Raw genomic sequence first — 71703 nt, forward strand, 5'->3', positions numbered from 1 at the left:
TCTTTACTGCTTTTCGCGGAATACCTCTAGCCTCCGTAGGTTCTAACAGCTGCCGCAGGAGAATGGATACCTGGCCTACAGCAAGATCTCGCAGATCACGGATGCTTCACGCGACGCTCAGCGGAGCGATGGCAGGGTAGCGGGGCTCCATCACTACCGCGGGCTCCTCAACTCCCATTGGAGGACTGCGTTTCTGCCTTCCCTCTGATTGGTTGGAGATGGAAGCACCGATGAAAACTCCACCCTCTCGAGGGTGTGATTGGCTTATGAGCCAAGCCCTTCCGTTAACAACACTGGTCAGGAAAGGATCACTCCTCTTTCAGGGTCCGTCCATTCGACTGGCTTTCTGGGGGTCGCTTGTGAGCACGCAGGAAAACCAAAACTGGGCTAAATCCAAATCACCGAATAGACTTCCGACTTTCCTGACGTCTTCGTTCTTTCTGTAGGCACTTTGCCCTTACACCGCTTTGCTAAGAGACAGTACGACTCTGTTCCCAGTTTCCCATAGCTCCACACCCACTTGTAGGAGTTTCCGAGCCCAGATATTTCTCTATCCAGGTAAACACGGTTCCTAATTCCATCCATGGAGGAAAAAAAATGTGACCCTACTTTGTAGCCCTGGCTGACCTAGAACTCGCCATGTAAATCAGGCCTGCCTCTGCCTCCCCAGTACTGGGATTAAAGGTGTGAGCCAATATACGCGGCAGAATTTATTGGTTTTTTTTTTTTTTTAAATTAGGCGTATAGGCAGTCAGTCAGTATTCAAGTAAAATAAGCTATGGCCTAAAGAGGCAAACTTGGTGGGGCGTTGGTGAGCATAGCTGGCCTTCCAAAAGAGGCAAACTGACTGGCCTGAAATTGAGCAGCAATTCCCCAGAATAAAACCCAGCCCTCTGTCTTCTAAAGGAAAACTGTTTAAGAAGAAAAGGAGACCAAGAAGGCTCCTTCTATGAGCAAGGTTTTTAATTTGGGTAGCACAGATCTTCCAGGAGAGTCTGGGGATAGGGCTTGGGGGCAGGGAGGAATGACTTGGATGGGAACGAATTCACATCTTTGTTTCCCCTCTCTGTTTAGCAACATTTAGCATGTTTTCAACAAAGAATGTAACTCACATACTCGGGAGGCAGAGGCAGGCGGACTTCTGAGTTCAAGGCCAGCCTGGTCTACTGACTGAGGTCCAGGACAGCCAAGGCTACACAGAGAAATACTGTTTTCAAAAACCAAGAAATATAACTCACCTTGACAGTACTAATATTGGTGATTGTCTCCAGTAGTAATCAGAGATTTGTCCATCATATAAAATTGCAGATATCTCAAATATGTCATCTCTGAAATTTATAGTTCATGTTTGAAAAGCATGATGATGGGGAGCCAGAGGGCTGAGTCATTGGTTAAAAGTGCTTACTGTTCTTGTAGAGGAGCTGAGTTTGGGTGTCAGTATGAATGTCACTTGCCTGTAACTCCAACTCCAGGGGATCAGAAACCTTCTTCTGGCCTTCATGGGTACCTGAGCACAGATGCTGCACACCTTTGCACAGCACACGAGTGCCTGCCTGGGAGCACACACGAGTATACACACAAATAAAAATACATCATTGTCGTCATTAAACCATATCACCTTACCATTTAATGGGTTCATGGGCAACATATATATATAACTCTAGCATATTTTTTCTGTATTTTAATATTTCAATATGCTTTCTTTCTAATTCTAGATATGGTTTTTTTCTGATTTTAAAAGATTTTTTTTGTGAGAAAAGTCTATAGACTGAATTCACTAGGCCACAAAAGAGATAAATGACAAAAAAAATTTGAGCTTGATCTCTGAGCTCCAATAGGAGAGAGATTGTTTTCTTTTGTTTCCTTCCTATATTCCTATTACCCTGTCTAGTACAAGGCACATGGGAGGTATCAATGAGTATGTGTTAAATGAGCAATTGAGTGAACAAATGCTGGCTTTTTTGGTCACCTAAGGAGGGACATTCCTGAATCTGGTTTTGTCCCTGCTAATCTGATTCTGTCTACAAAAGTGAATGGCACTTCCATGACACCAGGAGATCTTGGGAACCTCACACCCAACAGCAGGACCCTTTGTGGCAGAGGGCTATAAAACGTGTAGTCTACAGAAACAAGTAATTTCAACATGAGAACAGGCCCTGGTTTCTGTTTTTCCAGTCACAGCTAATGATGACCATGTTTTCTGATGCTTGCTGTATGCTACATGTTAGAACTAGGTTTGACATTAAAAGCATTCTAACCCTACTTTTGAAGATCCAGATTGAGAAAGGAGGGTACAGGTAACAAGATGTCACTCTGGGTGAAGAACTTCCTCTTGTTCCATACTTCAGGGCATAACCACTCTGGCCCACCATAGTAAACTCCCATAACGGGTTCCTAAGAGTGTCCCAGAAGATCAGGGACCCTTTTGGATAGAGTGGTTAAAGAAGAGTCTCAAATGCCTGGATGGGGGGCTGGAGAGATGGCTCAGAGGTTAAGAGCATTGCCTGCTCTTCCAAAGGTCCTGAGTTCAATTCCCAGCAACCACATGGTGGTTCACAACCATCTGTAATGAGGTCTGGTGCCCTCTCCTGGCCTGCAGGCATACACACAGACAGAATATTGTATACATAATAAATAAATAAATATTAAAAAAATTGCCTGGACGAAGAACGGAGGATTTGACTGGGGAAGAACATGATGAAGACTAGACTTCAGGGCTGGAGAGATGGCTCAGCGGTTAAGAGCATTGCCTGCTCTTCCAAAGGTCCTGAGTTCAATTCCCAGCAACCACATGGTGGCTCACAACCATCTGTAATAAGGTCTGGTGCCCTCTTCTGGCCTTCAGGCATACACACAGAAAAAATATTGTATACATAATAAATAAATATAAAAAAAAAAAAGACTAGACTTCAAAGACTAGCTTCAAGGCTAGATTCTGTCTTGGGATCTTAGGCCGGTTGCTACCCCTGGGCTGATTTTGCCAGAAAAATTAGGCTAAAATAGTAATTGGAAGGACTGAGACCTGCTAGAGAGGATGAAGGAATTACTTCATTTTGATACACTGAGGCAAGAGGAACCAAGCTTGCTCCCTGTTAGACTGACTGAGCTATTCTTGCCAAGCTGACTTCCTTTCTGGTCCATACCAGGGACTTTGCCCCTAAGACCTCTTCTCCCTTCTCCTTCACACACACATGCTCACTGGGACTGGATTCAGATAGTTCAGAGATATAGATCCTTATTCTCCACAAGGTGCCTTGGTTAAACTTCTTTTCTATAAACTCTAGTCTTGGATAAGACATCCCCCTTTTTTGTTTTTCTTTTGAGACAGGCTTTCTCTGTGTAACAGCCCTGGCTGTCTTGTAACTCACTCTGTAGATCAGGCGACTAGGCTGGCCTCGAACTCACAGAGATTTGCCTGTCTCTGCCTCCTGAACGCTGGGATTAAAGGTGTGCACCATCATGCCCTACTTTTTTTTCTTTTTCTTTCCTTTTGATTTCTTTTTTGCGGGGAGAGGGTTCTGAGACAGGGTCCCTCTGTGTAGCTGTCCTGGAACTCGCTCTGTAGACCAGGCTGGCCTTGAACTCCCAGAGATCCACCTGCACCTGCCTCCCAAGTGATGGGATTAAAGGCGTGCGCCACCACCATCCAGTCCCCTTTTGTAATAGCTTGTTTTTCCTTTTGAGGAATATAGACTATATGTAACATTTCTATCTTGCTCAGGCTGGACTTGAATTCTGGGCTTAAGCAATCTTGCTGCCTCAGCCTCCTGAGTACTTACAGGTGAGCAGCACCATGCCTGGCTAAGACATTTCTCCCTTCTGAGTCTCAATTCTGTTTACCTTACTCTGACAAGGTGAATCAAGGTCAGAATCAGAGTCATCAGAATCTATATCTCTTCTCCAAAATATTTACCAAGAACAGCTAGAGCGATGTCTAAGCTCTAGCATTCAAGCCATGTCAAAGAAGAGACCCAGAAAGGGAAGGGTCCTTGCCAAGGATCCCACAGCAACCTGGTACCGTCTCTACTCCTTTATTCTCTCTCTTACCATAGGTAAAGGCTGTCAATTCCAGTACCCTAAAAGCTGTTATGGAACAGGGAGATTTTTGTGCAATAGAATTCCAGTAAATTTATGTAGGCACTCTCCTCGCAAGTAAAAGGAGCATGAGTCCTCATTTTTTAAAGCAGGGCTACACTTAGCTTCTCTGCAGAGTACAGGACAGGGTGAAAGATTAACTTTAGGGCAGATAAACCTCAGAGGCATCGCCTCAGCCAGGTGATCAAAGTTAAGATCTACAGTGATGTCCTATTGATAGTATCTACCTTTGATAGGATGCAATGAAAATGGCATGTAACATTTGTGGTCTTTCTCCCTCAACCCCATAACCCTCTTTAATAAGCAGAAAATAAGAGATAATTCTCAGTCAGAGGACATTCTACAAAATACTGTTCAACTGTTGACAACTCCAGAGTCTCAAAAAACAAGGAAACTGCGAGAGTGCCATAACCAAGAGGAGCCTAAGGAGACAGACAAGACGATTAAGTGCAGTGTGGTATTCTGGGTGAGAACTTGAGATAGAAAAGGGCCATAGGTTAAAGCTGAGGAAGCCTAAATAAGATACAGACTTTGGATAATCACAATGTGTTGATATTGGTTCTTTAATTGACTAATGTGAAGTGTAAATAATAAAGAAAATGGCTGTGAGGTAGTCAAGACTTCTCTATTTTTTTGCAGTATTTCTCAAATCTAAAACTGTTCTGAAACTTATAAAAAAAAAGGATCTTTTAGAAATGTCCAAATTCCAGCACTCAGGAGGCAGAAGCAGGCAGATCTCTATGATTTCGAGGTCAGCCTGGTTACAAAATGAGTTCCAGTACGGAGAGGGCTGTTTCACAAAGAAACCCTACCTCAAAAAAAAATCCCACAAACACAAACAAACAAACAAAATTCTGAATTCAGCTGGGACACTCAAGAGGTAGAGCTAGGAGGATCTCTGTGAGTACGAGCGCAGCCTGGTCTACAGAGCTAGTTCCAGGACAGTCAAGGCTACACAGAGAAACCCTGTCTCAAAAACAAACAAAACCAAAACTGAACAAATTTCTAAATTTGTACACACCGTGCCACTCTCATCTGAGGTACAGATAAGCCCACTTCCACAGGGCTCTCCTTCTGTGTCCCTGGCAATCAGAAGAGGGCATTTCCAAAAATGCAAATTTGATAAAGCTGTCCTGCAAAATGAGGCTTTGGATGAAAAGTTTGGATGAAAAGCCCACTAGGGTATATACTTAAAAGGCATCTTTGGAGCTTGAAGGATGGTTCAGTGGTTAAGAGTATGTATTGCTTTTCCAGAGGATCAGAGTTTGGTTCCTAGACCACCATTGGTAGGGTGGTGCAGGGAATCTAATGCCTCTTGCCCCATTGGACACCCGCTCTTATGTCTACCTATGTACACTACACATAGTTTAGTAAACTAGGGGCCTGGAATGACGCTCGGTGGTTACAAGCACTTACTGATCTTGCAGAAAACCCAAGCTCTGGTCCCAGCATCCAAATGGCAGCTCACAAGCATCTGTAATTCCAGTTCCAGAGGTTCTGATGTCCTCTTCCGACCTCTATGGGCACCAGGCGCGCAATTGGTGTGCATACATATATGCAAGCAGAACACTCACACACATAAAAAGAAATACATCTTAAATAATAAAAATATTTCAAAATTAGTCGCTATTATGATCGAGTGAATATGGTAAACATTTTTGGTGCGTTGAAATAATGTTAAGCACTTTCCAAGGTCTCCCAGAGAAAGCCAGCCTTTTAGATTCCCAGCTCTGGCTGGGCCTGTTCGTCTCATCACATGACTACACGGTAATTTTCCTTGCTTTTTCGTTATTTTCAATGCAAACTGCACGACCTAGGCCATCTTTTTTTCCTGCCTTCCCCACTGGGCTCAAGGCCAGGAACCTTGCACCCCTCCCCCCTCCCCAGACAGGCGAGCACTTCTTCGTGACTTGGTTGTGCTGTCTAGACTGTTGTCGTGATTTTTTTTTAACTATCTGTGAAAAAAGAAAGATAGCTCCCCCACACCCAGCTCCAACTAGGCCTGAAAAATGGTTTGACGCACTGAAAATTAATAGATGAGTCACCAAATTGATGTTCTAGGACGCAGGATCTCTCTGCGCGTGCGCCAGAGGGAAAGGCGTGGGAAGCTCTCTCCTACCTGGCTGGGTTTCTAAGGTCTCTGAGGGTGGGAGGGGGCGCCCTCAACCTCGTCCACTCATTGGCTAGGACAAGCCGCATTGGTCTGAAGCAATGCGTTTGCAGTCTCGCAGAGCCTGGAACCGTTCAGTACCACCGTCGTGTTCTGGGCGTTTCCTGCTGGCGAAGGGACGGCGCAGTGAGGCGGACATTAGACTCCAAGTGGCACTTTTAATTTGCTCAGTTTTATTAGGATCGTCAAGGGTCACGGGGAAAGGGGCGGAACTTCTGGGGAGCAAGAATATCACAAAGGCGAAGCTGCCTTGCAAAGACACTGAGGCGGGCTAGCGGTCAGGGCCGGTAAAGGGAAGAAAGCGGTTGGAAAGAAACTTCGGAGAAGGGGGCGGCAGCAGAGTCTCGAGGCCACTGCGCAGTTGTGACGAAGGTCACGGCGGCCCTCCTCACTTACACGATGTGATCACGATGTTTACACAGCACGGGGAGAGAGGGGGGGGGGGGCTTGGGTCTATGCTCACTCACACTAGAAGGGGGCTAGAGGGGCCCTGACCAAGGCATCACAATAAATAAGATTAGCAGCACACAGAAGCCTGCAGGGAGGAGGGCCAAAGGGGAGAGTAATTCCTCCTCCAAATAAGAACTCTGCAATTACTAAACCATAAAAATAAACTTTAAACCCGTGTATTAAGTCGGTCTGCCCCCAGAAGTGCAATGTGGGGCCACACAGCCCTAGCTGAAGAGGAGGGCAAATGGGATAGGGTATAGGGGTATATAGAGAGAGCCCCCAAAGGGTAAGACGTTTATCCCATTTTCTCCTTGTTCCCCAGGCTGGTCCAAGCGTTTGGGACCGGCAACACCTCCTGGACATCAGAATCTTCTGAGTTCAGTTCACTTCCTTCTTCCTCAAAGATTTGCTCCTCTTCGTAGCTGTCCTCGCTTAGCACACCTGTGAAGGGGAGGAGGAGGAGCCTGGTCAGACGCCCCTCGGAAAGTGAACAGAGCAAATAGCTGTGGCTTTTGAGGGGCTGGGACCACTTGTCAAGTGCTTTTGCTTGGAACAGGGAGGGTGAGAGAGAGGACACGGGGTTGGGAGCAGGAGGGAGAGGAAGTGCCACTGAGATTGTTTGTATTCAAACCCAAAGGTTAGAGGAGTTGGAGGGAGGCAGGAAACCGGGAATGCAGGAGGCAGAACATTTATCTTTGCCTGCTCAAAATGGACACATTCCTTGAAAGGAGCTTTTTCTCCCTCTGCCCGCCCCCATCCTCCTCAAGTGTGTCTCTTTTTCAGCGAGGCCTTGGGCTTACGTTTATCAGTCACTTTTTGCCCCTAGTGTGACCCAAACAAACTCTAGTTTGTCTTCTTCTGTCCAGTTCCCCACCCCCACTCCAGAGCTAGGTAGTCCTGCCTCCCATCCTTGGAGAAAAGAGATGCTATCAGGTGGGAGGCAAAGAAGACTGGCAATTCTCTTAGTTTCCCTAGCTTACCCCAAATCTATGTATGTGGCTGGCTGCTCTCTCACTAAATGCTTCACTTTTCTCCGTGCTGGGCACCTTTCTTCATTGGAAGTTTGCCAGGAAGCCCATGAGCAAACCTTCAGTCACGGTTTCCCCTGTTTTTGACCTCCCTCAGGGGCTCCTCTCTCCTCTGACTGCCCGTAGCCAGTTTCAAATGGGCTCTTTTAGCAGTCTTTCAGGCCAGAACTAAACGGAGGATCACCTTAACCACTGCTTTATCCCTCAGACTTCCATGAGTGTTCCCCAAATGCATACATTGTTGGACAAGAAACATGGTCTGTGGTCAAAAAGTTTGGGAAATGTGGAGTTCTGTCAAGTGAAATATGGCTTTTAAAGGCAGGGTTTTCAGAACTGGGAGAGGGCGTTGTATGAATTTTTATTTTATTTTATTTTATTATTTTATTTTTTTTTGCCTAATGTATTTACTCAGGAAACCTTTCTGTGAGAAGCAGCTTTCAGAACATTCTAGGTTACTGATCTATTCTGTGGAAAGGGCTCAAATACCTCCTTTCTCTAGCTCTCCCTCTCCTTTTCCACATCTTGAGGTGAAATTAACTGCTCTATTCTCTGAGTGTAGAGAACATACATTCTGTTTACGTAACCACTAGTTGCCCAAAGAAGCCTGGGCATTCTCAGAAGAGAGAGGAAGGGGGAGGGGTCTAGCTCACCTTCCTCACGGGCCTCCTCCTCTTCTTCCTGCATTGATTCTTCAGAGATGATTTCGACCTCCTCCTCATAGCCATCCTGGTTGGTGCTGTTCTCCAGAGTCTTATCAAAGACTTCAGTGCCGTTCTTATAGTACTTAATGTCCCTGTCATCATCATCACTGCCCTCGTTGTCACCCTCATTGCCATCATCATCACTGCCCTCACTGTCACCTTCATTACCATCATTATCTTCATCATCACTGCCCTCATCTCCATTGTCACTATCACTGCTCTCTTGGATATTATTACCCTGCTGATTGTCACCTAGGCTGTCGTTGTCACCATCAGCTTTCTCAATGTTGGAATCCTCACTGTCATAGGTGCTCTTTTCTTCTGGGGTCTCACTGCTGTCATCTGTACTTGCAGCATTGCTCTCTTTGTTGTAAAAGATCTTATTGTTGGGGCCCTCATTACGGTCAGGGTTCTCGCTGTCACACAGGTTCTCATTGACGTCAGTTACCTCATTATCAGTGGTCTCAAAGTAGTCGGTGGTCTCCATGAAGTCAGAGATCTTGATGTCATGAATGGTCTCACTGTCAGTGATCTCATCAATTTCTGAGATTTCACTGAGAATGCCTTCAGTGGCATAAGGGTGATGAATGTCTTCCATGATCACCATTTCATATGCATTCCTGAATTTCCTGTAGGGAAGTTTGAAGCTGAGTATAGGGTTAATGGGAGAAACTGGGAAGGCAGTAGGGTACTAGGGCTTCTAAGAATGGGGGAAAGTCCCATTGCCACTTCTGATTATGTAACCTCAGGCATGATTGCTCATTTGCAAACAATGCATTAGATTATCTCAATGGTCCCTTGCACTTCTCTAAATCCTGTGTGATACTAGCTTAGTCTCTGCCCCATTAAAAACAAACAAACAAAAAAACCCTCTCAGGCACCAATTCTTGAATCACCTGTGCCTTCTTTCATACTTCTTTCTGCTTGTCCTGTAGCCAATTCCTCTCATGTAGTAGCGTACTGGGTTAACCCATAGGTCATTCTTGATAATCTGTTAAGAGCCGGGGGAAAAGAGAAAAGAGCCATGAGTATAAGCCCTAGAACTCACCCCCAATTTCTCAGGCACCCAGAGGCAAGTCTGCAAGGCTTTCCTTGGCAATGCCAGAAGGGGGCCTCACCTCAGCAATTCTGTCAGCTTCAGGGAGGCTGTGGTTGGAAAACCAGTTGAAGAAGCTTTCTCTGGTGTCATAGCTCCTGCGATTATAGGCCCGGGGTTCCTGGCCTCGGTGCCAACGTATTGGGGTAGAATGAGACACCAGCCGGCCTAGAAAAAGAGGAAGAGATGAAGAAGAGAGTAGAAATGATAAGATGGGGGCCACTGATTTATTCTGGGACTGACGCTTACCTGAGCGATTGCGCTGGAACTCCTTGACGATCACCATGTTTGTAAAGTATGGGTTGGTCTGGAAGTACAGCTTCATCTTGTAGCCCATGGAGATATGTCTGAGATCCTGTACCTGCTCAGGGTGGGGGTAATGGTGGTATGTATCCCTTCCGTGGCCCTTCCCACCCCCCCTCACCTCTAAGGATCCTTGGCTTTCCTCCTTGGTCTGACCTGAAGATTGGTCAAGTAGCGGAAAATGTCTTCATCACGTTGGTTGATCAAGATTGAAATTTTGGGGTGGTTGAGGAACTAATGAGTGGAGCAGTTTAGGTCAAGGATTTACTGTTCAATATGAAAGAGGACAGAGCAAAACGGGTCGGAGCAGGAGGGTTCCTTCTGTGTCCGAGTGACAAATGTGGAGTAAATGAGTGGTTATGCAATGCTCAGCCTCAGTGCTAGGCTGCCACGGTTCAGATTTGCTGCGTGTCTGGATGCTAAGGCTCTCTGACCATGTTCATGTGATCCGTGCCTCTTGGTGACAGGTGCTTATGTTCACAAAATGCTGTGTCTGGGAGCTGAAAGCCCAGGTCTAAGTAATAATGTATCTGGTTACCAAGAACCTGTATTTACATGTTACATGGACAGGGGTTGATGGTCAGTATGCACACGATAGATAAACGGTTCTGGTGGTTGGTATGCTTACGCCCTGTTGCCTCACATTTAGGTATGGAAATTGCTGAGGGCCTGTGATCATGTGACACTTTGCATCATGGGCCAAGTATTTCTAAATAAATTCTATTAAAATGGTGAACCTATGCATTTCAAATATGATATATATATATATATATATATATATATATATATATATGTTTCCTGGGGGTGAGCTCAACAGTCACCAATAGTAGATTGGATTCTTCCTGTTCTACCTTTTCTTTCATTTAACCACTTGACCTCCACATCAAAGTGGTCTTCTGATTCTTCAGGTGTTCTACCCTCTCCCCTCTAAGGGAGGTACTGTGGACAGCTTTGAGGTCTCTATATATCTAAGCAGAGACTCGTGCGTACAGAGCCTTTTGTGATTTCAGCACTTTTCATGAAGTTCATTTGCCCTCCCTCCCAATGGTCAGTTCATTACCTGTATCCCCCCCCCTTCCACTATCTGTGATCCTGTTTACCAGTTATGTGTCTTCTCTGTCACCCCCCCCCTCTTTTACTGTCTGTGATCCATTTTCTTTAATGTTACGATGCTACCCTTTTCCTATCTGCAGTCCAGTTTTTATTCTATTTTGTCCTCTTGCCATCCCACTCAATCTAGAATCTTCTAATGGAGATTCATTCCCATCTCCGACCCTCCCCCACACCCCTTGTTTCTCTTCTGCACATCTCCCCTTCAATCATGGGCTTCTGGCCCATGAATATCGATGAGAAGGATACTGCTTTGACCCAGAAGCCTGGAATGTGCTGGATGATGAGGTCTCTGCGCTCCAAAAAGGGTCTTCGCATCTGGATGAATTTGCGCTTGAGACGCAGGAAGGCCTTGCCTGCCTTGATGTTCACCGCCTCCAGGTCCATCTGAATGCTCTCCAGGGCCCGCAGTATGCTTTCCATCCTCTGGGCACTCCTCTCTCGGCTCTCCTTCACCATCCTCTGCTTCCTCCTCCTCCTCCTGCGCCATCGCAGCCGCCTCCTCATACTTTCCTTTTCATCCTCATCCTCATCTTCCACTATGATGATAGCCTCTTCCTTCCTCTTTGGACCTACTAACATCTGGGGCCCCCACCCCCCTAAGCTACAGGTTTCTAGGGCCTTCTCTCCAGCAAGGCTGCTGGGCTCTGCAACCTGAAAGTCAATTTCCACGCTTCCCCCCGAGGTTTCTGAAGAGGGGAGTGTTTCCATGATCCCTGTGGGAGGGGGCTCCCCGAATCCTGATTCCACTGCAGGATCCCAGCCGGGACTCTCAGTATCCAGGGTGAAATACGCGCGGATCCCTCCCTCCTCGAGAATGACATAGGGCAGTGGTGGGGGCACCGTGGGGCCCACCCCCCTCATGTCAGCCAGCACCTGTGCAGCCTCGGTTTCTTCCAGGGGTCTCGGACGCTGCTGGGGTGGAGGCAGGGGCAGTCGCAGGAGCGGCGGGGGTGGCGGGGGCGGCAGGTCGCGCTGACAGGATTCCGAGATGCTCAGGCGGGGGGTCTTGGCCGGAGGCCCCTCATCCGGGCGGTCCATGGTGGCCGCTCTCAAAGCTCAGAGAATCGCACGGGCTCTTCTCTGCTCTCAGACGAGGCCGACGCGACCAGTCGCACTTGAAGCGGAGCCGCCACACCTCACGCGACCAGCTCTGCGCACCACCTCGCTCTGACGTGCCCTCCCACAGCGCCAGTCGCCGAGGCCCCGCCCACTTCGTGACAAGGCGTCTGTTCTGCCCACCATTGGCTGCAGGCCTCGGAGGAGGCATTAGCGTTCCCTCAACCCCTGCCTTCTCTCACGCAATCCGCTTGCCAACACTACACATCATCGCTTTCTAATTGGCTCCTTTCGCTCCCACCAATCATCAGGCTGACTGCCTCAGCGATGAGAGGAAAACTGCAGGGCGATTGGCTGTGAGGAAAGCTAGGGGAAGAAACCCCTCACCCTAGTTCTTGCAGTGTTTTATCCAATGGGAAAAGTACCAGCGATTCGGAAGACCAAAAGACTAGACCGGGGGCGGGTGGCTGGGAGTGCGCAAGTACCAGGGAACGAGATGTGCTCCAATGAAATCAGAGAGCCTCGCTATGGTTCTCCCCGCCCCGCTCTCCAGATCAACTACGCACTTCTTAAAAATCCGCCCCTTCCCCCACCAGCTCGTGGCGCCGGGAACCGGCGGGGGGGGGGGGGGGGGCGGGGGGTAAGTGCTGTAGCCCCTCAGATGCAGGTTGCTTTGATGTACTAGCAATTTAAGTATCTGAGGTCTTTGGTTTGGTGGTCAGGTTTTGATATGGCTTTTTCCATCTCTGCAAAATGGCTCCAGAAATAATCACAGACGCAAAGAAGTAACTTCCTCTGCGTCATAAAAATTGATTGCGATTCAACTAATCTGCTAGATTTTTCTAGAACTTTAAAACTCTTTGTCTACGCAGTATTTCTCCTCCCAGCCTTTCCTAAGTGAATGATGCTATTAATCATACCCTAAGGTTTTATTTTATTTTATTTATGACCAGAGATAGCTGGTCTTTGAGGAGGCATGATGGTGGAGTTTTGGCTTTGGTTCTATCGACCACTGTGACGCTAGCCAAATCACTGCCCCTCTCTGAGGTTGTTTTCCTTTAAGTTAGGCATTCCTGAGGAGAGGAGATAATTGCCCATTGCAGCCTTGCTGTGGTAGCAGAGGGAAGGAACCTAGGAATCCATTACCAGGAGAATGGATAAAATGTGATATATGTTTTAGATGGACTACTAGAATGAATTTGATCTATGTATAGCAACATGGCTGGATCTCTCCAAAACAGAATGTTGAGTGAAAAAAGAAACAGAACAAGATTTATAGTACAATACTGTTTATGTAAATTAAAACATCGATACCATATATTTTCCACAGATACACCTAAGTAAATAAACGCATGAACGGTGGTTTGGAAGGACACACGTTAAGTACAGAAGAGTGGTGCCTGTGTGGGGTGGGGAAAGATGGGATCGGGGATGGGTGATGAAGGGGACAAACAATAATAAAAGGACCTTGCATGGACCGATGATGATATAGTGCGCCGAGAATTGAGGAATATGGTCAGCTCAATTCTGTGCAACTGAAGGAATAAATAAATAAATAGTAAATGAATTGAGCGCCTAGGGAGTAGGCCAGCTGGGTAGACCTCCAGACTTGGGCTTTTTCGCCATGTCATCCTTCCTTCTGAATTTAGTCAAAGCTGAACAAAGTCCCAGCTGGATACAGTGGAACCTTAAGAAGAACTCCCAGTTCAGGAGCAGTTCCTCTAAAAGCCATTACATTGCAGGGGACCATCTCTTAACCTCATTACCTCCATGTTTGACACCCCCATTCCCAGTTCCTATTTCCATGGTGGTCCAATTTCAGAAATACCTTATTTGAATTTTGGGGTGGGGGCTAAATCTCCAGACATTCGGAAGAGATGAGGTTCTAAACTATTCTCTCCTCACCTGGTGCTCAGAAGCTGGGCCAAGGGAAGGCAATCTTATGAGATGGGAGTTGACCCTCTTGACACATACATACATAAAACTTTTCAGGTTCATTTCCTAAGCACTCTATTTCCTGCTGCAGGCACATACTAAGTTTTGTCTCCTCTCCTTCCTGTGTCTCCTCTCTTCCTGTGTCTCTCTGTGTGTATGTGTGTACACGTGTGTGTACTCTATTTCCTCACATATAGGTATTTGCTTATATATGTGTAGCAGGCAAGTTTTCCTCAGGGTTTCCTATTCACACAAAGTCACACAGACACATACTGTCTCACTTAATCATACCTCCCCACACGTGATCATACACAGATAGGACACACAGACACAGACACATAGACACACGAGAGAGAGGGGGGGGGGAGGAGGAAGGGAAAGAGAGGGAGAGAGAGAGAAAGAGAAAACATCCAATATAACATTGTTCATTTCAGTTTTTCCATTTACAAAATCCAATGATGAAGCCAGGCAGTTAGAAAAAGGAAATGGAGGAAAAGCCTCCTGAATCTACCCTATGTGCCCTCCCACCTTGCTCTTTCCACCCCTGCCCTCAGAAAGGCATTCCTGTCATCATCACTGAGAGTACAGCCCCACCCACAACACATTTCCAGCCTCTCAGCTACTCTGGCCTGCTTTTCCAGGGCCTCTCCACAGCCAGGGTCACCAATATCTTTTCTGTCTAGAGCACCTCCTTCATTGCTTTTGGGTCAAAGCTTCCTCAGTTCACGGGCTATCTTGGGGGTAGGGTTGGAGTTTAGGATAGGAGTTTCTAAGGAAAGAAAGGGGATGAGGAGATCACAGCCCCAAACTTAGGCAGAGTTCCAGCTTGGCTCACCAGTCTATGGAACTGGCCTTGAAGTCACTAAGTCCAGGGTGGTCTCTGTCTGTGGAAAAGAGGCTTGGGACCTTCCACCTGTGGAATTGGGTATAGTTTGCTCCACTTTGGGTATAGGTAAGGGTGGAGGGAGGGAAAACTACAGGGAAGGATGTTTGTGGCATGGAAGGACAGCTAAGGAAGGGGCTCAAGGCCTGGGAGATCTAGAAGGGACAAAAAGAGGTCAGGCAGGATTGGACCCAATTCCCGGGTACCTTGAAGTTTGTATCACTATTGGTTACCAAGGCTCCCAAAGAAGTTTTGTTTCCAGAAGAATAGTGTGAGCCCAAGAAACAATTGTGGGGTTGAATTTAGCTCTGACCCCAGGCTCTGGAATCCAGCCACTCTGGGGAGTTCAACCATCTCCCTCTACTTCCATGGGTGACTTCCCCGCCGGCATGTATCCACATCATCCCTGGTGGGGACAAGCAGAATGCATAGTCCTAGGAAGAAAGGGTGGGGATCCAAGAGAAAGCTCGAGAGAGTGTAGCTAAATTTGGATTTTGGTTGAGGAGCTCATCTACCATTTGACTCTTCATCTAGCCTGGGCACATCATGGAGGCCCTTCTTTGTACGCTCTTGGCTTCTCAAACAGAGCCTCCAGAAACACCAGCAAAGTCTGGACACGATAGGGAGGGATAAGGAGACCAGGCTTGGGATCAAGGTTAAGCCAAAAACAACATTGCACACAACGTAGCAATTTAAACGTCCTTGCTCCCCAGGAGGGCAGGACCCCATTTGGTCCCTCTTGTGTGAAGCCTTAAGTCAGTATTTCCTAAACATCCAAGTCTTGCTAAGGGACTCTGAAGGGGAGGGTGAATGGGAACCCGGGGGGCAATAAGATCTCTGGAAATCTATTTTACAGGAGAAAACTTCCATTTCTTGACAATGTCAAAAGGGGGGGTGACTTTTAAGCAAGAAAGCTTGTTTCCTCAGCTCTTGTTATTAAAAACCCTGCATTTTCAGTTTGTTTGTTTTACTGAACTACTCACTTTAGAAAGAGGAGAAGGGAGAAGGATAAGGAGGCAGGGAGGCATGGGAAAGAGATTGTAGAAGTGGAGGAGGCTGTGGGACAAGCCCCACAAAACTAGAAATGCCTCTTTCCCAATTCCTCACCCAGTTTCCACCCCTAGGGAGGTGTTTGCAAAATGCCTCAGTTATGGATGGTTTGAGAGCCTGGGCTGAAGCTTAAAAAAGAAGGCTTCTGTGTGGGTCCCACTCTTCCCCTGCTGTTGGCCCCAGTATGGTGATCACAACTTTCCCCCTGCCTATCACCTACTGGCTTGCTTCACATGACACAGTAGGGTTCCCTGGGAGCTGGGGCACCCCCTGTGCCCCAGCAAGGGGCATGAGTCCTCAGGCACTTCTTGAGGTCCTTGTTAAGCAGGAAGCAGACGATTGGGTTGACGGCAGCCTGGGCGAAGCTCATCCAAACAGCAGTGGCCAGGTAGCGGTGGGGCACAGCGCAGGCTTTCACAAACACTCGCCAGTAGCAGGCCACGATGTATGGCGACCAGAGGAGCAGGAAGAGCAGTGTAATCGCGTAGAACATTCGGCCCAACTGCTTTTCACCCTTGACCTCGTCCATGCCCAGTAGCCGCCGGCTAGCTGCATGCCCATTCTGCCGGATACCCAGCAGAGTTGGTGGCATGGGCCCACGGCCAAAGCCAGCGATCCAGTTGGCAGCAGCCTGGCCGGTAGCCCCAGGGCCATGGAATGTCCAGTTTTGGCTGATGGCTGGCACCATCTGCACTGGCTTCATCTTGCGGTGACGGTACTCGAAGAGTAGCAGCTTGCCATAGACAGCATGTGTGGCTGCCATGAGCACAGCCAACATAAGCATAAAGCCCAGTGTGTCATTTGCTTTGAAGTAGCGATGCTCAAAGATGCACTGGTCTTCCTCTCTGATAAACTTGTAGGTGCCCACATCAAAGACAGGTGGGAAAGCCATGGCCACAGACAAGGTCCAGGCCATGCAGATGACAGCTGCGCATGTCCAGAGTGTCATGCGCTTGGCATAGAAGCGGTGGTGGGCGATGGCCATGTAGCGGGTGACGCTGATGCAGAACAGCATGAAGGCCGCATGGAAGCAAAAGAGCACAGCCATGAAGGCCACAATCTTACAACTGAGTGCACTGAAGGTCCATGAGGAGCCATGGCGCACAGAAGCCAGTACAAAGGGGAAGCAGATGGCAGAGCGTATGCCATCAGCTAGGCACAGGTCCAGCAGAAAGTAGTAAGGAGCCTTGTGCAAGGCACGCTCCTTGAGCACCAGCAGGGACAAGATGGCATTGCCTGCCAGGCTTACACACATGATCAGTCCCAGCAGCACCAGCTTCACGTAAGCCGATGCTGATGGCAGGGACAGTGCGCCGCTCACCTCCTCAGGCTCTCCGGTGGTGTTGGCCATACTGAGGGGCAAGGGCTACCCCAACCCTAGGGGGTCGGCCAGTCCGGTATCTGATGTGCCCTGGGGGACTCCATCAGTTGTCTTGCTGAGTTACACCTGCAAATGGGGACAGTGGAGGGAGATAGAGACAGAGAGATGGAGGTAGAAGACAGAAAAATGAGGAGACGAGAGAGGTAAATAATGAGGTTAAAAAAATGGAGGCAAGAATATAAATGGATAGAAAACAACATAGAAATGGAAGGAATGGAATGGGGAGGTTGGAGAAACAGGTGAAAAAGAGACAGAGAGGGCAGGTTAGTGTGTCTATGAGCCCTTCCCGCCAACTCCACAGATATTCCTGCTCCTACCCCTCCTTGCTGGACATAAGTGCTTTGTCTCCTAATGTCCTCAGGCACCTCTTTCTTTCTCCACTGGTGGGTCTGCAGGGCTGCGGATATTTTCCAGCTCTCCTTTCCTTTTACAAGCCATAAAGCTGTATTCAAGCATTGATTTTTTTACTACTACCCATAAACCAGTACACATAGGTGCACACACACACACACACACACACACACACACACACACACACCTCAACTAAAAGTTGTACTCAGTACTAATCCTAATTGTAATATACTTATTCATTTCTGTTGTTTTTCATGTTTTATTTTGTTAAACTATTGACAGCCAGCCACTCATTAGATTTCTTCCCACCTTTTGCTCTCTTCCACCCCCTCCACCTCGTACTTTGTTTCTTCTTCTCTCTGGCTTTTCTTCTCACTGTACTGTTTGGAGATTGAATTTACAGCCTCAGGCCTGGTAGACAAGAGGTCTGCCAATGAGCTATATCCCTACACCCTTTTAAAAAGTTACTATTTAAACTTTTAATTTTGTAATAGGGTCTTGTGACGTTGACCAGGCTGGCTATGAACATTTTCCCCAGCCCAGGCAGGCCTTGAACTTGGGATCATCCTGCCTCAGACTCCCATGTGCCAGGATTACAGCTCTATGCCACGATGCCCAGCAAAATATCTTTATTTGTGGTCAGGAATGTGCGTAGCATGTCTACGAGCGTGAGAAGTGAGAAGACTGATGGTAAATGGTGTATTTTGGAGACACAATAGTGAGAGATGAAGTCACAGAAGACCAAATGTAGGGCTGTGGATTATGAGAAAGCCTCTGGTTTTTGTTTTGTGTGAATGTAGGATTGTATATGACTACACAAATGTAAGTATGCTTTTTGTGTTGGCTCATTGAAAAAAATATTTCTTTACCTTGGGTCATTCACCAAGGATGCAGTTGTGAATCAGACAGATAAAATTCCCACTCTAGTACTTGGGAGGCAGAGGCAGGTAGATCTCTGTGAGTTCGAGGTCAGCCTGGTCTACAGAGCTAGTTCCAGGGCAGCCAGGGATACACAGAGAAACCCTGTCTCAGAAAACAAATAAACAACAAAGAAAGAAAGAAAGAAAAAAAGAAAGAAAGGAAGGAAGGAAGGGAGGGATAAAGATTCCTAGTTTTGTGTAATTGACAAATTAGGTAATAAGATGAGATGGGTGAAGTTAGTATAGCAAATGATGACAATAATCTAAAATCTAATCATGAAGTAGGGGAGGAGGATTTAAAGTGTCAGAGGTGAGGGGCGTATTGCAGTTTTTGATGAGCGGGATGGGGAGGGCTTCATGGAGAAGTCATCTAAGCAAACAGGCGAGGATGTAAGCCCTGTGACTGTTTCGGAGTGGAGAACTCTAGGCAGACAGTCAGAACAAAGGCTCTGAGATGGAGCTACTTGTGGCACACTGAGAAGGAGCACGGGAGTCATGGTGAGGGGATACTGAGCACAGGGCAAGCATTGGGAGGTGAACTTAGAGCATCAGCTAGGACATATCATAGAGGTCATAGTGAGGTCTTTGATTCAGAATTGCTTGGGAGGGTTTTGAACAGAGGTAAGATGTGATTCACGTTCAGGGATGAATGTGATTCTACTTGTTGCTGTGAGAACAGGGCATGTTCCATGAAGGTGGGAAAGAGTAGGGTGATTGGGCTGGAGAGAAGGTTCAGAGGTTAAGAGCACTAGCTGCTCTTCCAGAGGTCTTGGGTTCAATTGCCAGCAACCACATAGCGGTTCACAACCATCTATGATGAAATCTGGTGCCCTCTTCTGCTGTGCAGGCATACATGCAGGCAGAACACCGTATACATTAATAATAAAATTGAAAAAAAAAAGAGTAGGGTGATTAGTGAGACTTCAGTAGTAATCCAAGTAAGTGGTCAGAGCATCCCCAAGCCCCTTTCTGTTTTCGCCGGAATCTCTCTCTTTTATCTCTATCATTTACTCTTGAAATTTAGATTATGACCTGTCTCATCCTATCAGAACAGAAGCCCTATAAGGGCAGGGTAGGCTCCCTCTCCTCTAAAAGATCAGTAGTGTGCACACAGCACACAGTAGGTTCCTGGGGAAAAGATACCAAGGGCTCCGTGGAATTTTTCACACTGGATTTGCTGAAAGCACAGCCTGGGGAGTTGGAGAGTGCCTGTGTGTGCATTGTCATGTGGGGTCATGACAAAATGACAGCATTTCCCAGAGGGAGGGCAGCTGGGCTGACTCATATGAAGCGGAAGCAGGGGGGCTGGAGAGATGGCTCAGAGGTTAAGAGCACTGGCTGTTAGTCCAGAGGTCCTGAGTTCAATTCCCAGCAACCACATGGTGGCTCACAACCATCTGTAATGAGATCTGGCACCCTCTTCTGGCGTGCAGGCACACATGGAGGCAGAATGTTGTATAAATAATAAATAAATAAATCTTTAAAAAAAGGGAATTTAAAAAGCCTCCATTAAAAAAAGAAGAAGAAGAGGGGCTGGAGAGATGGCTCAGTGGTTAAGAGCATTGTCTGCTCTTCCAAAGGTCCTGAGTTCAATTCCCAGCAACCACATGGTGGCTCACAACCATCTGTAATGAGGTCTGGCGCCCTCTTCTGGCCTGCAGGCATACACACAGACTATTGTATACATAATAAATAAATAATTATAAAAAAAAGAAGAAGCGGAAGCAGGAGAGGTTCAGGATTACCAACTCCTTCCTAGTGAAGTTGTCCCGTTTGTGTTGTTTTCTAGGTCAAAACAGTCTGTTCTGTCACCTAAAAGCAGTCATTTTTTGACAGCACTAAGAAGTCTCATAGCCAATGGCCTACTGAAATGAGAGGGAGTTAGGGCAGGGGTTGGAGAGAAATGCAGAACATCTGGTCTCCTTCAGTTCCTCAAGGTCTGATGTCTTCTACCCTTCCCAGAACGCAAACAGCCCTCCGCCGTGTATGTTCAAAGGCACACACAAACACAAACACACACACGCACACGCGCACACACCATTGCCTTAAGGGGAGTCAGAGGGTAAAGATTAGCCATAGAGACGGAAAAAGTGTAAGAGTCAGATACACAGGGGATGACAGAGAAAGAGAGACATATTTGTGACAGGAAGATGGTGACACAGAAGGAAAGACAGAAAGCCAGAAACAAGGACAGGGGAAGAGATAGAAATGGAGAAAGAGAGGGGAGAAAGAGTGACTTAAAGAGGCATATAGAGGGGCTGGAGAGAGGGCTCAGTGGTTATGAGCACTGGCTGCTCTTCCAGAGGAGCCCCGTTCAATTCCCAGCACCCCCATGGCAGCTCACAACTACCTGCAATGCCAGTTTCACGGGATCTGATACCCCCCACAGACAAAACATGAATGCACATGAAATAAAAATAAGTCAATTATTTTTAAAAGAGACATATAGCTAACACAGAGAAACAGTGAATGATCAAGGAGGAGACAGAACAGGCAGTTAAGGATAGCCAAAGGGGGGGGAGGACACAACTAGAACATAGCTCGTTAAACTATGGGTTGTAACTCCCCATGGGCCTGCGTAGCTGAATGTGAGGGTTTCGAGGAAGTTTACAAATTTCTGGGTGTGTAATGACCCAAAATTAATTTAAAATCAAGGTATGACGACTCTCACATGTTTCTGGCAGCAGTTGCTCAGGTTGCATCATACGCACAATATTACCGAAGCCGTGGTTCTGAGCAATGACATGCCACCATACAACCCAATGACAACAAATGCTCTCTGAAATACCCTAGCTCAGACTCGAGATGGCCATGTGCTGTGAAATGCAAGGTTTCTGTTGTACATATATTTTTTCTTTTGTAAACCGAATGGTTTAAGTACAGAAAATAAAAACTTTAGTACTTCCCTCCTGTCATGTAAGTATTAAATTAGCATGCCATTACATCGCATTGTATTAGAATGTTTTCTTTAAAAATGTTGCCATTTCAGGTGGTTCTCTGTGAGTTCGAGGCTAGCCTGGTCCATATAGAAAGTTCCAGGGCAGCTAGAGTTACATAGATCCTGACTCACCCCCCCCCCCCCAAATTAAAAAAATTAAAAATGAAAAAAATTGCCTTGAGTTGCTGACTTGAGTGTCCTAAAAAATCATTAGATGAATTTTGGCTTGGAAATAGGACAGAATTTCCAACAATTTTTGAAATGTCTCTAACCATACTTTCACCATTTTGTATTGCATGTTACATGAAGCGGGGTTCTCAGTATTGACAGTTATAAAATCAAAATACCAGTCAGCTCTTAACAACATTGAAGATGCCTTATATGTTGCAGTATCAAACATTCAGAAAAGGTTTATTTTTGTGTGTGTGTAAAAAAAAGCACATCTATCTCAGTATGCAAATTTACCTTTGTCTTTAATGAACAGTAAAATTGTATGTATGCCCTAGAATTGTTTCAGATATATTTGTTAATTAATAGTAAATGTTTTATAACCCCAGCAGCACAGACATTAAGGGCCTCATTGAATAAATGGGACCTCCTGAGACTGAGAAGCTTCTGTAAAGCAAAGGACACTGTCACTAAGACAAAAAGGCAACCCACTGACTGGGAGATCTTCACCAACCCCGCAACTGACAAAGGTCTGATCTCCAAAATATATAAAGAACTCAAGAAACTAGACCGTAAAAGGCTAATCAACCCAATTATAAAATGGGGCACTGAGCTGAACAGAGAATTCTCAACAGAAGAAGTTCAAATGGCCAAAAGACACTTAAGGTCATGCTCAACTTCCTTAGCGATCAGGGAAATGCAAATCAAGACAACTTTAAGATACCATCTTACACCTGTCAGAATGGCTAAAATAAAAAACACCAATGATAGCCTTTGCTGGAGAGGTTGTGGAGAAAGGGGTACACTCATCCATTGCTAGTGGGAATGCAAACTTGTGCAACCACTCTGGAAAGCAGTGTGGCGGTTTCTCAGGAAATTCAGGATCAACCTACCCCTGGACCCAGCAATACCACTCTTGGGAATATACCCAAGAGAGGCCCTATCATACAACAAAAGTATATGCTCAACTATGTTCATAGCAGCATTGTTTGTAATAGCCAGAACCTGGAAACAACCGAGATGCCCTTCAATGGAAGAATGGATGAAGAAAGTATGGAATATATACATATTAGAGTACTACTCAGCAGTAAAAAACAAGGACTTCTTGAATTTTGCATGCAAATGGATGGAAATAGAAAACACTATCCTGAGTGAGGTAACCCAGACCCAAAAAGAGGAACATGGGATGTACTCACTCATATTTGGTTTCTAGCCATAAATGACATTGAGCTTATAATTCACGTTCCTAGAGAAGCTAAATAAGAAGGTGAATCCGAAGACAAATATATAGGCATCCTCCTGAATATTAACCTTCATCAGGCGATGAAAGGAGACAGAGACAGAGACCCACATTGGAGCACCGGACAGAAATCTCAAGGTCCAAATCGGGAGCAGAAGGAGAGGGAGCACGAGCAAGGAACTCAGGACCGCGAGGGGTACACCCACACACTGAGACAATGGGGATGCTTTATCGGGAACTCACCAAGGCCAGCTGGCCTGGGTATGAAAAAGCATGGGATAAAACCGGACTAGCTGAACATAGCGGACAATGAGGACTACTGAGAACACAAGAACAATGGCAGTGGGTTTTTGAACCTACTGCACGTACTGGCTTTGGGGGAGCCTAGGCAGTTTGGATGCTCACCTTACTAGACCTGGATGGAGGTGGGCGGTCCTTGGGCTTCCCACAGGTCAGGGAACCCTGATTGCTCTTCGAGCTGATGAGGGAGGGGGACTTGATCGGGGGAGGGGGAGGGAAATGGGAGGCGGTGGTGGGGAGGAGGCAGAAATCCTTAATAAATAAATAAATTAAAAACAAACAAACAGCCGGGCGATGGTGGTGCACGCCTTTAATCCCAGCACTCGGGAGGCAGAGGCAGGCGGATCTCTGTGAGTTCAAGACCAGCCTGGTCTACAGAGCTAGTTCCAGGACAGGAACCAAAAGCTATGGAGAAACCCTGTCTCGAAAATCCAAAACAAACAAACAAACAAACAAACAAACAAACAAACAAACAAAACTAAAAAGAAAACAGAAAAATCTTAATAAATTTCATTTAACCTGAAAAAAAATAGTAAATGTTTGATTTGTATACTTATTTTATAGAACTATATACAGGGGTTGCATAAAAAATTTCTTAGGTGGAAAGGGGTCATAAGTAGAAAAAAATCTAGGGAACCCAGGCTGATCTAGAAGACTAGGGAGAGACAAGAGGGCCGGGAGAAACAGGTAGCCACAGAGACAACGCGTAGGGAGGGAAGATATTAGTAAGATGTGTACTGAAGTGTAGCTCAGGGGCTCAGTAAAAGCAAATGTTAAAACCAACTCCCTTAAAACAAACAAACAAACAAACACCCAATACAGTAACAAGAAAAGCCCCGGTGTTGCTGAGAAAGCTTGAAGAGATTGCATAAATGAGGTCAGGTGCTCATAAGCACAGCCTAGCAGCCATAACTGAGGCCCAGTGGGGGCAAAAGATAAGTGTGTGTGCACAGAGCACACATGCCTGTGCCTGGACACCCTTGTGCACAGACCTACATACTCACAGGCGTTTGAAACACACACACACACACACACACACACACACACACACACACACACACACACACACACACACACACACACACACGGTCACAATGTGCATGCACAGATAGAAGTAGTTCTGGTACTCAGTCTACCTGGTCTTAGTACAGGGCTTTGTCCTTTTCAAAGGCATCACTGCCCCCTAGGGGACATTTTGGAAATCTTCAGGAACGGGGGAGGGGCTGGATGGGAAGGGGTGTAGGTGACTTCATGTTAGTGCAAAGATGCCGTAATTTTTGCCCTAATATTAATGTAAGATATCTTAATATTCAGAGGTGGAGAAAGGGAGAGAGAGAAAGAGAGAGAGAGCATTCATCACTTAGCCAGATGTGGAGTAGTCTGACATTACTAACACATTGTCCTGTAACTCCTAGAATTTTGAGCTTATAATTAGCTGAGCCTATAATCTCTTTTATTAAGATAAATGAGATTTTCTTTCTCCTAGTTTTAGCATATCCTGAATTATCCAGGAATATGGCTGTCATGTGATCAAGAGGAGACTATATTTTGCTTTTTGGTGCACTTCACTAGCTTGTAAAATCTCAGTATGAAGCCTCTGCCTGCCATTTTCCTGTACTTTGTGAACCTGATTTGTCTTCTAAACTACATTTACTTATTACAAGCACTTACAAGTCTCCAATTATTATCTTTAATCTCCTGAAGTGTGCCACACCTACGCACTTACATATCCAAATAAAATTATTATAAATCATTCTTATTTGTATTATAGTTAGTATAATATGTATATTGTGTAAGTACAGTATGGACTTCCTTTGAAATGACATGTGCAGAAATATTATATTATCGAAAAACTCCATTTTTAGATAGTAAAGGACAAATTTTATGTAACAAACTTGTTACATAAAAGGCACACTAAGCGAGGGCTGAGAATTGGTCATCAATCCAGACACACTGACACACTGTCTCACGCATATCACAATCCTGCCTCCCCTTAGGTGCTCCTAGTACACACACACACACACACACTCACACACACACTCAAACAATCGATGAGTAAACACACAAAGCAAACCTACTGTCATTTTATACCTTGACTCCCGTATACTCACTGAGCTGATATATCTGACTGTTCAAATACTCCCACATATTAAAAATCTCACAACAGCATATCTATAGCATCACGTATACAATCACTGCTCCAAAACTAACATTCAGATTAAATATCACTCACATCATCAAGTTCACAAACCCTTGAAATGTGCTCCCCAGGTATGTATACAGATATAAGCCCCGAGATACCTACAAGTGTATTTGCAGGCAAGCAAAAAGTTGCTTGCATATATGAGTATACTCTACCGCAATGGAACCAACTTACCTCCCCTCACATAGACTAGCTACACTCAACAATACAGTGCATCCTGGCACACATATGCCCCTCTTCATTAACTGATAAGCTTTCTCTGATAAATAAAAGTGTAATAGCTCTAACATGCTCCCAAAAGAATAGCGAGCATCATTCTCTCTCACATTTCAGCAACGTGCAAGCGCAATCAAATACAGAGACAAAAACGCGCTTGCATGTGCAGACACTGGAGTATAAAGAGACAATTGCACCTGGGCAAATGTGTGTAAGCATACCAATTTGCTCTCACATGCATTACCTGATATACATAGCCAACAGCAGCTATCTACTCGTGTGCACAAATGAGCTAACTCCTGCAGGTATATGTGGAAACCTGAGCAGAGCTGCCCGGCTCGTAGGTGCTTGCCACACCAGGAAACTCAAGTAAGAACAGGTGCAGGAGGCTGTGGCAAGAAGTACACTGTGTTTTAGATGCTTCTTATCAAAACATTCCAGAGAGTTTGATGGTTACCTCCCGCTTATTTATCATGAGGTTTTTGGTTTGGCCGATATCTACATGTGTGGTGTTTGTTTTCTTTTAATTTACTCTTGTTCTTATTTTTCCTCACTGACAAAAGGAGAAAGTTGGGGCCTGGGGTGTGGCTCAGTGGTAGTGCACTTGCTTAGCATCCATAGGCTCACAGGAGGGAGAGGGGAGGGAGGAAAGGGAAGAGGATAGGCAGGAGTGCTATATGAGTATTGTTACGGACTACAGTTGGCTTATCTCTTATCCAAAAATGCTTGTGAGTATCAGATGCTGGACTTTTTCAGATCCTGGAATATTTGCATAGATACAGATGATGATCTTGGGATGAGACCTAAATGTAAACATGCATTTGTGTTTTGTATATACCTTACACACAGCATGAAGGTAATTTTATGCAATATCTTAGTGCGTCTACATTTTGTCTGTGACCTATCACAAGATGGGAAACTTATTCCTTGTGATGTCATGTTAGCAGTAAATTTTTTTTTCAGATTGTGGAGCACTTCAGATTTTTTTTTTTTTTTTTTGGTTTTTCGAGACAGGGTTTCTTTGTAGCTTTTGGTTCCTGTCCTGGAACTAGCTCTTGTAGACCAGGCTGGTCTCGAACTCACAGAGATCCGCCTGCCTCTGCCTCCCGAGTGCTGGGATTTAAAGGCGTGCGCCACCACCGCCCGGCTAGCACTTCAGATTTTTGATTATGTATTTCTTTGGTATTCTTAAACAGAATATAATCATTTAGTTAATTCCCTTGATTGTTATTTCTTCATAAAAAGAACTCTTTATTATAGTTACCTTAAACCTAAAGCTGCAAGCAGGAACATCGCAATGAACCTTGGTGGATTCAATGTCCAGATATACCAATTATGAACTCAGAAGCCAGGCTTCTTCTGCCCATACCCTATCCACTTCTCTTAGCCCTCAGTTTTGTAAACCATATTTATTATTCTATGTCACCCATAGACATTTTGCTATCTGTTTTGAAAAGATGAGGGTTCCTCTGTAAACATCATAACACAACATTTTTAAAAATTATTTCCTATTCTATTTATCCTCTTACTCACTATTGGTATCTCCTATTAGGAATTAGGCAAATCTGATTCTTGATGGTATTTTATGTTTATGGCCTCATAGTTTTAGGTAAAACTATTTGTTGATGAATCAGTGAAGCCGGATGTTGGTTGTGTTGGTTAGTTTCTTTGTCAGCTTGACACAGCTAGGGACTTCTGGGAAGAGGGAACCTCAACAGAGAAAATGCCTCCAAAGATTAGCTGGAAGGAAAGTCTGTTGGGACATTTTCTTGATTAATGATTGACGTGGGCAGTGTCCTCCCTGGGCTGGTAGTTTTGGGTTGTATAAGAAAGCAGAACTAGGAGGAGCAAGCCAGTAAGCAGCACCCCTCCATGGCTCTGCTTCAGTTTCTGCCTGCATGTTTCTGTTCTGGCTTTCCTTCATCACAGACTGTACGATCTAAACTGAAACAAACCCTCTCCTCCCCAAGTTGCTTTTGGTCATGGTCCTTCTCACAGCAATAGAAAGCAAACTAAGATAATAGTTTAACTGAATTGATGCATCAAAGATCAGCCTAGGATTTTTATGATTTTTTGTCTCAGTATTCCTTTCTAAAAATGTAATGAAAATTCAGTTTCAGAAGCCACAGAGATCTGCTGTCCCCTTCAATCAAAATATATAAGGGCTGGGCATGCCGCTTAAAGGCAGGTAGAGTGCTGGCTTGACATGTAGGGGGCCTTGAGGGTTGCTGAGGGAGATAGGAAAGGGGGGAAGGAGAAGCGGGGAGGAGACAGAAAGAGAAAGGGGAAGTAAAGAGGGACGAGTAGAGAGAGATGTTAATTTGGATTTTTTTAAAACCAGGTCTGGCTATCCATGGATGGGCTGGTAATCACCATAGTCACTATACAGCCTCAGGTGCAGGTGACCTTAAACTCCTAATAATCCTCCTGCCTCCTGAATACTAGGATTACAAGCATGTGCCCCCACGTGAGTTAAGATTCATTTTTTTTTTAAAATTAGTCCCAGCTGTCCTGCAACTCACTCTGTAGACCTAGCTGACCTTCAACTCAGAGATTCACCTGCCTCTGTCTCCTGGGTGCTGGGATTACAGGTATGTGCCACCACTGCCCAGCCAGATTCAGGTTAAAAAAAATTTTAATTTATTTTTTAATTTTATGATCATTGATATTTTGCCTGCATGTATATGGGGGTGTCAGAAGCCCTGGAACTGGAGCTACAGACAGTTCTGAGCTGCTTTGTGGATACTGGGAATTGAACCTGGGTCCTCTGGAAGAGCAGCCAGTGCTCTTAACCTCCGAGTCATCTCTCCAGCTCCAGATTCAGATTTTTTTTTTTAAAAAGCACTTGGGGCTGGAGAGATGGTTCATATTGGAAGCACTAAGTAGACTCTGCGAGTTTTAAAAAAAGAAAGCAAAGGGCTGGAGAGCTGGCTCAGACATTAAGACCACTTGTTGCTCTTGGAGAGGACCTGGGTTTGGTACTCAGCATCTACACTGTGGTTCCAGAAGATCTGACACTCTATTACCTTTGTGGGCACCAGGTATACACAAAGTACTCATACACACACACAGGCAAAACACTTATACATGTAAAATAAATTTTAAATAAATTTTTTAAAGTACTTGGTAGTGCAAATGAAGAAACCAAAGCTGGATATGGTGGTGCATGCCTTTAAACTCAGCAATTGGGAGGCAAAGGCAGGCAAAGCTTTGAGATAGAAGTTAGCCTGTCCCAGGATAGATAGAGCTGTTACACAGAGAAGCCCTGTCTTTAAAACAAGCAAACAAGCAAAAACAACAATAACAACAAAAAAGAAAAGAAACCAAGATTTTTTATGAGATGATTAGACTATTCTTATATAGAGCTCAGTCAGCTAGTGACAGCGTTGCAAGGTTAACAAGAAAAGCCAAGCAAAATTTTACATGCTAGCATTCTGCAGGGAAATTGTCCACAATGTGTTTGGGATGGATGAGCTAAAGGAAATAGGCCAAGGGACAGTTTCAGTTATTGCTGTTAGGAGACACACTGGCGACAGGTCAGAGATGGTACTAACCTAAAAACTGTTGAACTGAAAGGAGTTTCACGATATATTGATTTCTGGATGTGTCTGTCCCTGTTAGGACAATAGTAGTAGTCAGAGACCCTGAAGAGAAATGCCATTAGTACAAATATAAACTAAGACTAATATATGCAAATTTATCCATGAATAGTTTGAAGTGTTATGGAAATTGTATAGATCTATGGATCGGTACTACTCTTATTTTGTTTTGTTAAGAGACAGGGTCCCATTATGTAGCCTTGACTGACCTGGAGCTCGATTTGTAGACCAGACTAGATGCTACTGATACGATGATACCAGACTCACTCGTAAAACTTTGTAAGTCTGATTTCCACAGGAAATGATGAACTAAGTGATGGGTTTAACTAAGTCCAAGACTGTTTCCATGTATCTTTTAGTTTTGTGTGAAGAATTGAAATCATACATGTTTTCTGTTTTAAATCTAAGTGTGTAGAAATTTTGTAAAAAATATGAGGGGTGGTAAGATAGTTCAGAAGGCAAAGGCACTCGGTCTCAAGCCTGAAGGCCCGAGTTTGACTCCTGAGACCCACATGGTGGAGAGAATGTACTCCTGCACGTTGTCCTGTGACTTCCATTTGTGCTTAGTGGCATGTGTGCACCACCCTTGTCAAATGTTAATTTTTAAAAGGTAGGAGGAGTTAAAAGAAGCACCCAGTTACTTTTTTGTGTGTGTTTCTTACTTTGCAGATTTAATACTTACAGGCTTCAGCATGTTCCTCTTTGAACACACGAGACTAGGATTACATAGAAAACAATAGCTATCTGGTTTCTTTTTTCCTTTGTGTAACAGGGTGTTGTGTAGCCCAGCTTGGTTTTGAACTCTATGTAACTAAAGATAACCTTGAACTTCTGAACCTCCCCGTCCCTACTTCGCCAGTACTGGGATTACAGGCGTGTACTACTACACCTGGTTTATAGGCTGCTGGGGATTGAACTCAGGACTTTAAGCAGGATAAGTGAGCACCATGCCAGCTAAGCTACACACCCGGCACTGCACTGCACTGCAAACACTCAAAATACTGCATATCAAGGTAGACAGCACTGACAAGGCTTACAGGGTCAAAGTAAAATTTCAAAGAAGGAAAACGGTGATTAAGTATGGCTCCGGGAGTTATGTCTACTTGGTGTGCAATCCGAACGACAGAACATGTATAGAGCCAAGTTTATGTGGACTTAGAAGAAAAGTTTCTTCAGAATTTTGAAATACTGAAAATTATGTTAGATTCACAATTCACGAACACTTGTTACAAGAATTTTATGCATATATGTGTGTGCATGGTGTGTGTAGGGGTACATGTGTGTGGCGGTTAGAGGACGATCTTATGGGTCAATCTTGCTTCCTTTTTTTCCACTTTGAGACAAGGTCTTTATTGTTTGTTGCTGTCTGTGCAGTGCTAGCTAGCCCCAAAACTTCTGTAAAGTTCTCCTGTCTCCACTCCCTACCTCGTGGAGGTACACTGGGATTCAATATGCACACTGCTGTGTCTGGCTTCAAGGGGGCTCCGGATAGCTGAACTCAGGTCTTTGTGCTGCCATGGCAAGTGGCTTTTTTCTAGAAGGCTTTGTTGACCTACAGATTCATAGAGCTGTGTTCCAGACATTCAAGTAGTTGTTGTTGTTTGGAGCTTTCGCAAAGACATACAATTGCCTGATGTAGCACCAGCAGATTTAGCAAGTCCAGATTGAAAAATGAGCAAAAAATGAATGAAACAATAAAACAAGCCATGGTAGTAGTGACTAAGGGTTCAAAAAGAGTGGCCACAGATGCTGACCACTGTGGACTCCCATTAGTGAATAAAAAAGTTATACTCTCAGCTGAGTATTTGACCCCAGCACTCAGGAGGCCGAGACAAATGGATCTCTATGATTTTTAAAGCTAGCCTGGTCACCATAGTTAGTTCTAGGCTGGCCAAGGCTAAGTAGTGAGATACTGCCTCAAAGTTGTTGTTGTTTTTGTTTTTTTTTTTTTTTTAAATACTGAGAGCTGGGCACATTGCATGCCTGTAAACACAACATTTGGGAGGAAGAAACAATTGTTTGTTTGTTTGTTTTTTGAGACAGGGTCTCGCGACGTGGCTCTGGCTGTCCTGAAACTTATGATGTAGACCAGGCAGAACTCAAATGTACAGAGACCTACCTGCTTCTGCATCCCAAGTGCTGGATTAAAGCTGTGTGCCACCATGCTCTGCGAGGAAGCTGCAAGTTTAACGCAAGCCTGGGCTACACAGTGAGCTCTAGGCCAGCAAGATCCTGTTGCAGAAAAAGAAAGAGAGAAAGAAAGGGAGGGAGGGAGGGAGGAGAGATGTTATGCACTCCTGTGTACCATGAACTAATCTGCAAAAAGATTTTATTTGAAAGCTGCATACATTCAATATTTAATAAATCCCCTAAAACTTAGCAATTTTTCCTTATAATTGTATAATATGAAGAAAAAGTAAGGAATTTCTTTTCATCAAGCTCCTATACTGCTACATAGCTTACTCTAGTGTGCCGTACTTACTCTGGATGGTGAGTTGTGTGTATGCCCTAAACCACTCACATCTAATCACATTGCATGTAAACACTAACACACACTGATAAATATATACATATGGGCACAGGACATTCAAGTCTGATCTCATACTCAGAGTTAAATCGACTGATAAATACAATTAGTCTCTCTCTCGAGGAAAGTAGAGATGTGATCTGGTACCCACTTAGCAGCGAATCACTCAAGGATATACAATGCACAGACAGCATAGGCAAAGGCAGAGACACACTCACCATTCAAAGGGCACTTGGAAGACAGATGTGGTGGCACGCACCTTTAATCCCAGCACTCGGGAGGCAGAGACAAATGGATCTCTGTGAGTTCAAGGCCAGCCTGGTCTACAAAGCAGGTTCCAGGACAGCCAAAGCTGTTACACAGAGAAATCCTGTCTCAAAAAAAGCCAAAAAAGGTACATCAAAGGGAACTTGGAGATGCACATATACACAAACCTAATTTCATGGATTTACACTTTGAGACACAGTCTTGCATGTGAGGGCATAAAAACTGACATTAGACAGTGGTCAAGTTTTGCTCATGTCCTATAGAACTAGACTTTCTCTGCCTCACACCACCAGCTCTTACACGAGACACTGAAGCTATTACATTTTATTTTATTTATTTATTTATTTATTTATTTGGATTTTTCGAGACAGGGTTTCTCTGTAGCTTTTGGTTCCTGTCCTGGAACTAGCTCTTGTAGACCAGGCTGGCCTCGAACTCACAGAGATCCTCCTGCCTCTGCCTCCCGAGTGCTGGGATTAAAGGCGTGCGCCACCACCGCCCGGCGTACATTTTATTTTTAAAGAATATTTATTTATGTGCTTTCCCCTGTGCTTCATGCACACAAACAGGAGTATGAGAACAACGTATGGCGTTAGTTCTCTCTGTCTACTATGTGGGTCCCAGGTGTTGAACTCGGGTTGTCTGCCTTGGTGGCAGGCACCTTTTTTCCCACTGAGCCATCTCACTGACCCCAAACCTACTATTTTCTAAAAAGCCACATCCACAAATATGCCCTGGCACACAGTCACTTACATATAGATGGCATAGACATACTTGCAGGCATATTACTCAGTCTTCACAGCTGCACAGAGAGGCAATCAAGCAGATGAAATATTTCAGACTCACGCATCCTTAACCTACATAACCACTGAGGCTTAGAAACATACAAACACAAATCTTCAGATGCCCACACATCCATTCACGCATACACATTCCACCCTCACTGAACAACACAGATGCACACATTCTAATAGATGGCCATATAGACACAAACCCACACCACATAAATGCTTCCACTGCACTCATCACGTACAGCAGCCTTCTGAATTCTACAGATGGAACAGAGACCCTCTCCCCCACGCATGTACATACTGGTAACTAGAAACCTAATTCCCTAATTAGATAAAAATACACTGGCACATGTGTACACGGATTCATTCATGTTCACACATGTCGATATACCTGCATTCTCACAGATACTGCATTATCATACATATGGGATGTGTGCACTCATACACCCAGAGTATATGAGCAAATATACACAAAAAGCTGAATGCCCTTCCACTTGGCCTTGCGCACATTTTTCCTTACCCGTTTGTGTTTCTATATGAACACTGAGATACTTTATAAACTAATTTTCATGTATAAACATACTCTTACATAAAAAGAGGCCAGGCTCATTTTCTTGGACATACATGTGGGCACATATAATGAGGCAAATATGCATATGAAAATCTTCTTTGCACTTGTAGATGAATGCATACCGTTAGCCACCAGGACAGGGATAATTGTAATAGGTATATACACAGGTGATACAGACAGGTAATATACTGTTGTTACTTTTAATAAGCAGTTCCTTATGAGAGGGCTTATTACATGTTAGGCACTGTTACAAGCATTCCTAGTGTATTAACTTTGCCTATCCTAACATTACATGATAGGGAGTTTTATTTCTTCCATTTTATAGACTGGAGACTGGGGCTTTGTTGAGGTTATGTGATTTCCCCCCAACTACACATTTAATAAACACTAACCGAAAGGCTGTCTCTAGAGACCTTGGAGACCCAATTCACAATTAGAAATATATTCACCACAGGGGCTGGAGAGATGGCTCAGCCATTAAGAACACTGGCTGCTCTTCCAGAGGACCCGGGTTCAATTCCCAACACCCACATAGCAGCTCATGTAACTCCAGTTCCAAGGGATCTGACACCCTCACACCAATGTACATAAAATAAAATTAAGTAAATTATTAAAAAAATAGAAAACAAAGAAATATATTTACCCCAAACATAAATTTTATAATATAATGTATATGCATATATATTATAAAACCATATAGCACTTGCACACACAAGTTAGTTCCTATTTACTAATAAACTTAGGTACAAATGGTCATTCATACCGAGTTATAGACAAGTTCACATTATAGACATTTTGCCAGAGATATATATGTCCTAGAAAATATATTCTTGTGTGATCATGATTACAAACTTTGCTCATAAATAACTACACTATTGGATATACAAAACATCTAATACAGCCCCCATAAAACAGCCACATAAATCCATGTTAGTTATCTTTCCAACTGAAATCCATGCAAGCACACACTATCCAGGTATACCTTCACACGTGCTAGATTCACTCTTCACACAAATATTTTCTTTCTCTCACACATACCACTTAGATTCTCTCTTCCCCATCCACCCAGAGAACTACACATATCCTAGTCAGATATACCCACATTCTCACAAGCCCCAAACCCAGATATACACACATTCATTTTCCTTCTCACACACACTGCTCAGAAACACCCACTGTCACACATATAGCCAACACCAATACACCCACACTTTCACACACATTCAATTTCCATACATCCATTCTCATATATAATCACCTCAAATATGCTTACCCTTACAATCACTCTAGCCAATTAATGCCACACTTATACAATCTCTAACTCAGCATACATAACTTAACCCCACCCCAACTTGGAGTCCTCATACCTATCTTAGGTTTACCTACAATCTCTTTCAAATGCACACAATCCCAGAATATACCCAAGGTGACATACGTACCCTCCAAAAGACACTGCACTTAGACACACCCCACCTAGATATATTCACAATTTCTCAAGCCAAATATATGCACACAGAGACACATACATTCATATATCACCCAGATACTAACCTAATTTAGAGAACTCACATTCAAACACAAGTTTTGTCCAGATGTGTACATTCATGCTTTCTCACGTTTATCCGTTTCCTCTCTCTCTGTCTCTCTCACATACACTTTGCCACCGAAGTATATTCACGCTTTGACCTGCTCACTGTTCAAACACATCTACATTCAAATCCTTTTCCAAATGCACCCACATATTGTCTCACGAACAGCCTGAATGTATCCATACACTTTTTCTCATATACCATCAGGATACATCTACATCTCATAAACATGTGCCATCCCAATACACATGCTCACTGAGTCTACTGATGAAAACTGGATTGAGTGTATGAAGAAAGTGTTTAAGGCATATCTGTGTGGGAAGTACTGTGCAGAGTGTGGGTCGGGTACATCCATATGGTGTGGAGGAGATAAAAGCATGGGTGGATTTGGATAGTAGGTTTGTGTAGAGGTATACGCAGATTGTTTGTGTGACAGTTGAAAATATTTGGGTGGGATGTGTGTGTGTATCTTTGTGTTTCAAAAAATCCTTCCCTCCCTAATATACACAATTATCTCACATGCACACCCTAGCCAGAAACACATATAATCCCTTACATATACATACTCTACACACTCATGCCCCCAATACCCACTACTTTCCTAAGATATACTTTCGCCTAAACATATTTCTTAACATCTAGATTTCTGCCTGGTGCCATAATTTGCTGCTGTCTGTGAAATGTCCAGATGCTGCACATTCAGACTTTCTCACATTATCTGTCTGTTTGTCTCTCTTCTCCCTTCTCTCTCTCTCTCTCTCTCTCTCTCTCTCTCTCTCTCTCTCTCTCTCTCTCTCTCATACACACACACACACACACACACACACACACACACACACACACACACACACACACACACACTCCAACCAAAGCTCTAACTAACCCTAGGCACTATTATGATGCCATTCTGCCCTATGCCTTTGGCAGTGGCGGGATGGGAAGGGAGATTTTTATGTTTCAATGTTTTAGCATGTCCCCCAGTGCTCGTTAGCGAGCACGCGCAGAATGCTGTGCAGAAAGTAAGCGCACCCATGTGGTGTGAGCGAGATGAAAGATGGGTGGGTTTGGGTAGAAGGTTTGCATAGAGGTCAGTCTGCACAAGGCCAAGGCCAAATCTCATATCAGACAGGCAGAGGCACAAATACCTTTATTTACCCCCCCACAGGCACATTTCCATTGGACTTAGTCCCAAGTACATCCATTTATTCTTTTAAATGTACTATATTCACATGATTTACTCATGAATGACCTGCATTCACTCACAAACACAAGTACACAGACATACTTTTACATATCTACAGAGATATGTAAAAATATATGGATCATATCTGAAGAGATAATAAGGAAATGGGGGCACAGAAGGGGGGCTCCCAAACATGTATACGTATACACTCAAACATAATCACAGAAGTATATTTGCATGCATGCATACATACAGACATATATGTATAGGTGTGCTCACACATATCCATACCCAGATGTGTAAATGCTTGTAAATGAGATTATGTATACATATGCAGGTATTATAACACATAGACTTGTATGCATAACTGACCATGTACATACACAGCATATTCGTATGTTTATAGACTTGTACATACATTAATTCATTTTTATATGTATACAATGAACTATAGAAATAGTTATACTCACAAAAGCACGCGATCACAGTCAGGTATATATACACCATTATGTCCATACACCCTTCTGAGAAGCTACATAAATAAATGAAAGAAGAGTAACTTATATGTACATTGGAATAGAACACAAAAGCATATTTCAATACATGCACATATAGAAGTACTCTCATGTATTCTTGCACATACACCTGTTGATCTGCATAAGGTTTGATCAACTTATCACATACATATATGCAAAGGTATCTAAATGGATGCACAGACACACATACATACACAAATGTGCTTGTGAACCAAGAATGGCATGCACAGAGATTTATATGCATCATTCTATAACATATGCTTTAGACCAAACAAAGATAAATACAAACATACAAATTCAAACCAGAACTGTGCAAACTGGTACTTCACACATTTGTGTATTCAGACAGGCACACACACAGGCCTATTCAAAGATATACACTTAATTGTGTTTGATCACACATGCCTATGTACAGATATATTCATGTGAATGTATGCATAGTTAAGTATTAACAAATAATAGCATATATATGCACAATCATTCAAAGCATATTCAAATATACAGTCACACTCAATAATAAAAATCCAAATAAAAACATAGTAAGACACATGCACCCAAGTATTATGAAATGTGGCTACTCATGCATACCATAATCAGATATACACTTACACCAAATTAGACATTATACAAATGAACCTATTCACCTATGCACACAACCTTGTGAGCAGTGTAAAACCCCACAGTCATATTTAAAAATGTAGTCCAGTGTGCACACATAAAATATTTTTCATTCATCCACTCTTCCCTCATCTCAGTGTGCCTATTTATACTTACATTTCTTTAAATAGATACGAACACACAGGTCTGTTGAGAGACAGTGGGCATTCAAACATGCACATGCAGACACAGACATAATGAAAAATGCTATGAATGAATTTATACAGACTTTCATACATAAGCCTATTCACACAAATATACGGCAGCCACACCCACAACACATATAAGCATGTTCACACACACACATCCTCTTCTACATGCATGGGACACATATATGTCTTTATGCTCACACATATTTAGATGAACCCACACTGAAAGGCACATGTGGGAAAACAGGACTATTCACAATGAGATCCAAGTAGGCTTTCATTTACTCATACATATGATCAGATAATGTGTGTTCAAAGACAAATTGATACCACACACACACATAAACAAACATTCAACAGGCCTAATATAGGCTCAGAGAAACACACCAATATTCAATATTTGGGTCAAAATCAAACATGACCATTTGCTTACCAGATATGCAAAACCATACCCTCCAGGAAAGACACAAAGCTATCCAGATACCCACACAATCCCATATGCCATCACATAGTCTGTTCTCTCTTTGTCCCTCTGTCCCTCCCTCCCTCCCTCCCTCCCTCCCTCCCTCCCTCCCTCCGTTCCTCCCTCCCTCCCTGCCTCTCTCTCTCTCTCTCTCTCTCTCTCTCTCTCTCTCTCATACACACACACACACACACACACACACACACACACACACACACACACACACACACCACTCATATACACCTACAGTGCAGTGATGAGACACGGACTATACACTTCTTTTCATGTATATTCTTAGTTTTAGGTCCAGATGCCCCTGGGCAACAGGCTAGATTCTCTCCCTTCCACATCAAATGCTTCTTCAGGAAAGTCTACTCATGTCTAAAGGTCCTGGCCGTTCCTGGCCCTCAGCAGAAATAAATCTGTCTTCAGTCTCTTCGCTCTTGGCTCCTCTGCTGATCTCCATCCCCTTGATATTCTACCACATCTCCCTATCTAGAAACTAGCTCAGAAACTCCAATCTCCCCAGCCCAGGGTCTAGATGGACAAACTCCACTGCAGGTTTGGCTACTGCATGGACCACACCCCAGCTCTACTCAAAGCTATAATCTCAAAAGCTTCAGCCTTGTCTCCTGTCCCTGCCAGCCACTGACCATAAGCCAAACTCTTGCTAATTTTCCCTCAACAGAGGGACACATACTAGGGCCAGGAATGCTGCAGGCTGTAAGCCAGGCCTCTGCTGGCTCACAGTCTGGTGTGTGTGTGTGTGTGTTGTGTATGTGTAAGTGTGTGTACATAAACAGGGACAAATGCAGGAGGGGAAGAACCCCAAGTAGGATGAGAATGACTGCCTACACTACCCATCATTCCTGACAAATGAGAAGTAACAGCAATAATGCCATTCTATTTCCCTCCATCTTTCCACCTGCTGCCTTCTCTAGAGCTCTGCTGAGCCCCTGGAGAAAAGGTGCTAATCCTTTCCCTAATCAATAGCAACACTAATCACGAACAACCAGCAATAATATTGACCCTGAGCTTTGCTGACACTGCTCGGTGCCATGCACACGTTTAATTATTTGCATGCATCAATTTATTTAATCCCCGCACACATTCACAAAGAAAGGGTTACCAGTCTCTTTGACAAATGGGAAAAACAAGGTTCAACAAGTGACATGCCTCCACTAAAGTTGAGAGCTTAGTAGTTAGGAGATGTGTCCCTAGTAGAATCCATGTTCTCCGTATACCAGGTTTTCCTGCACTTCCAGATACAGGGACCTCTGGCTACTGTGTCATTGATCTGGAGGTCCCAAACACATTATGGGTATCTGAAACAGAAACAGAGAGCCATGTGATAGAAGCCAGGGCCCACAGTGTGGGAACCATTATGCTGTTCCTTTCCCCTGTGTATTGTAATGGGGACATGTTCAAGCTCTCTCAGAGCCCATGGTCTGAATGTGCTCCCTACCCCCCACCTTACCTTCCTCTATTCCTATAGTAGCTTCCTCCCACTAGCTGGGACACATCTTCCAGGGTGAGTGAGCAAAAGTATATTACCTGTGGGTAGAAACTGGGAAAAGAATAAAGGAAGGAATGAGGGCTGGTCTGCTCTAGAAGCGGCTTTCTTGCCATAGCTACCCACCTGCTTGCTGACTAGGGTCTCTGTCTCTATCTCTCTTACACAGACACACACACACAGAGAGAGAGAGAGAGAGAGAGAGAGAGAGAGAGAGAGAGAGAGAGAGAGAGAGAGAGAGAGAGAGAGAGAGAGAGCGAAAGAAAGAAAGAAAGAAGGGAGGAAAGAAAGAAGGAAGGAAGGAAGGAAGGAAAGAAAGAAAGAAAGAAAGAACGAAAGAGCTCACACACAATTCTGCAAGCCAAGGAACCTGGAGAAGGGTGAAGGAGGGAGGAAAGGAAGCTGCAGGCATTGTGAGAACAAGACTCACTGGGCACCCAGGTACCCCTTCCACAGCTAGCACACAAGGAATTGTCTTGTGTCTAAATGTGACCACGCGGATAGAAACAGACCCTGTTAGGGGTTGGGGGTGGGGAAACAGGTGGTGGTTCCCTTTCTAACGGGACGGATTAAGGAAGATGGGGAAAGATCGGCAGTCCTGGGGCTTGAGTGTTGTCATAGTCAGTGATGAAGCAGAGAGACTAACAGACAGAAAGCATGACAGTGATAGAGACTGAAATATGTGGGGGGACAGAAGAGAAGTCCCAGCTACCCTCCTCCCCGGCTCCTTCACGGAAGGATACAGACTACTTACCTGGGTTCTCTTAGCAGGACCGTCTTGGAATTCAGGAAGGGAACTCACTCGATCTCAAGCAGGATAAACCACAGTCCAGGCCACATTGTGGGACCCTCAGTGATCTGGCAGCCAGTGACACTCCTGCTTCTGTTGCCGTGGATACAGCCTGGTTGGTCTAAATCGCTGGCAGCAGGGGAAGCAGGTGCCAGAGGGGTGCACTTGGTAGAGCTGGAGATGCTGGGGAACACCAGGTGGGCAGCACACAGCTTTGGGGTGCCCAAGTAGTGGGCAGATGGGGGTCCTGGTAGGTGCTTCTCCCGCTACAGACTCCCACCCCCATCTTTATGCCACCACCAGTCTGGGAGGGGGCCAGAGCTAGCTCTGCTACTGGTCTGCCTGCCTGCCTGCCGGTTCCCCCCCAACCCCCACCCAGTCTGCCTGCTGGCCGCAGCCTTTTGTCCTCAGAAGACACGGTCCCAGCGGGGCCTCTGCCAAGCTTCTAGCAGAGGCTCAGGGTCCTGGACTCCTCCCTGGGAGCACACGAGCCATGGCCTGGGAGGGCCCCAGGTTAGGGGCACACTCTCATCCAGGCTAACCCCACTCTCCCGGCCCGGTGAGGATGGAGAAGAGGTGCAAGTCCACAGCCAGAGGCAGCAGCAGAGGTGGTGTTGGGGAGGGGATGGACGCCAGAAAGAGGGGGAGGGGTGGAGGGAGAGAGAGGCTGGCCTGATAGCCGTGTCCCAGGTTTTAGATCCGGGTTGAGAAGGGTGGCTCGGAGCATCCAAGGGGGGTCCTGATGCGAGACGAAGGTATGGTGGACCTGCCGGAAGAACCTTCCTTGCCCGAGAATCACCCCGCTCCACACAAATCCAGGTTCCACGATGCGGGGAACACCTAGCTTGGATAGGGTCTCAGTGAGGAGTCGTGGCCCCTTAGCTGGACCCTGTGTAGCCTGTTGGTCCTCCCCTCTCCTCGATTTGCACAGTCCCTGCCCGAGGGGCGGGTGGAGGAGGGAGGGAAGCAGGGAGAGCAAGGGAGGGAAGAAGGGAGGTTGAGCAGCCGGGAGACTCCCAGCCACCAGCAAGGTCCTCCCTGGGGCGGGGCGGCTGGGGTTGGGGGAGGGGGCTGGCGAGACCAGGAGAACTTGGCTGACTGGCTGACTGAATGGGGATGCTTGGTGTGGTGGTTGTTCTTGCCAGGACAATAGCTGGCTGACAAAATCAGGCTCAGGCCTTTCTGACTTGAGAGAAGCCTGCGTGGAGGTGAGGAGAAGTAGCCAAGTAGCTTAGGCTACTAGTGTAGAGAGGGCAGGACTTGTAACGGTCTGGGGTCTGATTTTGAACAAAGATTTGGTGGAAGTTTCTCAGGCTTGACATGGGAAGGCTTGGAAGATAGGGTAGATAACCTTATTTAGAATGGGGTTTTATGGGCCTGGTCTGGAAGCTAGCTTGGAGGGAGGTGGAGGAGGAGTGTAGACACCCAGCTCAGAACAACCCCTGTCAGGCTATCTCCGATGCTGCTTCTACCTTTTCTGGGCCAGGAGGCAGGATGAATCCATACGTAAGATTGCATTCCCGGACAGAATAAGGCGAAAGATGAGAAGAATGCATGGTGAACAGAAATGTGAAGACCAGGGAATACATTTCTGTTTTGAATCTGTTGAATTGGGACCAAACGATGCTGTAGTGGTTCCTCTAACTCACAGCATTCAACAAATCCAATTCTCTTGATATAAAAAGTGTATTTTATTTGTCTTCTTCCCCCATTTGTTGATTCATTCATTAAGCACAGCTTTATGTAGGTCCAGTGCTGGCCTCAGATGACTCGGGTGGATCAGACTTGCGGCCTGCTCTTATGAAGCCCATGATCTGCTACCAACCTGTGGGCCTGGAAGCCAAGCACCTGCGACTGCATCCCTCTGGGACTTGTGAGATGTAGGTCCCAAGGCTTGCTCCCTGGAAATATAAATCTGGTAGGTGGGAGAGGTGCGAAACATTTTTTAGAAAACCTTTTGGTGGCTATTTTTATATCTCTCAAATTTGGGCACCATGCTTTGAAAAGGATAAAATCCTATGGACTGAACATAAATTCTCAGTGGAAATTAGGAAATGCTTTGGACCGACCTAGAATGAAAATCTTCACCTGAAATCTTGTGAGATTCCTCTAAGGCTGTGTGCAGGGAGGATTTCATAGCTTTAAATTCATATATTTTTAAAAAGGAAGAGCTAGATTTCTGTCTTAAGTTAGAAAAGGAATAGAAAATAGAGCCACACCAGAGAAGAAGATCAATAAAGTTAATGGTTCTTTGATGAATCCTTGAGACATCATGATTCAGAGAGTAAGAAAGCATGCAAAAAGTGTCAGGAACAAAGGGGTCACTACACCGTATAACACTGCGTTATAATGAGAGGCTATTAGTATTATAATTTTATGCTTGCAAATTTGAAAATTTTGATATGGCAGAAAAATTCTTGGCATATAAAATTTACTAAAAGTCACAGAAATTATAGACGATTATAGCAATCGTAACTACTAAACAAACCGAATTTATAAGTTTAAAAGGTTTATACAGAGAAATCTCTAGGAGGCTAGGGAGATGGCCTCAGTGGATAAGAACACTTGCTCTGCAAGTGCAAAGACCTGAGTTCAAATCCATAGCCACCATGTAAAAGTGTGGCATGGCTGTGTCTGCCTGTAACTCTACCATTGGTGGGCAGAGGCAAGTGAATCCATAGAATTTGCTGGCCAGCCAGCCTAGCCAAAACACAGTGTGCTTCCAGTTCAGTGCGAGACCCTTTCTCAAGGCGTTTATGTGGAGAGCAATAGACAGAAACATCTAAAGTTCTCCTCCAGCCTGTGTGTGCATGATTGTTCAATGCTAAGTTCTGCAAAATATTCAGAGAGCCCCCAACTTTCTAATTTTATAAAATTCTTCAGGGGATTGGAGAAAAATTATGATTGGTCAACAGGCACAAAAGAAAAGCAACTTAACAAACAAGCAAAAAAAATCTCATAACAAACTTAAGTTTGCTAAGAATTTAAAGAAGGTTATTAAAATACCATGCTTTCAGACTTCATACCTAATGGGGAAATATTGAATGCTTTCCGTGCTGGTTAGCCTTTGTCAAGATACAAAGTAATGTCACCTGGAAAGAGGGACTTTCACTTAAGGAACTGCCTGGAGCACACTGGCCTGTGGGCATGCCTATGGGGCATTTTCTCCTAGGCAAGTGGTCCTGGTTTGTATTAGAAAGCAAGCAGAGCAAGCCTTGGAGAGCAGGCTGGCAAGTGGCATTTCTCTGTGGTCTCTGGTCCAGCCCCTGCTCCTATATTCCTATCCTGATCTCCCTCAGTGATGGACGTGGAAATGTAAGACAGAATCAATCTGTTCCTTCTCAATTTGGTTTTGTCCAGAGTTTATTGCGGCAACAGAGAAGCAAAGCTTGGGAACAGGACTAGGCTGCTCACTCTAACCAGTTTCATTCAACTTGTACTGAAGGTCTTGGCCAGGGCTCAAGATAAAAACTGCAGTGCAGGGCACAGGCTACCTCCCTGTGAGGTTTTGGTCAAGGAAGCCCCAGGTGGCTCCAAACTAACACAGACTATTGCTCTTGCCTGCCCGCGGTTACCCACTGTAACTATCCAGTAAGATCCCACCACACACTTTTGTTGCAGGGCATAGAGAAATCAATCTCAAACTGATCAGGAAGCGTTTTCTTCCTTTCTGGCCAGTTTTCGTAGTGCCAGAAGATGCTCACTCGCTGGTAGCTGAGGGAGAAAAGCTATCAGTGGGCTTCCCAAGTGTGGACCTTGCGTGCTGCAATTATGACCTACCTGCCAGGCAAGAAGTACCCGCTGGTGCGATAGCGCTACACTTTTTATGCGGTAATGAAGCACTTTCTGACTGGACTTAGGCCTGCTCCATTGAAGGGATTTTCGTTCAAGGTACTGTAATTCGCGTCAAAAGCTCAAGGCAGGGAAGGTCATAGACCCTAGGGTAGAACCTGCTATTGTTATTTTGCTAAATGGTCATGCTGTCCAATTGCTTTCTAAATATGAATATGTTCTACTGCACACACACACATATATATATGTTTTAAAAATAAAAAAACATTTTTAATTTTAATTTTTATTAGCTCTTTGTGAGTTTCATACACCATGTTTTGATTTGTTTCTTATTCACCCAATTTTGTACCCCTTTGAAAAACATTCGTCAAGACCAATCTGTGCTGCCCAGTTATTCTTGGAATGTGTAGTCTTTCACTGAAGTGTAGTCGACTAGCTAGGGGTAACGCTCTTAGAGAAAACTTTTTTTTTTTTTTAAAGATTTATTTATTTATTATGCATACAACATTCCTTCCATGTATGCTTGCGTGCCAGAAGAGGGCACCAGATCTCATTATAGATGGCTGTGAGCCACCATGTGGTTGCTGGGAATTGAACTCAGGACCTCTGCAAGAGCAGTCAGTGCTCTTAACCTCTGAGCCATCTCTCCAGCCCTAGAGAAAACTTTTTCTCCCTCTTCCTGAAGCTCATAGTAAGAGGTTCTCCCCTAGGGCCTATGACCTGTCTAGTCATAGGTTATTGGCCCAATAATGATGTTAGGTATGCGTTTCATCTTGTGGAGTGGGACTTATATCCAATCGGAAATTAGTTGGTCACTCGCATCATGCTGCTGAAGTCATTACTGGACCAATGGGCGTATCTTTCCAGACCAGTTATTATTGTAGCTGATAGGGTTCACAGCTGAGTGTGACTGAGGTTTACTTTTCTACTCCGGTAGTATGTATAGAATTTTCCATCACCATGAAAGCTAGCCAATAGGGTGAGGCTTCCAGGTTAATAACAACTTGATTTCTCTATGTTCAGTGATTCAAGTATGTGGTATCTTCAGCAAGAGAAGCTTGCTGTCAAGTTCTGGGGGGTAACCAAGAGCCATAGCCATGGCCTGTATTGTTTCTGGGGGTGGTCTGTGGGACCTCACTGGCTAACAACTCTGAATAAATTCCTGACACTGAACGTCTTTCATTGTTTTAGTTTGTATGTGTTTATTTTTTATATTTTTTTAAAAAATATGTCCTTATTTTAAATTTTTATTTTATTATTATTATCTTTTTGGTTTTTCAAGACAGGGTTTCTCTATAGCTTTGGAGCCTGTTCTGGAACTAGCTCTTGTAGACTAGGCTTGCCCTGAACTTAAAGAGATCCACCTGTGTCTGCCTCCTGAGTGCTGGGATTAAAGGCATGTGCCACCACTGCCCGGCAAATATTTTATTTAATTTTATTTTATGCACATTAGTATTTTGCCTGCATATATATCTGTGTGAGGGTGTCGGATTCCCTGGAACAGGAATTACAGACAGTTGTGAGCTGCCATGTGGGTGCTGGAAATTTAACCCGGGTCCTCTGAAAGAGTAGCCGGTGCTCTTAACCACTGAGTCATCTCTCCAGCCCCTAAAAATTATTTTCATACAATATATTTTTATCATATTCTTCCCCCTCCCCCAGCTCCTCCTTAACCACACAACTTCATGTGCTCTTTCTCAAAAAAAAAAAAAAAAACAGAAAAAGCAAAAAACAAACATGAAAACAAAGAAGAAAATCAATAAGAGAAAACCCAGACCAAATCAATACAAAACCCAAAATAAAAAAAAAATGCGCCCAAAATCCATGGAGCTCGTTTTGTGTTGGGCAACTATTCCTGAGCATGGGGCCTGCCCTGCAGTGTGGTTGATATTCCCAGTGATGCTCCATTGGAGAAAACTGATTTTCCTTTCCCAGCAGGTATTGACTGCAAATAGTTTCTTGGTTGGGGAGGAATTTTGTCTCTACTTCCCCTTCTCAGTGCTGGGTTCAACTTTGTCTGGGTTGAACTTGCATAGGGCATGTACATGCTGTCCCAGTCTCTGTGGGTTCATATGTGGATCAGTTCTGCTGGGACTATTTCCTAGGAGCCATCCACCATCCCTGGCTCTTACAATCTTTCCTCCTTTTCTTTCCCACGGATCACTGATCCTTGAGAGGAGGGGTTCAATAAAGACATCCCACTTCGGACTAAATGCTCCAAAGCCTCTCTCAGTACATCATCCCACTGTAGAGCTCTTGGTTAATTGGTTATTACCTACTTCAAGACGAAGCTTTTCTGATGAGGATTTAGTGATTCTGTGCTCTATGACTATAGCAACCTGTCATTAGGAGTCGTTTGATTGCTATGTTCAATTAGCAGAATGTTAGTAGTAGGCTTTCCCCCGGGCCCATGACCTGTCTAGTCTCAGGTTATTGGCCACTTTAGTAGTGTCAGGTATGGGTTCTATCACATGGAGTGGGCATTAAATCCAATAAAAAAAAGTGGTTGGTTACTCCTATAACTTTTGTGCCAGTGTTGCACCAGTGTGGCAACAAGTCTCTCTTTTAGGTCACAGGGTTTTTAACTGGGTGAAATTGATGATTGCTTTTCTCCTCCAGTAGCATGCAAAGTATCTTGCAGCACTGTGAATGCTAATAAGTAGGAGTGAAACTTCTCATTAGGCACCAACTTGATTTCTCCTATGTTAGATGACCTAAATCAGTGTTGTCTTCAGCAATAAGGACTTCCCATCAGGTTATGGAGAGTAACCAATAATCTTGACACTAGCCTATGATAGTTGGGAGAGTCTATGAGACCCATTTGGCCAATGACTCAACAAGATGTAACCAATTCCTGGCACTGGAGGTTTTACTTGGTGGCATAAGACATCTAGTTGGGGCATTGTCTCCATGGTGACTCCATTTAAATTCTTCCCACATTTGTGTATATTTTAGGAAGCATCTTTAGGAGTAGGAACCCATATGGTTTTTCAAGTGGCCTTTAGTGTTAGTTGTCAGTCTCTATATTCCTTCCTTTACTCTGCATTCCCATTCTCCTCTCCATTGAATCCTCCTGTTCTAGTTTCCCCTTTATTTCTTTATAACACTATACTATTTATTTCACATGTCTTAAAAGACCTCCCTTCCCGTGACCACGTACTAGATATTTAACTTCTGTGGTTCTTTGGATGGAAATACACATATAGAAAGTCTAAAAGCTAACATCAGCATTTAAGAGAAAAGTTGCAATATTTTATTTTTTTTGTTTTGTTTCGGTCTGGAGTACCTTAGTCATGATGGTTTTTTTTTTCTAGTTCCATCCATTTACCTTCAAATGTCATAATTTGATTTTTCTTAACAAATGAATAGCGTTCTGCTGTGTAAATGTAGCACATTTTCATTATCCATTCATCAGTTGATGGGTGTCCAGGTTGTTTCCAATTTCTGGCTATTATGAATAAAGCAGCAATGAACATGCATGAGCAATTATCTCTGTAGTGGGATGGAGAGTCCTTTGGGTATCTGCCCAAGATTGTTAGAGCTGAGCTTGTGGTAGATTGATTTTCAGCTTTTTGAGAAACCTCCGCACTCATTTCCATAGTGACCATCCCAGTTTGCACTCTCACCAATAATGGATAAATTCTCTCGTTCCCTGCATTCAAACTACCATGTGCTGTCATTTGTTTCATCGATCTTGGCCATTCTAACTGGGGTAAGATAAAATCTCAAAGCCATTTTAATTTGCATTTCCCTGAAGGCAAAGGATGTTGAGCATTTCTTTAAGTGTTTCTCGGCCATTTGAGTTTCATCTTTTGAGAACTCTGTTTAGTTCTACATCCCATTTTTAAATTGGGCTATTTATTTTTTTGGTGTTCAGGTTTTTTTCTCCTTGTTTACTCGAGATATTAACCTTATTCCAGTTGTATAATTGGTAAGGATCTCTAGGCTGCCACATTGATAGAATGATAGTGTCCTTTGCTGTACAGAAGCTTTTTAGCTTCATTAGGCTCCATTTGTTAATTGTTGGGCTTAATGCCTGTGCTACCACTATCCTGTTTAGAAATTCTGTTCCTAATCCTTTGAGTTCAAGCTTATTCGCTGCTCGCTTTTCTATCCGTCTCAGAGTATCTGATCTTATGTTGAGGTCCTTGATGCATTTGGAGGTGAGTTTGGCAAAGTGATAAGTGCAAATTTATTTGCATTCTTCTGAGGCAGCTACTCAGCTGAACCACCACCATTTGTTGAAGATGCTGTCTTTCCCCCTGTGTTTATTTTTAGCTTCTTTGTAAATAATCATGCGTCTGTAGGTATATAAAATTATGTCTGCTTCTTCAATTCTATTCCACTGATCAATGTGTCTTTTTTAAAAATCACATTACAATTCTGTTTTAATTACTATAGCTGTATAGTTTGAAATCTGTGATGGTGATACCTCCAGCAGTTCGTTATTCAGAATAATTTATCCTAATTTTGTTGTGTTTCTCTAAGATTTTGAAGATTTTTTTATTATAAATAATACCATTCAAAATTTCCACTTCCTCCCTTCCTTGCATTTCCCTCCCACTCCCCCACTCATGCTCTCCCCTCCCCCTCCAGTCCTAAGAGAGGGCAGGGTACCCTACCCTGTGGGAAGTCCAAGGTCCTCCCCACTCCATCCAGGCCTAGGAAGGTGTGCATCCAAATAGACTACGATCCCCAAAAAGCCAGTACATGCAGTAGGATCAAAACCCAGTTCCATTATCATTGGCTTCTCAGTCTGCCCCAATTGTCACCCACATTCAGAGGGTTCAGTTTGATCCTATGCTCATTCAGTCCCAGTCCAGCTGGCCTTGGTGAGCTCCCATTAGATCAGGCACACTGTCTCAATGGGTGGACGAATCCCTCGTGGTCCTGACTTCCTTGCTTATATTCTTTCTGCTCTTCAACTGGACCTTGGGAGCTCAGTCCAGTGCTCCAATGTGGGTCTCTATCTCTATCTCCATCCATTGCCGGACGAAGGTTCTATGGTGATATTCAAGATAGTTACCAGTCTGACTATGGGACAAGGCCAGTTCAGGCACCCTCTCCTCCACTGCCCAGGGTCCTAGCTGGGGACATCCCCGTGGACACTTGGGAACCCTTCTAGAGCCAAGCCTCTTGCCACCCCCAAAATGGCTCCCTTAATTAAGATATCTTCTTCCCTGTTCCTATAGCCATCCTTCCTCCATCTCAACCATCCCACTCCCCCAAGCTCTCCCCAACCCTCCCCTTCTCCCTTCTCTCTCCCTTCCCCCCACCCCACCCCTACCTTCATGCTCCCAACTTTTGCCTGGCGATCTTATCTGCTTCCAATTTCCAGGAGGATCTATATATGTTTTTCTTTGGGTTCATCTTATTACTTAGCTTCCCTAGGATCACGAACTATAGGCTCAGTGTCCTTTATTTATGGCTAGAATCCACTAATGTGTGAGTAAATACCATATTCATCTTTTTGGATCTGGGTTATCTCACTCAGGATAGTGTTATCTATTTCCATCCATTTGCATACAAAATTCAAGATGTCATTGTTTTTTTTTTTACCGCTAAGTAGTACTCTAATGTGTATATGTGCCACACTTTCTTTATGCATGCTTCCATTGAGGGGCATCTAGGTTGTTTCCAGGTTCTGGCCATTACAAATAGTGCTGCTATGAACATAGTTGAACAAATGCTTTTGTAGTATGATTGGGTATCTCTTGGGTATATTCCCAAGAGTGGTATTGCTGGATCCTGAGGTAGGTTGACTCCCAATTTTCTGAGAAACCGCCACACTAATTTTCAAAGTAGTTGCATAAGTTTGCATTCCCACCAGCAATGGATGAGTGTTCTCCCTACTCCACATCCTCTCCAGCATAAGCTATCATTGGTGTTTTTTATTTTAGCCATTCTGACAGGTGTAAGATGGTATCTCAAAGTTGTTTTGATTTGCATTTCTCTGATAGCCAAGGATGCTGAACATATCCTGAAGTATCTTTTGGCCATTTGAAATTCTTCTGTTGAGAATTCTCTGTTCAATTCAGTACCCCATTTTTTTAACTGGGTTATTTAGAATTTTAATGTCTAGTTTCTTGAGTTCTTTATATATTTTGGAGATCAGTCTTTTGTCTGATGTAGGGTTGGTGAAGATCTTCTCCCATTCAGTAGGAGGCCTTTTTGTCTTAATGACAGTGTCCTTTGCTTTACAGAAGCTTCTCAGTTTCAGGAGGTCCCATTTATTCATTGTTGCTCTTATTGTCTGTGCTACTGGGGTTATACATAGGGAGTGGTCTGCTGTGCCCATGCATTGAAGATGACTTCCCACTTTCTCTTCTATCAGGTTCAGTGTGGTCAGATTTATATTGAGGTCATTAATCCATTTGGACTTGAGTTTTGTGCATGGTGATAGATATGGATCTATTTTCATTCTTCTACAGGTTGACATCCAGTTCTGCCAGCACCATTTGTTGAAGATGCTTTCTTTCTTCTATTGTATAATTTTAGTTTCTTTGTCAAAAATCAGGTGTTCATAGGTTTCTGGATTAATATCTGGGTCTTCGATTCGATTCCATTGGTCAGTGTCTCTGTTTTTATGCCAATACCAAGCTGTTTTCATTACGGTAACTCTGTAATAGAGTTTGAAGTCAGGGATGGTAATGCCTCTGGAAGTACTTTTATTGTATAGGATTATTTTGGCTATCCTGGGTGTTTTGTTTTTCCATATAAAGTTGATTATTGTTCTCTCAAGGTCTGCGAAAAGTTTTGTTAAGATTTTGATGGGGATTGCATTGAATCTATAGATTGCCTTTGGCAGAATTGCCATTTTTACTATGTTGATCCTACCAATCCAAGAGCATGGGAGATCCTTCCATTTTCTGGTATGCTCTTCAATTTCTTTCTTCAAAGACTTAAAGTTCTTGTCAAATAGATCTTTCACTTCCTTGGTCAGTGTTGAAATACGAGCAGAGGGCTGCGTCCCGCCACCCGGCTAGCTTTACCTGAAATAATTACACCGAAACTGTATTCTTTTAAACACCGCTTGGCCCATTTCTATCTAGCCTCTTCTAGGCTAGCTCTCGCACCTGGACTAGCCCATTTCTAATAATCTGCTGTAGCCCACGAACTGGCTTACCAGGAATGATCTTGACCTGCGTCTGCCTGGAGTGGGAGAATCATGGCGACTCACTGACTCAGCTTCTTTCTCCCAGCCTTCTGTTCTGTTTACTCCTCCCACCTATGTTTTAACCTATGAGGGCCAAGCAGTTTTTTTTATTGCTTAACCAATAAATCAACAGATTGATATATGACACTCCCACATCAGGTCAGAGTTACCCTGAGATACTTTATGCTATTTGTGGCTATTGTGAAAGGTGATGCTTCTTTGATTTCCCCCTCTGCTTTTTTATTCTTTGTGTATAGGAGGATTATTGATTTTTTTGAGTTGAACTTGTATCCTGCCACATCACTGAAGGAATTTATCAGCTGTAGAAGTTCTCTGGTAGAGTTTTTGGGGTCACTTATGTACACTATCATATCATATGCAAATATGAAAGTTTGACTTCTTCCTTTCCAATTCGAATCCTCTTGATCTCCTTATGTTGTCTTTTTGCAAGAACTTCAAGCACTATATAGAAGAGGTATGGAGAGAGTGGACAGCCTTGTCTTGTTCCTGATTTTAGTGGAATCGCTTTGAGTTTCTCTCCATTTAATTTGATGTTAGCTGTCAGCTTGCTGTATATTGTTTTTATTATATTTAGGTGTAATCCTTGTATCCTAATCTCGCCAAGACCTTTATCATAAAGGGGTGTTGAATTTTGTCAAATGCTTCTTTGCCATCTAATGAAATGATCATATGTTTTTATTTCTTTCAGTTTATTTATATGATGGATTGCATTGATAGATTTTTGTATGTTGAAACAGCCCTGCATCTCTGGGATGAGGCCTACTTGATCATAATGGATGATTTTTTTGATGTGTTCTTGGATTTGGTTTGCCAGTATTTTATTGAGAATTTTTTGCATTGATGTTCATGAGTGAGATTGGTTTGTAATTCTCTTTCTTGGTTGAGTCTTTGTGTGGTTTTGGTATCAGGGTAACTGTAGCTTCATAAAAAGAGTTTGGTAATGACTCTTCTGTTTCTATTCTGTGGAACACATTAAGGAGTATAGGAATTAGCTCTTCTTGGAAGTTCTGGTAGAATTCAGCACTAAAACCATCTGGTCCTGGACTTTTTTTGGTTGGGAGGTTTTTGATGACAGCTTCTATTTCCTTGTGAATTATAGGTCTATTTAAATTGTTCACCTGGTCTTGATTTAATTTTTGTATATGGTATTTATCTAAAAAATGTCCATTTCTTTCATATTTTCCAATTTTGTGGCATACGGGCTAATGAGTCTATGAATTTCATCAGTGTCTGTTGTTATGTCCCCCTTTTCATTTCTGATCTTGTTAATTTGAGTGTTCTTTCTCCGCCTTTTTATTAGTTTGGATAGGGGTTTGTCAATATTGTTGATTTTCTCAAAGAACCAGATCTTTGTTTCATTGATTCCTTGAATTGTTTTCTGTGTTTCTATTTTGTTGATTTCTCAACCCTCAGTTTGATTATTTCCAGTCTTTTACTCCTCCTGGGTGAGTCTGCTTCATTTTTTCTAGAGCTTTCAGGTGTGCTGTTAAGTCTCTAAAGTAAGCTTTCTCTGTTTTCTTTATGTGGGCACTCAGTGCTATGAACTTTCCTCCTAGCACTGCTTTCATAGTGTCCCATAAGTTTGGGTATGATGTGTCTTCATTTTCGTTGAATTCAAGGAAGATTTTAATTTCTTTCTTTATTTCTTCCTTGACCTGGGGTGGTTCAGTAGTTGACTGTTCAGTTTCCATGAGTTTGTAGGCTTTCTGGGGGTGGAATTGTTGTTAACTTCTAACTTTACTCCATGGTGCCATAAGACACAGGTGGTTACTCCAATTTTTTTTTATCTGTGGATGTTTGCTTTGTTACTGAGTATGTGATCAATTTTCGAAAAGGGTTCATGAGATGCTGAGAAGAAGGTATATTCTTTCCTGTTTGGGTGGAATGTTCTATAGATGTCTGTTAAGTCCATTTGATTCATTACATCTGTTAGTTCTCTTATTTCTCTGTTAAGTTTCTGTCTGTTTGACCTGTCCGTTGGTGAGAGAGGAGTGTTGAAATCTTCTACTATTAGTCTGTGGGGTTTGATGTGTGATTTGAGGTCTAGTAATGTTTCTTTTGCATATGTGGGTGCTTTTATATTGGGGCATAGATATTCAGGATTGAGACTTCATCTTGATGAATTTTTCCTGTTATGAGTATAAAGTGTCTTTCTCCATCTCTTCTGATTGATTTTAGTTTGAAATCAATTTTGTTAGATATTAGGATAGCCACACCTGCTTGTTTCTTAGTTCCATTTGATTGGAAAACCTTTTCCCAACCCTTTACTCTGAGGTAGTGTCTGTCTTTGAGGTTGAAGTGTGTTTCTTGTAAACAGCAGAATTTTGGATCCTGTTTTCATATCCATTCTCTTAACCCATGCCTTTTTATAGGTGAATTGAGTCCATTGATATTAAGCGATGTTAATGACCAGTGGTTGCTAACTCCGGTTATTTTTTTTGGTGATAGTGTTTGTGTGTTTCCCTTCTTTGAGTTGTGTTGGTGGAGAGTTGTGTCAGGTGTCTGTGTTATTGTGGGGGTTGTTGGCTTCCTTAGGTTGAGGTTTTCCTTCTAGTACTTTCTGTAAGGCTGGGTTTGTGGATACATATCATTTAAATCTGTTTTTGTCCTGGAATATCTTGTTTTCTCCATCAATGTTGAAAGGAAGCTTTGCTGAATAGTATAGTTGTCTGTTCTTGCATCCATGGTCTGCAGCACATCTATCCAAGGCCTTCTGGCTTTCATGATTTCCATTGAGAAGTCAGGTGTAATTCTGATAGGTTTACCTTTATATGTTACTTGACCTTTTTCCTTTGCAGCTCTTAATATTCTTTCTTTATTCTGTATGTTTTGTGTTTTGATTATTATATGACGAGGGGATTTTTTTTTGGAGCCAGTCTATTTGGTGTTCTGTTAGCTTCTTCTACTTTCATAGGAATATCCTTCTTTAGGTTGGGAAAGTTTTCTTTTATAATTTTGTTGAATATCTTTTTTGGAATTCTTCTCTTTCTTCTACCCCTATTATTCTTAGGTTTGGTCTTTTCATGGTGTCCCAGATTTCCTTGATGTTTTGTGTTAAGAATTTGTTGGATTTGCTATTTTCTTTGATCAATGAGTCTATTTCCTCTATAGTATCCTCAGCGCCTGAGATTCTTTCTTCTATCTCTTGTATTCTGTTGGTTATACTTATCTCTGTAGTTCCTGTTCATTTACTCAGATTTTCTATATCCATCCATCCCTTGGTTTGTGTGTTTTTTTTATTACCTCCATTTTGGTCTTCAAGTATTGAACTGTTTCCTTTACCTGTTTGATTGCTTTTTCTCGGTTTTCTTGGGTGTCTTTGTGGGATTTATTAATTTCTTCTAACTTTTTGTTTGTCTTCTCTTCCATTTCTTTAAGGGAGTTTTTCACTTCCTGTTTAAGGGTCTCCATCATTTTCATAAGGTTACGTTTAAAGTCGATTTCTTCTATTTCTTCTGGGTTAGGATGTTCAAGTCTTCCTGTTGTGTGTTCGCTGGATTCTGGTGTTATCATGTTGCTTTTCAGGATGTTGGAGGAATTCTTGCATTGGTGCTTGCCCATCTTTTCCTTCAAATGAGGCCAGCAGAGTCTTAGCATCTTAATCCAATCTTTTCTGTGGTTGACTGTGTACTTGGGAGTTTTTCTTGGTCTGCCCTCTCTTAGGTCCCCTCAGCACTAGAGCAGGCTCTCAGATCCCCTCCACCCTAAAGCAGGCTGTGCTGGGGTATCTCAGGACCCCACAGATGAAAAGGAGTTCTTGGGGGCAAGGGGAATGGGGTAAAGAAAGCCACCATCCAGGAACACATCCCATTGGACAGCCAGAAAAGCTTAGGAAATTGAAGGGGTCCTCCCGCCGTGCGACCACTCACTTACCTCTCTGGATCCCCTCAGCACAGGAGCAGCTGAAGATTTTTTTAAAAACAATATCTGTGAAGACATCTATTGAAATATTGATGATGATTGCATTAAATCTATAGATTGCTTTTGATAGGATGGTCATTTTACATTATTAATTCTATTGATCCATGAGCATGGAAGATCTTTTCATTTTCAGGTGTCTTATTCAATTTTTTTCATCTTCGGATGTCTTATTCAATTTGTTTTAGTGTCTTAAAGTTTTTATTATACAAGTCTTTCATTGCTTGGTTAGAGTTTTCCCAAGATATATTATTTTTTGAGGCTTTTGTGAAAAGCACCATTTTTCTGATTTCTTTCTCTGTTTGTGTTTAACATTTATATAGGAGGACTACTGATTTTTATGTGTTAATTTTGTAACTTGCTACTTTTCTGAAAGTGTTTATCAGCTGTAGAAGTTTCCTGGTAGAGTCTTTGGGGTCCTTTATATGTAAAATGGTATCTTCCTCAAATAAAGATACTTTGACTTCTTTCTTTCCAATTTGTATCCCTTGATTTCTTTCAGCTGTTCAATGGCTCTAGCTAAGATTTCAAGTAGTATATCCAACAGGTGTGCAGAGAGTGGACATTCTTGTTATGTTTATGATTTTAGCAGAAATGCCTTGAGCTCTCCATTTAGGATGATGTTGGTTATGGGCTTGCTGTAAACTCCATTTATTACGTTGAGGTATGTCCTTTGAATTCTCAGTCTCTCTAAGGCTGTTATGAAGGGATGTGGGATGTTGTCAAAGTTCTTTTATCTATCCAATAAGATGATCATGTGGTTTTTGTCTTTTAGTCTCTTTATGTAGTGTGTTACATTTATTGATTTATGCATGTTAAACCATCCTTGTATCTTTGGGATGAAGTCAACTTGATGATAGTGGATAGTATTTTTCCCTTTTATTGAAAATATTTTTTTCTCATATAATATAACCCAATTAAGCTTTCCCCTCTGCTCCTTCCAGTTCCTTCCCCATCTGGGTCCATTCCTTTTTTGTCTCTAATTAGAAAAAAACAGGTTTCTAAGGGATAATAATAAAGTAAAATGAGATAAAATGAAGCAAAATAAGATAAAATAAAAGAAAAACTAACATATTGGAATCGAACAAAATAGAAAATCATAAGAAAAAGAGTCCTGGATAAGGCGCAAGATTCAGGGACACTCATTTCCACACTCAGGAATCCCATTAAAACATTCAACTGGAAGCCACACTATGTACGCAGAGGACCTGGTGTAGACTCATGCGAGCCCTGTGTATGCTGCCTCAGTCTCTGAGTTACATGAGCTTTGCTTGGTTGATTTAGAGGGCCTCATTTTCTTGGTGTCCTCCATTCCTTCTGGCTCTTACGGTTTTTTTTTGTTTCCCCTTCTGCAAGGTTCACTGAGCCCCGAGGGGAGGGATTTGATGGAGACATTCCATTTAGGACTGTGTGTTCCAAGGTTTCCCACTCTGTATAATGTTTGCCTGCAATTTTTTTTTTTTGTATTTGTTACCCATCTGCTGCAATAGGAAGCTTCTCTTATGATGGCTGAGAAAGGCATTGGTCTGAGTATAGCAGAATATTGTTAGGAGTCATTTTATTGCTATTTTCCTTTAGTAGAATGATAGTTTTTCATTCCACCCCAGGTTTCTGGGCTGTCTAGTCTCAGGTTCTTGGTCCCCCAAGCATTGTTGCATGTGGGTTCTAACTGTGGAGTGGGCCTTAAGTTAAGTCAGATATTGTTGACTCCCACAAATTTTGTGCTTACTGCACTAGCCTATCATACAAGCAGGGCACTGTTGTAGATCAAAGGCTTTGTGGCTGCATTGATGTTTATGTTGTTCCTTTGGTGGTGTGCAGAATACCTTCCTGTATCAAAGTCACTAGAATGTAGGGGTGAAGACTCTATGTAGAAACGAGCTCAGCTTCTCCATGTTCAATGAGTAGTGTCAAGTGTTGTCTTCATCAATAGGACCTTGCTGGCAGTTTGGAGAGTAACCTGTAGTCTTGGCAACAGTCTGGGTTGTTTGATGATTCCTATGGGAGCCCTTTGACCAACAACTTAATTAGATGTAAACCAATCCTGGGACTGGAAGCTTTATTTGGTGATAAGATATCCAGCTGGTGCTCTGTCTCTCCATTATTTGGCAATTTCGTTTAGATCACCTTCATATATGTATATGTATATATATGAAAGTTTCTACTCTATTAGGTTTCCATGCTACTCCACAAATGGCCCTTAATTTTAGCCATCTCTCCCTGTATTTCCTTCTTCATCCCACTTGCTTCTGCCCTAGTCAACTTGATCCCCCTTTCCAGCAACCACCACCCATCTGTAATTATCTATTCTATTTCCCTTTCGTAGGGAAATCTATCTGCTCCTTCCCCCAGTCCTTTATGTATAACCTCTGCGGTTCTCTAGAGTATAGCTTGGTTATCATTGACTTAACAGCTAATTTCCACATATAAGTGATTACATGCCCTAGTTGTCTTTCTGAGTCTTGAGTTACCTCACTCAGAATATTTTTTTTCTAGTTCTTTTCATTTATGTGTGACTTTCATGATTTCATTTTTTTTAAAATGGCTGAGTAATATTTCATTGTGTAAATGTACCACATTTAAAAAATCTATTCATCTAGATGGTTTCCAATTTCTGACTATTATAAATAGAGCATCAATGGATATGGTTAAACAAGTGTCTCTGTGGGAGGATGAAGCATCCTTTGGGTATATGCCAGAGAGTTGTGTAGCTGGATCTCGAGGTAGGTCATTTCCTTTCTTCCTGAGGAATTGCCACACTGATTTCCATAGTGACTGTACAATTTACACTCCTAGCAATGTGCTAGTGTTTCCCTTACTCCACATCCTCACTAAATGAGCTGTCACTTGTGTTATTAATCTTAGTCATTTTGGCAGGTATAAGATGAAATTTCAAAGTAGTTTTGATTTTCATTTCCCTGATGGATTCAGAATGTTGAACATTTCTTTCAGTGCTTCTCAGCCATTTGAATTTCCTCTGTTTAGATATGGAGAACAGATATGAATAGATGTGAAAAGATTGAACTTCCTTGGCTTGTCTTTATTTTTGTTGATGTTGGCCATGAGCTTGCTGGACACTGCTTTTTATGTTGCAGTATGTCCCTTGTTTCCCTAATATCTCCAGGACCTCTATCATGAAGGGGTGTTGGACTTTATCAGAGGCCCTTTCTGCATCTAATGAGATGATCATGTAGGTTTTGTCTTTCAGTATATTTATATTTCATGTATTTTTCCTATTTCTTTGATTTCAGTCTCAAGTTTAATTTTTTTTCTTTCCATCTAATCTTTTTGGAGTTTATTTTCTCTTGTTCTTCTAGAGCTTTCAAATGTGTCATTAAGTTATTAATATGGGATCTCTCCAGTTTTTTAAAATATAAGCACTTAGTGATATGAATTTTACTCTTAGAACTTACTTCACTTTGTCCTTTAGGTTTGGGTATATTGTATTTTCATTTTCATTCAATTTAAAAATGTTTTAAATTTCCTTCTTGATTTCTGTCTTAACACAATTTTCATTCAGTGATGAGCTTTTTCAGTTTTTGTGAGCTTGCATACTTTCTGCTATGTCCACTCTTCTTGTGGTATGGGTATCATTATGGGTATAATTTTAATTTTTTTAAAAAAATATGTCTTGAGACTTGCTTTGTGTCCTAATATGTAGTTAGTTTTTAGTATGTTCTATGGGCTGCTGAGAAGAAAGTATATTCTTTTGTGTTTTGAATGTTCTTTAGGTGTCTGTTAGGTATCTTTGATTTATTATCTAATGCCACGATTTCTCTGTTTATTTTGTCTACATGACCAGTCTATTGGAATGAGTTGGGTATTGGGTATTGAAATCTACCAGTAACAGTAGGTGAGGGCCAATGTGTGATTTAAGCTGTAGTTGTGTTTCTTTTACAAATGTGGGTGCCCTTGGGTTTGGTGCATAGATGTTAAGAACTGTAACCTCTTGATGGATTTTTTTTCCTTTGATGAGTATGTAGTAGCCTTCCCTACCTCTTCTGATTAGTTTTGGTTTAAAGTCTGTTTTGTTAGATATTAAAATGGCTACAACAGCTTGCTTCTTAGATCCATTTGTTTGGAATATCTTTTTCCAACCCTTTACCCTGAGGTCTTTCCTTGATGTTGAGATGTGTTTCTTGGATGCAGCAGATGGATAGACCCCAGTTTTGCATCCATTCTGTTAGTCTGTGTCTTTTTATTGGGGAGTTGAGAATGAGCAGTGTCTATTTCTTTATATTATTTTGTTTTTGTATTGTGAATTTTTCACTCCCTCTTTTTGATTTACTGTTCTTGGATTATTTATTCTTTGGGAACTCTTGAGTGTAATTAGACTCTTAAGACTGAAATTTTCCTCTAGCTTCTTCTACAGAGATGCATTGGTAGATAAAAATTTCTTAAATTTGGTTTGCTCTTGAAATGTTTTTCCTTTTCTGTTAGTTGTGACTGATAGCTTTTCTGATTACAGTAGTTTGGACTTGCGTCTGTGGTCTCTCAGAGCTTTAGAACATCTGTCCAGGCCCTCCCTGGCTTTCAGAGCCTCCATTGAGAAGTCAGGTGTAATTCTAATAGGTTTGCCTTTATACGTGATTTTATCTTTTTCCCTTGCAGCTTTTAATATCCTTTCTTTGTTTTGTACATTTAGTGTTTTGACTATTATGTGCTGAGTGGACTTATTTTTCTGCTCTTGTCTATTTGGTGTTCTGTATGCTTCTTGTACCATGTTAGACATCTCCTTTGGCTAGAAAAATTTTCTTTTATGATTTTGTTGATAATATTTTCTATGCTTTCTACTTGGATTCCTTCTCCTTCCTCTAAACTCACTTGTAAGTTTGGTCTTTTTATAGTGTCACAGGTTCTCCAGATGTCTTGTGCCTGAACCTTTGTTTTGATTTAACATTTTTTTTGTCTTACCTATCCATTTTTTCATCTACAAACATTTTTATTTATTTATTTATTTATTCTTCTCTCATCCAATACATCTCCACCACAGTTTCCCCTCCTACCATTCTTCCCAGTCCTCCCCTTCCACCTACCCTTTCCCCAAGATCCACTCCTCCTCCATTTCCCTTCAGAAAAGAGCAGGTATCCCAGCATAGCAACTGAAATATTGCATAACAAGTTACAATAATACTAGGCACAAACACTCATATCAAGGCTGGACAAGGTAACCTAGTAGGAGGAAAATGGTCCCAAGAACAGACCAAAGAGTCAGAGACACTTCCCATTTGCACTGTTAAAAGTTTCATAAGAACACCAAGCTACAGAATCATAACATACATGCAGAGGACCTAGCACAGGCCCGTGCAGGCTCTGTAGTTGCTGCTTCAGTCTCTGTGAGCCCTTATGAGTCCTGCTTAGTTTATTCTGTGGGCCATGTTCTCCTGATGCCCTTGACCTCTCTGGCTACAGTCTTTCCTCCCACTTTTCTGTGGAGTTCCCTGAGCTCCACGTAATGTTTGGCTGTGGGTCTCTGCATCTGCTCCCATCAGCTGCTGGCTGAAGCCTCACTGATGACAGTTGGGCTAGGCACAGTCTATGAGTATAGCAGAATAGCACTAGGAATCTTTCATTGACTTTTTCTTTTTAGCCAGTTGTGTTTGGTTCTATCCCAGGTCTCTAGGCTATCTAGCCTCTAGTTCCTGGCCCTTCAGACAGTGTCAGGAGTGGATTGCCTCTCATGGCATGGGTCTCAGGCTGGACCAATCATTGGTTGGACAATCCTACAAGTTCTGTGTTACTTTTACCCCAGGACATCTTATAGGCAGGACAAATTGCAGATTGAAAGTTTTGTGACTGATTTGGTGTCCCAGTTCCACCACTGAAATCCTTACCTGGTTACAGAAGATGGCCTTTTCAGGCTCCATATCCCCCACTGCTAAGGGTTCTCTCTGGGGCCACCCTCATAGATTCCAGGGCATTTCCACTACACTAGATTTCCCCTACCTGATCTCTTCTGTTCCTGTCCCCACCCATCCTCAGTCCACCTGCAAAATCTATTCTATTTCTCCTTCCCAGGGATATCCATGCATCCCCACTCCCCACCTCCATTGCCATGTTCCCATCCCCAATTCAGGCAGATATCCCCTGCTCAAATGCAGGCCATATCAGTCAGAAGAACAGGCAAGCAAACTCAGAGAGAGATTAGAGATTCCCTGCTGGACTAGAGGCCACACCTCTGACTCCCAGAATTCCAGATGGTCCCCCTGCCCATTGACCTCCACTTTCTCAGTGTCTCCTCCTGACACTATCCCTAATCCTCCCTTCCCTCCCCTTCGCCATATCCAAGGCCCTGCTTAATCTCTGACAAGAAACCCCCAGCTCAATCAGATGCCAGGTAGGCCTCTAACCCAAGAACCTCCCCTCCAGCTCTTATGGTACTCTGTCCCTATCCCCAGTCCTCTCTCCCCTCATTGTCACCTTGTCTTAGCCCTCGCCCCCAACTTGGGCAGAGACTCCCTGCTCAACCACAGGCCACACAGATAAGAAGACCAGAGAGGAAACAGAAAACAACGGGATCTAGGTATCTGGAATTTGAGGCTTGAGGTGTTCCTTAGAGTACATATCTGGTCTTGTCTTTATTGGGTGGGTGTTTGTTCTTTTGTTGGTGTTGCCCACTCTGGATCCTAGCCAAGTGTAGTGGCTGTGGGCTCCTGGTAGAGAATGTTTTTGTGTGTTGGTAGGTGACACAAAGAAATGACAATAGGCTAGGAGAAATTACTGAGGACGCTGTGAGAAAGAGCTAGGGAGACCCTGGGTCCACACTCAAGAGCCAGAGTCCTCAGAGAATGAAGGTGAGTGGAAGGAAGGGCCCCCACAGTCAGGCTGCAGTGGGCATGAGGGTATTTCTGGAGAGATGGGAATGCATGACAAGAAGGACAGTGAAAATCGCCTACTTCCCAGGGACATCAATTAAACACAGCATAGCAAGATACAGCAAGACTAGATACAAACCCAGGAGTGGATCTCGGGTAGAAAGGAGATGGGGGCAGCGAGGAGTGGAAGGAGGGGAAACTTCATTTGGGATGTATTGCATGAGAGGAGAAAAAAAAATTGCCTACCTGAGTCCCAACCCAGTGTGGTTCCTGAGGGTCCCTGGTAGAAAGTGTTTTCTGCAAGTTGGCGGGTGACCCAAAAGAATGAGATTGAGCTAGAAGGGATGGCTGAGAGTGTATCAGGAAATAGCTAGGGGACCCTGGGGTCACAACAGCAGGTGGAGTCACCCTGGGGTGGAGGGAGGTAGTAAGAGGGACTCCTGCAGGCATATTAAGGCTGGACTAAGAGTAAGTTGGGAGATACTAGAATGAAAGAATTCATTATCACACCATTCCCCCTTCCCTTTTCTCCTTTTAATCTCCCATATGTCCCTCATTGCTTCTTCTCAAATTTATAGCCTCTTTTTATTTAATTCACACACACACACACACACACACACACACACACACACACACACTGCTGAGTTTGTTTAGTGTTACTTGTATATGTTTCAGAGCTGAGCACTTGGAATTGGATAGCCAATTAGGGGTCATTCCTTGGGAAATCGAATTCTCAGCAGTCCTTAGTTGCCTTCATTTCTTTATATAGAGATGGGGCCCCTTGAGATTTTCCCCTTCCATGTCAGCAAGCCTATCAATATTGTACTTTTTCATGTGTTATTTGTACAGCCATATTGTTGATGTATCGGGGGTGATGCTTCCCTGTCATTTCTAGGAGATACAATCTTTCAGCAGACTTCCCAGTTCTCTGCCTCTTAACAACCTTTCCTCCCTCGATTCCTCATTGTTGTCTTTTTTTAAGCTGTGAGGAATGTGTTAGAGTTGGGGCTGGGCACTCTGTGATCAGCTGTTCTCTGCATTTTGACCAGGTATGGCTTTCTGTAGTGGTCTCTGTTGCAAAGACAAGCTTCTTGGATGAGGGGTCTGGAGCTGTACTTTCTCTGAGTATAAGGATAAATATTTAGGATGCAGTTAAGAATTGTTCTGGCAAATAATCCAATTAAAAATGGGGTACAGACCTAAACAGAGAACTCCCAATAGATGAATCTCAAAGGGCTAAAATACACTTAAGAAAATGCTTAACATCCTTAGCTATCAGAGAAATGCAAATCAAAACAACTCTGAGATTCCATCTTACACCTGTCAGAATGGCCAAGATTAAAAACATTGATGACAGCTTATGCTGGAGAGGATGTGGGGTAAAGGGAATGCTCCTCCATTGCTAGTGGGAATACAAACTTGTACAGCTACTTTGGAAATTAGTGTGGCGATTGCTCAGAAAATTAGGAAACAGTCTACCCCAAGACCCAGCAATACCTCTGTTGGGTATGTACTCCAAAGATGCTCAATCATATCACAGGGACATGTGCTTAGCTATGTTTATAGCAGCATTATTTGTAATAGTCAGAACCTGGAAACAACGTAGGTGCCCCTCAACTGAAGAATGGATAAAGAAAATGTGGTATATTTACACAATAGAGTACTACACAGGGGTAAAAATATAATAACATCTTGAAATTTGCAGGCAAATGGATGGATCTAGAAACACTGTATTGAGTGAGGTAACCCAGACTCAGAAAGATAAATATAATATATATTTACTTATAAGGTGCTTTTAGACATAAAGCAAAGAAAAACCAGCATACAATCCACAACCCTAGAAAACATAGACAACAAAGAGGACCCTAAGAGAGACATACATGGATTTACATAAGAAGGTGAAAAAGACAAGATCAACTGAGTAAATTGGGAGCATGACTCAACTGGTAAAAGTACTTACTGCATAAATATTATGAGCTGGATTCAGTACCCAGAACCCACATAAAGGTGGGAAAAAGGGAACTGACTCTACAAAGTAACTTCTTTTTACAAAGTAACTCTGTGACACGTATGTGCCAATGCACAACACACACACATACTATAACAATACATAACATCATTTAATTGGAAGTTTGGAGGCATCTGAGTTATAGTTTCCTGTGTTGGTATTTGGTTGCTATATGTCATTGGGATATTTGGGGGGAGTAGTGACCAATAGTGGAAGTATATTTGAGTGTCTTTGTTTATAATGTGACCTTTTCTGAGCTAATGGGAGATCAACATCCCAGAGTGAAGCCTGGTCTGTCTTTGGTTCCGTATCTCATGTCTTGAAAGGTCTGAGCCATATGGTGATCACATCACCAAGACCAGACATGAGGGGTCTGTGACCCTCTCCAGATGTTCTGATCTGACAAACTGTCCAGAAACACGGAAAAGTCTCCCATAGTGGCCCAACTATGAGCCTCTTCCTAAGGGTTTCATAAACCACTACAGTATGTTCACAATTTAACACATCAAAAAGTAACTTGAGAGCCCAGAACAAAGCCACAATACTAACTAAATTGAGATTTCTTGAAAGTAAGAACCCGTAGTTGGAAACAAAGGCAGGTGTCCTTAGCCGGTTCCTAGAAGCTGTCATTGGCAGAGGGTGAGGCAGCAGCAGACAGACAGATGAAGCAGCACCACAAAGGGAAAAGAGATTGCCCCCAGTCTCTTAGTCTAGTGGGGATGCAGACAGACACATTCCTTTCTGTCACATATGCTTATCCCATGCCTTACACTTTGGTAATCAGACAGAAATCCCCAGGCTGGGCACCTGCACAGGTCCAAGCCAGTGAAGGCCCCAGTGCTGAGAGGGGCAAGTGGACACAGACCCCATCGCTAACTGAGAAGCTATCACCAATTGACATCCAGTTGCAAAGGAAAATTTAGTTTTCTCCAATGGAGTCTCACGGTATATTAGTCACACAGGGCAGGTCCCCTGCCAGTCAGTAGATGGCTAACACAAAATGAACTCGTGGTATTTTTGTAGATTTTTTTTTGTCTCATATCACTTTATTTGGGGATTTTTTTTCATCTTAATGATCTTTTGCTTGTATATTATGGTTTCCAATTTTGCATTTTTATGGGTTCGTGTGTGTGTGTGCGTGTGTGTGCGTGTGTGTGCGTGTGTGTGCGTATGTATACATGTATGTATGCATGAATGTGTGTTTCTTGTTCTTTGTTATTTTTTTAAATTATGCTTTGTTTTGCTGTTTTCCTGATGTTTTTAAAAGAGAGAGAGAGAGAAGGCATAGAGTTGGTGGATAGGGACGAGATGGAAGGAGTTGGGGAAGGAAAAACCATGATAAGAATATATTGTGTAAACATTATTTTCAGTTAAAAATAAAGTAAAAAGTATCCTTATAACAGACAAACAAAAAAGGAAATATTTCAGGAAAGCTTTCCTGGACCTAAAGAAAGAGAGACCCACATATGTTTTTTTTGTTAGAGTATTGCTAATTGTTAAAAATATCTGCGTGTTGCTATATAGATGCAATCTGAGATCTTAAAAAAACCATCAATGTGTCTTGTGGAAGACAACAAGCTCATGCTTTAAAATATGAGAGTTTTTCAGCAGGCTAATTCAAATGTTAATATAAAAAAGAAAACTGGAGAAAAGGAAAGATTTCCCATTTCCCAAATGGGAAGTGGAAGGTGGCAGATGACAAACTCTCTGGCAAGCTGCACAGTACAGTTGATAGTAGGGATGTGGGAACTGAGAACAGAAAAGAGGCCAGCAGGATGGCTTAACCAAGTCTCATGAGCTGAGTTTGATGCCCAGGACCCAAATGGTGGAAAGAGAGAACTGGCTATGGAAGTTGTCTTCTGGTCTCCATGTGCATCGCGTGCAAGTGCGCGAGCACCCACCTGCATAGAGACACAGACTCAAAATCAATTTTAAAAATGTAATTTAAAAAAAAAGAAAGAAGGAAATAGAAAAACTGTACCAATTGTGGTAACAGGATGGAAAGTTTGGGTAGGAAGCGAGTGAGCTGCAGGTTGGAATCCGTAGCAGAGTGACCAGAACAACCAGCACGGAGAAAACTGTTTTCTGACATCAGTGTGAAGGAGGAGTCAGCCAAGTGGATGTCTGGATATGGGGCTTTCCTGACAAAGGGAGCATCTGGGGAGGAGAGGGTGAATAAGAGCCCCCCAGGCACATGGAGGACACCATGGCAGTCAGTAAAGATGAGAGCTGAAGGGAAGGGGGAGGCACCCAGGGTACTGGTGGAGATGCTTCTGCTTGGTTAACCTGATAGAAAAAGACAACTGAGGGTCACAGATGCTGCCAGCAAGTCTGTGCAGGGCTGCCGGGGCCAGACAAAAGAGGGACACATGGAAAAAGTAGTCAGCAAATTGGAATGCTTGGGCAATGAGCTATTACTTCAATCAGGTGAGGATCTGCCTTCCTGCTCTTGCACCAGGAGGCATCTGCATTGTAGCTACAGACTAATGTGCTCAATTGGTCAGCCTGAATTTGCTCACCAGCCTTCAAATTGAAGCCATGTTTGAGAGGCTGACTGTGTGCACTGGCCCCTGGGCACATGGATTGATGGGTGCAACTCTTCTGTGAGGCCAGCCGGATCTGAGCCTGAGAGACTATAAGAGATTAGTTGGCTTGTACCACAGAAGTTTGTATCCTCTTTTAAAAATTATTTTTATCTTTATGTGTATGACTGTTTTGCTCGTTTGTATGTCTTGTATATGTCTGTGCATCACATGCATGTAGTGTCCACAGAGGCCAGAGAGGACATCAGATTCCCTAAGGACTGAAGACACAGATGTGAGTTACCATGTTGGGTCTGGGAATTGAACCTGGGTTCTCTGCAAGAGCAGGAAGTGCTCTTAACCTCTGAGCCATCTCTCCAGCCCCTATATCCTCTTTTAGTAAGAGCTCCAGAATTAGGTATGAGATGAAAGATGCAATTCTCCTCTCAGTTCAACTCAAAGAATCCGATTTTCGAGGTTGTAATTCTCTTGTCTGGTCCACCTTTCTGAACCACTTCTACTGCTCAAGTAATTGCAACAATTGACAGCTACCTACTATTACCATTGGCCCAGTACTTCAAATCGCCATCTTTCAATCACTGAATAAGCAAGCATCTTTGAAGCTCCTGGTGAGTAGCTCATCTGTAGATGCAGGACCCGGAGGAGAATTGGGGATGATTTAGACCACATCCTTGCAGGATGATGCCCCACTCTGGTGTGTGTGAGGAGAATGATACTAAAGTTTAAGAAGACAGCTCCTGACCCTCCTCCTGGGGGGAATGTGGGAGGGTTTTCACAGGACAGACCTGTGGGGTGGAAGGTTTATGTGGGAAGTTACATTAGACATGCCACAGAGTCAAGACGGATGAAGGCAGTGATCTAAGGCATTGTTGGGTTTCCATCTTTGGCCTGGCAGGTCCCATACCACCTCTGGGGTTTGTACAACTCTGTGTAGAGTGATGTGCATCTCTGTAGTGTAGATGTGCTGTTGTCAATAGAAGGGCCTCTTCTGGTTCTGTCGGGTCCTGCATTCTTGTCTCTCAGACAGAGACTGAAACTGAAAACTGACACATAAAGTGGGCTGGGTCGTTTAAGTGCCTCTGAAACAGCATTGCCTCCCCAAAGAAAACTCAGCAGTTGTTTCTGAGGCCAGCATTACCCACCAACGGACTCCAGGGATGTTGGGTAAGGGCAACATTGGGGAAGGTCAACAAAGTATTGTCCTAGAACCTTTCAGAGTGGTTTGCCAGGATGGACATTTGCCTTTCACATGTGGACATAGTGTTGCGATGAAGAATATTCCACTGGTGTACAGTGTTGCCATCTTACCAAGTGGAATGTAAGCAAAGGGTGTCAGTGTGACTGGAAAAACAGCCTAGCATGTCTTTCCTGAGCAAGCCCTTATACACTTGCTGTAGATGAGTAGGGTATGGAGCTCTCCTTGGAGAGCCTCTTTGGTTGGAGTCAGGCCGACTTGGGATGTGACTTCTCGATTCACCCTTTTCTGCATGAGATACCAAACATCTCCCAGTTTGTTTCTTCTCTTCATTACTGGCCCCAAATGTCAGTGATCTTGGTGCCTATCTCTCAAGTGTTACCATTATAGGCATCTCCCACCTACCCAGGCATTGTTTTCTTGTAGTTCAAATACTTATTTCTTTGGGACTTAGAGTTTTTTGTTTTGTTTGTTTGCTTGTTTTTGCATGAGTGGGAATTGAACTCAAGGTTTCATATCTGCTAAGTAAGTATTCTATCACTGGGCTATGTTCTTAGTCTCTTGGACCTCTGTACATTAAAAACTATATGTATGAGTAATAGCTAGGCTCCAGGAAGAGTCATCCTGATGTGTCTAATGTGCTTCTCCCTTTGGGCTACTAAAAAGTAACAAGTTACTATAGAGGACATGATGCTGGGGCCTCTGGGAAACTAGCCATACCTCAAGCCATATTTGAGTTTGGAGTGGCAGTGGTGGGACTAGTAACACTCCAAACTTTTCTTTTGCTGTTCACTTGTTCAAAATACTCTGATTATGGTGTTTGTTTGCTTTTTTAACCTCATTTCTTTCTCAGTGGTATCTAGTAGTTGGCAGACCATATATTCTTCTTGGAGGGCCAGTAGACTATATCCAGAACACATTCTGACATTTTCTAAAAACAAGCTTAAATTTTACAGAAAAGCATGTGTGCTTGCCTATGTATATAACTTTAGGGTACACATGCCCATGTGTAGGCATGGGCATATGTGTAGAGATAAGAGGTCAATGTCAGGTTTCTTTCTGAGTCACTCTGCAGCTTTCTTTTTGAGATAGAATCTTTCTGTAAACCAGGAACTTGCTGATTTGGCTAGGCGAGGCTGCCTGGCTACTGAGTTCCAGGAATCTGCCTGCCTCCCCAATTTTGGTTTTGCAGATATGTGCCCCTGTGTCCATATTTTTGTGTATTGGTGCTGTGGATTAAAGTCATGACCTCATGCTTGTATGACAAGCAATTTAATGACTAAGCCCACTCCCCAGTGGCCAGGGCATAGATTACATCTCATATTTAGGCATGTTGTGCTAAGTAAGAAGAGTTAGAGTGGACTACAGTGCATGGAGATAAACTTCACATGTGTCTCAACATTTTGTATTGCTGTGATGAAACACTGTGACCAGAAGCAACTCGGGGAGGAAAGGGTTTATTTAATGTTACCACTTGTAGTGCATCATCTAGGAAAGTCAGCACAGAAACTCAAAGCAGGAAACAGGAGTCAGGAACTAATGTAGAGGCCATGGAGGAGCGCAAGGAACATCCTCTCACTGTCTGTGGCACCCATTGGGTGTATTAAAAAGACTGTTGAGTCCCTTCCAGGCTCCCTGACTGGGAACATGGCTGACCTCTACATCCATGTAGATTCACAATGGCCAGCCCCAGTGCTAAAAGATTCCAAGTCAGTACAATCTATCAGTGGCACTAATCTTGCAGCGAAGAATTATTTCACCAAAATGCAGTCAACAATGAGGACCACTCCTGTTTAGTCCTTGTACAGGGATGCCATGAAGGGGCACATTCTATCTACATTTCTGCTGCTCTCTCTTCCCAGTGAGGTATGTCCTTAGCCTGGATACCGCCATAGCAAACAAGATTAGGGACAGAATTCTCACTCCAAATTCAAAGGCTGCAGCAGGTCCATGAGAATTAAGGGAAGATCTACGCTATATGTATCCTACTCCTTCTCTGAAAGTCCTTTAAATGCGTATGTTTATTTTTATGTGTCATTATTTATTCTGATATTGATTTTTCTAGTATAAACTACATAATGTGGTGTTTTGCATAATAGAGAGTGAAATAATGGCTCCATTCAAGAAAGTTCTCTTTGTTACCTCTCTGTATTCTACCTTCCTTTAAGCGTTAATCAGAAAACCTTGCCCTGAGATTCTACTCCAATTAGTCAGTCCATTTGGGGAATTTTAACAAATCACCATCACTTGCCCCTCAGTCGAAATATCAAAACGTTTGAGTTTGCCTTCTTATCCAGCCACACCCTACGTAAGATGGAAAGCCAGGAGTTTAACTGGAAGTCAGGCAGCAGAAGTGAAGAGGTGCATGACAAAGGAAATGTCACCTGTCAGGCTGTGGAAATCATAGGGAGATGTACAGGGCCTTTAGTCCATATGAAGGATTAAAACCAACCAGACAAGCTCTGTGTACTGGTTAGAGTTTAGACAAGGGTGCAGCCGCAAGAGGGGTATCCTGCAGATGAGGGTTAGGCAGGGTAGATGTGCCTTGTCAAGGAGGAGGGGCATTATTCGAAGTGTAGCAGGCAGCTTCTCCAGAATCTGGCAGCTGTGACAATGTGACCTTATTAGTAGGTGGAGTGGTCCCTCCTGTCAGATCAGAGAATGAGTGGCAAGGCGCCAAGACTGCTGGCAGGAAGAGAAGCTATGAATTGATGGTTGTGGTGGTTTGAATAAGAAGGACCCACATAGGCTCATATAGTTGAATGCTTAGTCACCAGGGAGTGACACTAATTAAAAGGATTAGGAGGATTAGGAAGTGTGACCCCTGTTGGAGGAAGTATGGGATAGGGGATGAGCATTGAAATTTCTAAAGCCCATACCGAGCCTATTCTCTTTCCCTCTCCCTTTCTCTCTGCCTGTGGGTCAATAAGTAAAGTTTCAGCCCCAGGGCCACATCTACATGCATGGCACCATATTCCTCACCATGATGTAATGGACTAAGCCTTTGAAACTATAAGCAAGCCCCAATTAAGTGCTTTGCTTTAGAAGAGTTGGCTTGGTCATGGTATCTTTTCACAGCAATGAAACACTGGTTAAACAGTGGTGGTTGTGAAGGGCAGACAGGAAGATGAGTAGACATGGGCGATGGAGGCATGGACTCTTAACCTTTGCCCGAGACTTTTATGTGACCCTGCGTATGGAAGTATAGAAGTGCAACATTTACTGAGAGGAAATCATACAGAAATTTATTGTATAAACCCTTTTGATACACGCTAAAATAGGACTGCAGATGTGTCGGTTACAGAAAGAAGATGACACAAACTATCCTTATTGGGGAAAAGGGTCATGAGACCATGATTGCATCTTAAAGTGCGAAAGCATTAAAAAGACATGTTATCTTATACTACAGCCACAATGAATGGGGCCTTAAAGGGAAAGAGAGGTTTCCCTTCAAAACCTGGAGAGAATATCCATTAAAATGGGTAGCTTAAAGCAGACATAAAAGAAAAAGCCATCATGGATAGATACCAGAGTGGACATGAGGCTTCAGAGAAATCTCCACAAGAGAAAATATCTGAATTTTATTCCCTTTCAGAGGATGGCAGGATGTTATGTACCACATGATTTTGTTCAATGTAGCCCATGTGACAAAGATCAGAGTAGGGCCAAGTAGAAGCATAAATTAGAAGCTTTAAAATTGTGCGTGTGTGGGTGTGTGGGGGACCTCTGCAATCACCATGGCCAGTAGAGTGTCACGCTGAATGAGGCAGGAAGGAAGTTCAGTTCAACATGACTCAGCCAGTGTTGATTAAAACTTCTAGAGTTAGATACTGGGCAGTTTAATTTAGGCATATTTAAATAGAGTGCAATTTGGAAGAAAGTGTCCCATTATAACACAATTTCATATGCACAATAAAGCTTAAGGCATAATTACATTGAAACTCATTTCAAAGTACATGCCACTTTTTCCCTAAAGATGGGATTGATAGATGGACTGCATGTGTCATCCTAAGAGACTTTGGG

At 43.2% G+C, this 71703-nt stretch overlaps 2 protein-coding genes and 2 long non-coding RNA genes across 6 annotated transcripts; 1 reads left to right on the forward strand and 3 right to left on the reverse strand.

Moving 5' to 3' along the window:
• Positions 1-6418: 6418 nt before the first annotated feature.
• On the reverse strand, positions 6419-12142 carry LOC121445563 (testis-specific Y-encoded-like protein 2). The gene is made up of 7 exons (XM_041647684.1): positions 11203-12142; positions 10000-10077; positions 9790-9901; positions 9563-9708; positions 9341-9435; positions 8394-9073; positions 6419-7156 (listed from the first exon to the last, which is right to left on the reverse strand). The coding sequence occupies exons 1-7, from the start codon at positions 11992-11994 to the stop codon at positions 7011-7013; spliced, it is 2049 nt and encodes a 682-aa protein (XP_041503618.1). The 5' UTR covers positions 11995-12142; the 3' UTR covers positions 6419-7010.
• Positions 12143-13290: 1148 nt separating this feature from the next.
• Positions 13291-36661, reverse strand: Gpr173 (G protein-coupled receptor 173). 3 transcript variants are annotated; one of them, XM_041647680.1, is made up of 4 exons: positions 36595-36661; positions 31316-31428; positions 29152-29211; positions 13291-17327 (listed from the first exon to the last, which is right to left on the reverse strand). In XM_041647680.1, exon 4 carries the CDS (start codon positions 17229-17231, stop codon positions 16110-16112), a length of 1122 nt encoding a protein of 373 aa, XP_041503614.1. In that variant the 5' UTR covers positions 17232-17327; positions 29152-29211; positions 31316-31428; positions 36595-36661; the 3' UTR covers positions 13291-16109. The 3 variants fall into 3 exon arrangements, with proteins under 3 accessions (XP_041503614.1, XP_041503613.1, XP_041503615.1); XM_041647679.1 differs by lacking the exon at positions 29152-29211; XM_041647681.1 differs by lacking the exons at positions 29152-29211; positions 31316-31428 and having other exon boundaries at positions 36595-36617.
• Positions 36662-39111: 2450 nt separating this feature from the next.
• LOC121445561 lies at positions 39112-40664 on the reverse strand. The gene is made up of 3 exons (XR_005973961.1): positions 40197-40664; positions 39407-39496; positions 39112-39254 (listed from the first exon to the last, which is right to left on the reverse strand). It is a non-coding gene; the product is annotated as an uncharacterized LOC121445561 (long non-coding RNA).
• A 14-nt stretch (positions 40665-40678) lies between these two features.
• Positions 40679-44103, forward strand: LOC121445562. Its single transcript, XR_005973962.1, has 3 exons — positions 40679-40840; positions 41970-42150; positions 43911-44103. It is a non-coding gene; the product is annotated as an uncharacterized LOC121445562 (long non-coding RNA).
• Positions 44104-71703: the final 27600 nt, after the last annotated feature.

Source organism: Microtus oregoni, unplaced genomic scaffold, assembly GCF_018167655.1.
Source record: "Microtus oregoni isolate MIOR12 unplaced genomic scaffold, Mior012 000207F_ref0000254, whole genome shotgun sequence".
Classification (NCBI taxonomy): domain Eukaryota; kingdom Metazoa; phylum Chordata; class Mammalia; order Rodentia; family Cricetidae; genus Microtus; species Microtus oregoni.

Excerpts from the sequence above, each read along its gene's own strand:
- LOC121445563 (XM_041647684.1), bottom strand. The coding sequence starts at position 11,994 with ATGGACCGCCCGGATGAGGGGCCTCCGGCCAAGACCCCCCGCCTGAGC. Across the intron at positions 9,436-9,562 it reads AAGCTGACAGAATTGCTGAG|ATTATCAAGAATGACCTATG; the intron begins GTGAGGCCCCCT and ends GGCTCTTAACAG. Across the intron at positions 9,074-9,340 it reads AAGTATGAAAGAAGGCACAG|GAAATTCAGGAATGCATATG; the intron begins GTGATTCAAGAA and ends ACTTCCCTACAG.
- Gpr173 (XM_041647679.1), bottom strand. The coding sequence starts at position 17,231 with ATGGCCAACACCACCGGAGAGCCTGAGGAGGTGAGCGGCGCACTGTCC.